Consider the following 72,089-nt stretch of genomic DNA (forward strand, 5'->3'; position numbering starts at 1 on the left):
TTAGCCACGTGAAGATTAAAAAACAAAACTTGAAGGACCCTGACGCCGCCCCCAAAACGCACAGGAAACGCCATGAAACGATAATAATAACGAAATATTTATTTCTATTTACAGGACGTTTCTGTCTTTTTAATAGAATGAAAAGTGCAAGGCATCAGCACAGTTTCGACAGCCTTCACCTTCAGCGCAGACTTCAAAATACAGAGGGCTTCAGTCATGACCTGCCGCTTTGGATTTTCTGCCTTTAACAGACCTTCGTATTTCTCCTTACTGTTGACTGAGATTTCGTCATTTCCGCTTTGTGTTGAAGAAATTGCGCGTCACTGACTGCGTTGTTTCTTCTTTGATCTCACCGAGGCTTGGTGGTGCAGTGGTTGGCGCTGCTGCCTCACACCCCAAGTCACCTTTTTTGGCCACAAGAATCAGTCCAGTATAGTTGGCAGATGTTTTCCCAAGCCCCAGGGACGGTTTATAGATAACTGCGCCATTATAATTATATCCAGCCGAATCACGTTCAGTTAGTCCGCCCCCATTGAGTTCGATGCATTTCATTGGGTTCTATTCAATAAGGGCGCACACAAAAAGGCTACCTCAATTGGGCGCTGGGAATAAAGGCAAACGCAACAAAATTATTACAGAAAATTTATTAGATAACATATACTATTATTATCCATCTATTATTATCTGAATTATCTACGAATGCCTTTATTCGCCGCGCTCAATTGAGGTCGCCCTTTTGAAGCTCGCCTTTTTGTGCGCGCCCTTATTGAAGGATACCATTTCGGTGAGGTCGGCGAGATTTGCGAACACTTCTATGGTTTCTCCAAACTCAAGTTCGCTCATTACTTTTCCTCCTTCACAAGACGCGATCACACACACCAAATCAGTTTAGAGTTGACAATCAGTCCTCTTTGAGAAGAAACCAAACCGAGGGTGCAAACTCCACACAAGTAATAAAGCGAATCTCCTGGAGCCACGAGATAGCAACCCTAATCGCTGCATCATGTAGTAGACCAGCACTTCTCAACCATTAAGTATTTGCGACCCTGAGTTTTCATAACAGTTTTAATCGCGCCCCCCTAACTTTTTTTTGAAACCCTACTAAAATTTATTCCTATATTTTTTTGCTGCTAACACACCTCTACAAGTTTAAAATTTTCCTACGAATAGTGAAATTACGCCACATATGGCAACATTCACGCCCCCTTTTTTGTTACTTCGCGCCCCCCTACAGTTTGAGAACCTTTGTAGTATACTCTGAGAACAAACAGATCAGGTCAGGTCAGGTTGGGGGGCATGCACTGGTGCATTGCGTTGCCACACCCACCACATGACAGAACAGCTCGGGATCCTGGTTGGCAACCCCCCCAGAGCTGACACCCAGTCCAGTCCCACCCCTCAGAAATAACCCACTATTTGTCACAGCCAGGTGTTAAGTGGGTATCCCCTTGGCCTGGTCCAGCCTCTCAGATCCTTAAGAATGAGCCGGATCACCCTCGGGTAATCGCGCCACATGGCTGCCATGCTATAACTGACGCTCCCTCACAGGAGCCCCTCATTCGCGACCCCATGAGCAACACAAAATCACACCAGCGGCACCCAAGGATTCTCTGAAGAGACACACATGCTCAGGATAAGTGGATTTGGAAAAAGCAGAACCAGCCAAGTATAGAGTGGTCCAGATCTAACTATGCAACTTTTTAATGCAATACAATACAATAATTGCATAATTAGATTTGGACCACCCTGTATACATGTTTGCAGTACAGAGCCTCCACCCTAGAGCTCCAAGTAGGTGGAGCTAACTTACATGTCAGTCCTATTACTGTCTGATAACCCTGCCACAAACACCAGTCCTTACCATGGTGTAAAAGGGCGGAGCTCTGGTGTCAACTCCACCCACTCGGACTGCCCATTGGAGCCAACTCCACCTACTTGGAGCTCCATGGTGGAGGCTCTGATGCAGCAGAGATATATAACTGCCCACTTCTGTGAGATACTGTAGTTCAGAGTTTCTCACCCTTTAAGTATTTGCGACCCGACTTTTCATAACAGTTTTAATCGCGCCCCCCTTAATGTTTTTTTGCAAGTAGCCCACCAATACCAATTCGTTCTTTTTTAATTAATGATACGTATATCATAAATGCATATTTTATTATACCTACTTAACTTTTATCAACATTTATCTAACTCTATATTTATTTTTCTAGTATCAGAATGTAGTTTAAGTTAATTTGTTTTTTGGTTTCAATAGATGTATTTTTCATATTTTTGATTCTTGTTTTCTTTGATTCCCCCGTTTTTGTTACTTCATGCCCCCCCTAGGGGGGCCCGCCCCACAGTTTGAGAGCCACTGCTGTAGCACAAGGCAAGAACAGCAATTTGACAGGACACCAGTCAGTCACAGGCTGTCCACACACACACACACACACAGACACACAGACAGAATATAAAACCCACAAGAACACAGGGAGAGCATGCAAACCCCAAGCAGGGAGAAACTAAAGGATCCTGTCTTCTTCTTGTGAAAGGCGCTATATAGCGCCCGACCCGGCACAGATTGACGCAGAGGCACGTACTTAAATAAAACACACGTTTATTTTTCTTCAGCCGTGGGGCACAGGCCCAACACAGTCCCAAAACACTCACAAATACCACAACAATCCTTCTATTATCACCACCACTCCTCCTCCTCAGGCTTAGTCCTCCTCCTCCCGACTCTGGCTCTCTTGAGTGGTGGTGGCTGGCCCTTTTTATATCCCATCTGGAAGCGTTCCAGGTGCTTGACCACCTGGTCCTAATTGCACTTCCGGGTGGGGCTGAAGATACGACCAGCCAGGCTGCTGAGTCCATGCAGCTCTCCCTAGCGGCCATCCGAGCCCCCAACCAGGCTGTGGAGGACTCCATCTCCCATGGAGCCATGTGCCGGGTTGGGGAATCATCGTCTGCCAGGGAGGCTGCCACCAAGCGTCCCGGGGGAGGTATTGAATTGTCCATGGCTGCTCCCCTGGAACAGATGCAACAGGGGCGTCCCTGCAGGGTATGGGACCCGGCTGTCCATTACATCTTCTTCTTCTTGTGAGACAGCAGCACTTCCACGGCTCACCATTGCGAATGTCACTTATTATGGGTGAAACTGACAATGTCACATTAAGAATGCCGTACTCGTGGCTTGATCGGGACACTCTGTGACAGGTAAAAAGAGAGAGGACGATAACGTGACGGTGAACACCTCACGTCCCGTCGCGCTGCTCCAGAGGGGCTCATGCAGGTAACGCTGCTCTCCTTCACTACCGGAGCTAAAGTGAAGACTTCGTGCTGCAACAGTTACGGAAAAGAAAAGAATTACCTTTACAGAAAAAGAAAGAATTTGAAAGAAAAGGGAAAGGCAATAAAGGAACTGAGCCCAGTTAAGAAAAGCGAAAAGAGCCATTATAGAAGACAAGAAAGAAGCGAGAGGAGGCGAAAAAAAAAAACGAAAAAGTGACTTTAGGGGGATATGAATGGCAGGGAGAGAAAAGGAGAACGTGCTGTGGCAAAAGGAAATGACACTCATAGAAACTCGAAAGGAAGAAAGTATTCACTTGGAAGGGGAAAAAAATCTAAAATTAGAAGAGAGGAATAACAAGATTAGCACGACTTCATGGGAAAAAAAGAGAAATGGGCGAGAGAGAGAGAGAGAGAGAACAAGACGAACGAGAAGGCAGGCGCCTGCTTTCAGCCGCGCTGATGAGATGGGAAGCAGACCTCGGTGTGCGAACCCTGTAACTATGGCAACGCGGCAACGAGGACCAGGAAGCGGCAGAAATAGCCTCTCATTTTGCTGAGAGCTGCAGTAACGCTGCGGAGCACTTTGCTCCCCGCAGGAGCCGCTCAGAGAGCACCGTCATTAAAGATACATAGCGCGCTATCCCTTTTCTCTTCCCTGTCTAATTAGCAGAACTCTCAGAGAAAACACACACACGCGCGCGCGCGCCCGCCCGCACGCACACACACACACACTCGCGCGGCAAGGAAAGCGAGAAGAACGAGAAGAAGAGAAAAGTCGCCTCGTCGCGCCTGTAGGCGCTGCTCTGTCACCGATTACCGATGTAATTTTGGCAAGAGTGCTTTCGGGGGGTTCACACCCATCAGTTCCATCAGTTACCCGAGCGTCGGTTTGCTGCGTGACCCGACTGCATAAAATCTGATTTGAAACGTAAGAATGACAATAAAAAAAACAAAACGGACCCTTAATGAAATCGTGCCGATCACCTAGGGAGCGCAATGACAGGCGCTATAAGAAAAATAAGCCTTAAGTTTATTTGCATGGTGGCGTAGTGCTTAAGGCTCTGGACCTTCCGACGCTGAGGCTTCAGATCCCATTACTGACACTTCACAATGTCTGTTTTCTAACTGGGGAAGAGACAAAACGAATGGGACCAATCGAATCTCAAATGTTGTCACTTGCCAAGTAATAATAACAAATAACAGAGAAAAGCGCTATATAAATGTAATGAATTATTATTATTTATTATTAATATGTGCTTCCATTTTCCAAGCCTGCTAATCATGAGCGGAGCCACAGGGAAGCTGGAGCCAATCCCAGTCAGCAGCAACAGGCACACAGCCACAACAATCCCTGCACAGTATAAACGCAAGTAAATATTTAATACCTAATATAATACCCCCTATATACCTTGTAATGGATGGCAGGCATGGGCTGGTGTCCCAGCTGGAATGGTTTACAATTTCTAACCTGACCCGGCTAACCAGTTAGGCTGGGTGGTCCCTGCTGCAGCCAGCCGATGGACAGGAATGGATATACTGGCAACCTGGAAGGACTTGATGAAGGATCCTTAACAGGCCAAGATGCCAGTGCAATGTAAGAACAGGGAGAGGCAACTTACTCTGCTTATTTAATCCCCCGGAAAGCTAGATGGCAGCATCCTTGCGTTACTGAGCCTCTAAGGATACCGACAGGGCAGGATGGGAACCTGTTGGGTTCTATGGGTGCCATAAGGGGGTGCTGAAAGGATTAATGGTCCCTACTTCAAGGGACTTCCACCTAACCCAGGAAGCGCTTCTGAGGGACAGTGTCATGAGGAAGAGGCGCTGGATAACACTTGCCAGGGACACACGGTGAAGGGAAAAGAGAAAAAAGAGAAAATACGTTGTGGTATTGTGTTTTATTATACAAAGAGACAGACCTGATAAAACAAAGGTAGTTTTATAAAATAAATGTTTGTGTTTGAACCTGGGACTGTGTTTGTGAGATTGTGTTCGGGGTGCTGCAACGCCCCCTACTGGTCACTATATATATATAAAATATAGATACTGTAGATGCAGTGTTATTATGGTACAATATTTGTTGTTATGGTTGGCTGTAAAGATAGAAACTGTCCCAAAATCTGCTGTGAAAGGAAAAGGAAGTTCTTCTAAAGAAATAAAACACTACTTTTACAAATTACTTAATAAAAATGAGAAAGAAAGAAAGAAAGAAAGAAAGAAAGAAAGAAAGAAAGAAAGAAAGAAAGAAAACGAAAAGGGGGTCTGCGCTTTAACCCACGTGTGCTCCTTCAGAGTCTTAAAGCGCATTCATTCAAGCCAGTAATCACAATGAAAGGCACTACATGATAGATAGATAGATAGATAGATAGATAGATAGATAGATAGATAGATAGATAGATAGATAGATAGATAGATAGATAGATAGATAGATAGATGAAAGGTGCTATATGATAGATAGATAGATAGATAGATAGATAGATAGATAGATAGATAGATAGATAGATAGATAGGCTCTATATAATAGATAGATAGATAGATAGATAGATAGATAGATAGATAGATAGATAGATAGATAGATAGATAGATAGATAGATAGATAGATAGATAGAAAGGCACTATATAATAGATAGATAGATAGATAGAAAGGCACTATATAATAGATAGATAGATAGATAGATAGATAGATAGATAGATAGATAGATAGATAGATAGATAGATAGATAGATAGATAGATAGATAGATAGATAGATAGATAGATAGATAGGGTACAAGGCCAGAGCGATTCTGGACAGGGCGCCAGTCCGTCACAGAGGATATTGACGCATTGACTGTTCAGTAATCTTATAACCTATAGCTTGAATCTGTTATTAAACATGCCAAGAAAGAAGAAAAGATGTTATTGTTAAAATAAATAAATAAAAAACAAACAAACAAATAAATTAATAAAATATTCTTGCAAATCAATTAGCAACTGCAACAAAATAGTGCTATAAGAAAGAAAGAAAGAAAGAAAGAAAGAAAGAAAGAAACTTGCTTTTCTACATAATTAAGGTAGTATTCGTTCAATTCATTAATTAAAATGAAAGGCGCTATAAGAAAGTAGTTGAATTTTTTTTTTTTTTTTTTGCCTTGTTCACTTAGTGATGCTGTGCATGCGCAGTACAATCCAGAAAGTTCAAGAAGTTTTTATTCCACACCCCCATTTGCGGAGGATTACAGATAGTCGATGTGTCTCGGACATTCTTTAAGGTATCCGGCACTGATGACCTCACATCTTCATGCATTGTACATTATTGTTGCTTTCATTAATTGTCTTTAATGTTAATCAAATGAGATTGTCACATGTATTATTCATGCAAATCAGTTGGTGATCACAAGGAGAAAGGCACTATAGTATAGCTCCTTTCTTGCTCCACATCATTTCCAAGTCTTCCACGTAGAGTTTACATTTCATAAGTAAAAATGCACTTTTTTTTTTTTTTTACAATTAGTGCCTATAGGCAGACAAAGTGATTTTCTCCATAGCGCTATTGTCAGCTCTCTGCAAGATTTGCGTGTTTCCTCTGTCAGCTACTCAATCAGTCTTTATTATAAGCGAAAACTGTCATGATGGACAAGCTTCCCAAAGCATTCAGCACATATTACATTTGTTAAAAGGTATCACTTGTCTAAATGTTGTGCAGGCAGGTGAGGTGACGTGCTTAGGAGCCCGTGTCAGTCACCTCAGGCGATTTGAGCGTGACATATGTCACAGCCTTTATTTTTTATGTAGCGTCTTCCTGTAACTAATGCATTCCCAAAGTACTGAATGAGTACCAAAACTGGAGTCCGCTTATTGAACTGCAAGTTTTACAGTTGGGGCAAAGCACAGCGGCTACTCCCTGTGGTCACACAATCAGTGCTTCTTGAGGGAAGAAGTGGGCAGCGTATAGCTTTGCATCCCGGTTCGGTGTGGGTGGTTCGGTGTCGCAGTGGTTACTTCTGCCGCCTCACTGGTCGATCGCCTATCAACATATAAAACAAAATAAATAGTTTTTTTGTGTAAAGTTTTGTGATACTGTCAGGACCTCTGAACAAATTAGGATTAATATTCTGCAAAAGACCATAAAATAAGTGGAAACACTGTACTTTGTTAGACTTTTCAGTTGTGAGATCTTTTTTAATGTGCCAGGCGCTAAATTAAGATCGAGGAATTCTGTTACGCAGTGATGTGCGATTAGCCTTAGTGCAAAAGGCAAATGAGGTTAAGACTCGTGAAGGATTCGTTTAAATAGAGGTCTGAGATACCGTCTACAGCAAAACACAAATTATTATAAGGCGCTATATAAATAAAATGTATTATTATTATTATTATTATTCCATCCATCCATTTCCCAACCCACTGAAGCCAAACACAGGGTCACGTGGGTCTGTTGGAGCTAATCCCAGCCAACACAGGGCACAAGGCAGGAACCAATCCTGGGCAGGGTGGCAACCCACCGCAGGATTATTATTATTATTATTATTATTATTATTATTATTTAAGCTACATTGTTAAACATGAGAGTACGGGGAGGCTCCTAATAATACAGACAGGAACTGAATTCTATCAAAGTCGTAAAAGGATACGTTGCAGATTCACGTGACCCTGAATTAGATGAAGAGGGTTATGTTATGTTGTTACCTTGTGTTACTTTGCTGCATTACATCACGTTATGTTTTGTCATGGTGCGTTACATCGCGCTATGTTATGTTATGTGATATTATGTTATGTTACGTTACTGTTATTATTGTTGTTGTTGTTATTATTATGTTATTTTATATTATGCTATTTTATGTCACATTACATTATGTTACATTACGTTAGTTGTATTATGTTATGTTACATTGGTGTTTTTGTTATTTTATGTCACATTACATTATGTTACATTACGTTAGTTGTATTATGTTATGTTACATTGGTGTTTTTGTTATTTTATGTTACATTACATTTTGTTGTTATTTTATGTTGTTACGTTATGTTGTGCTATGATACATTATGCTGTGATGTGTCATGTTATGTTACATTACATTATGTTATCCAACATTACATTATTTTACATTATGTATTATGCTATGTTATGCTACATTATGTAGTGTTATGTTAAATTATGTTATCTAACGTTACATTATGTAACGTTATATGTTATGCTGCTCCATTGTATCATGTTATGTTTTGTTACATCATGTTATATCGTGTTGCGGTATGTTGCATTTGTGTTTTTGCTATTAAATGTTACACCGGTAATGGCGCACTGATATAACGATAACGTGAATCCACTTGGCTTGATCATTCCTAGTCTTCCTCCTCTTCCTCTGTACGTTTACCATTCGTTTGCTCAGAGGTTGATGCGCTTGCTGTTTCCTGAGCAGATCTTCTTATCTCCACCCTAGCAGCCCGCTTCTTCTCTTCTTCTGTCGGTATCTTTTCGCGTTTAAACTGATAAAGTCAGAGTTTGTGTTTGCGATTACTTAGTACGTTTTCTTTAATTTTTCACTTAAGTGTTCAATCTGCCTCAAGAATGATTTAAGATATGAAGAGGTAGTGGAAGAGAGCGAAGGTGGTAGGGATGAGAATGGCGCCTGTACGCATGCGCCCTATGGCTGCCCCGCTGGCCGCTGCCCAGAGTTAATTCTACAATAAAGTAAAATAAAAATAAAAAGAGGAATAACCTTGGAGGTCAATCATCACCCCGAAAGCGGATAGTAGACGTCACGTAGTACATGTGTAGCAAATTTCAGGTCAATCGGTCAAACGGTTTGCGAGCAAGTGGTGATTTAAAATCCTGGACAAACAAACGGACAGCCACGGCAGCGTATTACAGAAGAAGATCACATTATGTTACGTTATGATACATTATATTATGTTGTGTTATATTCTGTCATGATACATTATGTTGTTTTATGTTACATTAAGTTTTGTTACATTATGTTATATTGCATTGTATCGTGTTGTTATGTTATATGTTACGTGACATTGTATTATGTTATATTACATTCTGCATTATGTTATGTTACGTTATGTTATGTTTATGCTCATAATTCTGTGTTCTTGCGATCTGTACATGCGTTTAATGGGGTGTCCTACAGCGAGTGCTTACAAAAAGTTCGCTTCAAGCCGTTCTGTTGGTATCGTGTCTGCAATTCACCTCTTCAGAACATCACAGAGTTCCAGCCCTTGTTATGATGTTTTTAACATTTACGGTACTCCCTTATTGCTATAACTCACAAAATGCTTTAAAGTATAGAAAAAAAAGTTAATTTGAAAATTACATTTGTTTTGTAAGTGTAATTTATAGTAAGAAGTAGAAGAAAAAAGTTCGATTTTTTGTAGTACACTGTAGCGCCTTCACGCTCTTGCAACTTATCGGTTGATGATGGCGCACATGCGCAAACGTACAGCAGGATTCCGTGCTTAGTGCCTTAGCGCTCGTTCAGAAAGGTGCTTTAAGACACCGAAGGAGCACACGTGGGTCAAAGCGCAGCCCCCCTTTTTCTTTCTTTCTTTCTTTCTTTCTTTCTTTCTTTCTTTCTTTCTTTCTCTCTGTCTCCACGTCTGTCTTTCTCATTGTTCCTTCCCTGTCGCACCCCCTGCTCGCTCCTTTCAGCTTCTCTCAGGGAGTTTGGTTCATCCTAAGTGCAGTAAGATAATGAGCTCCTAAAGTGAGGGCGATGCATCAAGATGGCAACGCGATGGCCGCAGATCGCTTGCTGCCTGTCAGTCGGCAATGGAAGCGAGAGCGCCAGCGATATTCGCTTTTATCGATTTTGTGCGAGTGTGCGAGAGAGCGCGTGAGGCCGGAGGTTGGCGGATCTGCTGGAGATGAATGCCTCTTCCCTTCAAGCCGCTTTAGCTGTGTTATTCCTCATCTTTTATGCTGTGCAAGCTTGAGGAACCGCAGAAAGGAGTCAGCCACAGAGCCCCATGAGAAAGGCCCAGAAGAATGTAAGAAATCTGACAAAGGAGAGGAGACCACTCAGTCAATCGAGCCCGTTTGTTTAGATAATAGTAGCTAAGATGTCCCCAACATCTCCTCCAGATCCTTCTTAGAGCTTGTCAAGGTTTTCCGCTCCATGCTCAATTTTTTTTTTCCATTTTCCCACAACTCTTTAAGCACAGAAGTGCTTCCTGGCTTCATGGCACATGAAAAAGTGGAGCAGCAGCATGTGGTTCAAGATGGCATCAGTGGCACATCAGAGTCAGCCCCAGCAGCTTCAGCGAATGTCACACTTGCTTCAAGTGCCCATTTAGGGGTCATTGCCCCACACAGAGGGCAGAAGGACATGCCCAGTGTTGTGATAAAAGCAAGTACCCCTTCACCTGACAATGAGTGTGAAGATATGGAGCTGCGTCAGGCCTGACCATCTTAACAGCATTATAGGTCCCCCCAGGCAAAGCAGTGCACGGGGACCCCTGCCTACACAGCCACTCAGCAAGTCACAACACACAGAGATTAGCATGGGGCCCCTATGCTCATGGAACTCCCCCGGACAACTGCCCAGCGTGCCCATGCGTTAAGACAACCCTGAGCTGCGTGACTTGGCAATTGTTGTGAATGTCTTCTAAGATCCATCTTCTGATTCACCAACTTTGAATCGTCATCGGTGGTAGCTCATGGAGTCATAAGGTGTTTCTGGACTTTTCAAACATATCATACACTCCCCTCTAGGAAGCCCCATCAAAGTTGATCAAGCCTTTGCCTGGTCTGCTGCCACCCCGCTCTTCTTCCTTCAGCCAAAACATGAATTAACGTTACACCTCACGGCTCATACTATACCGATGGTACTGTATGTTATACTATGGCCGTTAATTAATGTTACACCTCACGGCTCGTACTATATTGATGGTATAGTATGTTATACTACGGGCATTAATCAATGTTACACCTCACAGCCTGTAGTATACTGATGGTACAGCATGCTATATTATGGGCGTTAATTAATGTTACACCTCACGGATCACACTATACTGATGGTACTGTATGTTATACTATGGCCGTTAATTAACGTTACACCTCACGGCTCGTATTATATTGATGGTATAGTATGTTATAGTAGGGGTGTGAATTAACGTTACTCCTCACGGATCACACTATACCGATGGTACTGTATGTTATAGTAGGGGTTTGAATTAACGTTACACCTCATGGCTCGTACTATATTGATGGTATAGTATGTTATAGTAGGGGTGTGAATTAACGTTACACCTCACGGCCTGTACTATATTGATGGTACAGTATGTTATACTACGGGCATTAATCAATGTTACACCTCACAGCCTGTAGTATACTGATGGTACAGCATGCTATATTATGGGCGTTAATTAATGTTACACCTCACGGATCACACTATACTGATGGTACTGTATGTTATACTATGGCCATTAATTAATGTTAGACCTCACGGCTCGTACTATATTGATGGTATAGTATGTTATAGTAGGGGTGTGAATTAACGTTATTCCTCACGGATCACACTATACTGATGGTACAGTATGTTATACTATGGCCGTTAATTAATGTTACACCTCACGGCTCATACTATACCGATGGTACTGTATGTTATAGTAGGGGTGTGAATTAACGTTACACCTCACGGCCTGTACTATATTGATGGTACAGTATGTTATACTACGGGCATTAATTAACGTTACACCTCATGGATCATACTATACTGATGGTACAGTATGTTATACTACGGCCGTTAATTAACGTTACACCTCACGGATCACACTATATTGATGGTACAGTATGTTATACTACGCCCGTTAATTAATGTTACACCTCATGGCTCGTACTATACTGATGGTACAGTATGTTATACTACGGCCGTTAATTAACGTTACACCTCATGGCCCGCCTGCACCGCATTTCTTGGCTCAGCCACCAGAAGCCCAGTGGATGCTGTTTGGGGTCAGTGGTGTCTTCAGCTCTCCCCAAACTTTTCTGATTTGTATTTTGTTTTATTTGTCATCTATATTATTTGTAAATGTTCAAGTGTATATTAAGTCACGTATATCTTTAGCAAGCTCTTACTTGTAGTTTTTGTATGTTTACTTTTGAAAATTAGGAAAAAGTTAATAGTTATTTTTTTTTTTTAGCATGGTGAATGAAATTCTGCCTGATTCCGACGACGTCACTTCCAGTTCCACCCCGATGACATCACTTTCTGGTTCCGGCCCCCTGTTGACGTCACTTTTTGGTTTCGGCCCCCTGATGATGTCACTTCCTGCTTTAAAAACAAGACAACCGCCATATGTATTCAGTTCTGCTTTGGACTCAAGCCTGTGCACAGCTCATAGCAACACATTTGCCTTTTACAGCCAGGATTAAGTATACGGATGGCCGCCCCAAACCTTTCTGTGTGTCAAGGCAGTTCATTTCACAGCAGAGAAAGACAGATTCCAGTCGACTACAACAACAACAACAGATACAACAACATTTATTTCTATTGCACGTTTTCATACAAATGACGGAGCTCAAAGTGCTTTACAGGATGGAGAAAATAAAAAATAAAAATATAATAATAATACTAATTAACATAGAATAAAAGTAAGGTCTGATGGCCAATTGAGGACAGAAAAAAACTCCGGACGGCTGGAGAAAAAAAACCAAAAAACAAAATCCGCAGGGGTCCTGAGGCCAGCCAGCCCCCTCTAGGCATTCTACCTAACATCAATGATCTCAATCAGTCCTCATGGTTTTCAGGCTTCACATGGAAGAACTTGATGATGATGACGGTCATGTGGACCTCTGGCCTTCAATCCATCAATGGAGGGACATCACAGAGCTTTGATTGGGTGGTGGGGGCGCAGATCAGCACCACAGAAAACTGGATGAAGAACAGCAGAGAAAGTTCGGGTTAGTGTGGATTGACGAGCCACGAAACAAATGATAATATAATGCATGTACAGAATATCAGGGTTACAGTAAAATGAAGCTCTGAGAAAGCCACGTTACAGTAATGAGTTTTTAGTTTCAGTTTTTTAATTTCTTTCAGTCAGTTATTCCAGATTTTAGGTGCATCACAGCAGACGGCCACCTCACCACTTCTTTTAAGTTTCACTCTTGGAATTCTAAGTAGACCCTCATTTGAAGATCTGAGGTTACGATTTGCAGTGTAAGGTGAGAGGCATTCTGGGATATAGGATGGAGCAGATTATTGAAGGCTTTGTCAACCATCAGCAGTATTTTAAAAGTCAATTCTAAATGGCACAGGTAACCAGTGTAATGACGCCAAGACTGGTGTGATGTGCTCAGATTTTCTTTTCCTAGTTAAGATCCTGGCAGACGCATTCTGCACTCGTTACAATCGATGGATGTCTTTTTTTGGGTGGTCCTGAGAGGAGTGCGTCGCTGTAATCTAGCCGACTGAAACCAAAAGCGTCAACTCATTTTTCTTCATCTTGCAAAGTTATAAGGGGTCTAACTTTTCTTATATTTCTTAAGAAATAAATGACCTCAATCAGTCCTCATAGTTTTCAGGCTTCACGTGGAAGAATTAGATGATGATGATGATGATGATGGTCATGTGGACCTCTGGCCTTCAATCCATCAATGTAGGGACTGCATGGTGCCCTGATCAAGTGGTGGTGGTGCAGATTGGCACCACAGAAAACCTGGAAAAAGAACAGCAGAGAATAGTAAGGGTTAATATGGATTACGGAGATATGATGAAAATGAAAATTCAATGCATATACAGAATATCAGGGTTACACTAAAATAAAGCTATGACACCACCATGTTAAAACATTTTAAGTGCTCCACCGTATCAGCCTGGCGAATTTCTCTCAGTAAACTCGTATTCCAGATTTGAGGTGCATCACAGCAGACGGCCGCCTCAACACTTCTTTTAAGTTTAGCTCTTGGAATTCTAAGCAGACCCTCATTTGAAGATCTGAGGTTACGACTTGTAATAAGTCTGATCAGCGAGGACGAGGAGACAGCCTACAGGGAGGAGGTCAGACTCCTGTCAGAATGGTGTCAGGACAACAACCTCACCGTCAACGTTAGCAAAACTAAGGAGATGATTGTGGATTCCCACAAATGGTGGCTCTGAGGCTAAAGATCTGCACTGGCAAGCAGAAGATTGCCGGTTCGAATCCCGTAAAATGCCAAAAGGGACTCTGCTCTGTTGGGCCCTTGAGCAAGAAGGCCCTTAACCTGCAATTGAGTAGTGAGAAAAGAGCAATATAAATGCAAAGAATGATTAACAAAGAATTATTATTTCTGCAAACAGGCAACAGAGCACAGTCCCATCTACATCGGGGGTGAGGCTGAGGAGCAGGTCAGCAGCTTTAGGTTCCTCGGAGTCACCCTCACTGATGACCTTAAATGGTCAAGTCATACTGCGGCAGTAGTCAAGAAAGCCCAACAACGCCTCTACTTCCTCAGGAGATGGAGTAAGGCCTGGATGTCCTTCACAACCCTGTGCAGATTCTACAGGTGGACCGTGGAGTCCATCCTGACAGGACACATCACATCCTGGTACAGCAACTGCTCAGTTCAGGACTGCAGAGCTCTCCAGCGGGTGGTGAATATGGGCACACAGCGCCCTGCAATCCATGCGATCCGTGAAGATTCTTACGTTCTAGTATTATCCGTGTATAGACCTCCAAAATTCAACGCGTCTTTCTTTGAGGAATTCTCTGACTTGATGTCAATCTTAATTACGAACTATGACACACTCTTAATAGTCGGCGACTTTAATTTTCATATAGATAATCAATGTGACCAGAAAGTAAAAGAATTTATGAACTTCTTGGACTCTTTTGATTTGAGACAGCTCATTAATCAGCCTACACATAAAGCAGGTCATACGTTAGACTTAGTAATTACTAAAGGACTAAAAGTTGATATAAAGCAGGTCATTGATATTGGTCTATCAGACCATTTTCTTCTACTTTTTAATATAGAAATAATGATAGAAAACACTCATGAGAAGCATATTGTTAAAAAACGCTTCTTTGACTCATCAGCAACTTTAAAACTTACAAACATTCTAAGCAATCAGTCCGTTTATAGTGCCAACTATAATAGCAAGGATAATGTAAATAATAAGGTGGAAAGATTTAATACTAAAGTGAGGGCTGCTGTTGACTTAGTTGCACCTGAAAAGACAGTTGAAAAATTTTCTAGCACTGTTATACCATGGAAGACCCAAAGAGTGTCTGATTTAAAGAGAACATGCCGTAGAGCTGAGCATAAATGGAGAAAAACTAAACTAACTATCGACTATGAAATATTAAAAGTTAAAATAACAGAATACAATAACACAGTCCGTCTTGAGAGGCGCTGCTATTTCTCTAAGATTATAAATAACAATGCTAGTAATCCCAGAGTCTTATTTTCGACAATTGATCATCTGTTAAACCAGGTAACTCAAAGGAATGCCTCCTAAGTACTTCCAGTAAAACCTGTGAGGCTATCGCTGTATTTTTCAATCAAAAAATTAATGATATTAGAAATAACATAGTATATCTCCCCAACACTAAGGATCCTCCTAAACCCCAGTATTCTGTAATAAACAAATTAAATTCTTTCACTAGGATAGATTTACCTGATTTACATAAAATAATTTCTCAAATGAAACCCTCCACCTGTGTCCTTGACCCAATACCAACAAATTTTTTCAAAGAAGTATCGGGCGTGCTTAGTGATAATGTTCTTGACATAGTAAATTCGTCATTAGATACGGGGGTCTTCCCTGACTGTCTTAAGACTGCGGTAGTTAAACCCCTACTTAAGAAAAATAACCTCGACCCCTCTGCTCTTGAAAATTATAGACCCATCTCTAACCTGCCTTTCTTAAGTAAAATTCTAGAGAAGGCAGTCATTATACAGTTAAATGAGCACCTCAATAAACCTGCTATTCTTGATAAATTTCAGTCAGGTTTTAGAACAAATCACAGCACAGAAACTGCACTCGTTAAAGTAGTAAATGACTTGCGGGTAAATGCAGACAGAGGCCATTTATCTGTTCTCATCCTCTTAGATCTGAGTGCCGCATTTGACACCATTGATCATAATATTCTTAAGAATCGCCTTAGTCAATAGGTGGGCCTCTCTGGCAGTGTCTTAAATTGGTTTGAATCCTACCTGGCAGGGAGAAAATTCTTTGTTAGTTGTGGTAATTACAACTCAAAGACACCTGATATTCTATATGGTGTTCCACAAGGCTCTATCCTGGGTCCGCTGCTCTTCTCAATCTACATGCTTCCATTAGGTCAAATTATCTCAGGGCACAACGTGAGCTACCACAGCTATGCTGATGACACACAGCTGTATTTATCAATAGCACCTCATGACCCCGAATCTCTTGATTCGCTAACACAATGTCTAACCTGTATCTCAGAATGGATGAATAGTAACTTTCTCAAATTAAATAAAGAGAAAACCGAAATATTAGTGATTGGCAATAATGGATACAATGAGGCTATTAGAAATAAACTGGATGCATTAGGATTAAAAGTCAAAACGGAGGTAAAAAGCTTAGGGGTAACCGTTGATTGTAATCTGAATTTTAAATCGCATATTAATCAGATCACTAGGACAGCATTTTTTCACTTAAGAAACATAGCGAAAGTTAGACCTCTTATATCATCGAAAGATGTAGAGAAATTAATTCACGCGTTTGTTTTCAGTCGACTAGATTACTATAATGCACTCCTCTCAGGACCACCCAAAAAAGACATCAATCGTTTGCAACTAGTGCAGAATGCAGCTGCTAGAATCCTTACCAGGAAAAGAAAATCCGAACACATTTCTCCAGTTTTGATGTCACTACACTGGTTACCTGTGTCATTCAGGATTGACTTTAAAATTCTGCTTATGGTTTATAAAGCCTTAAATAATCTCGCCCCATCTTATATATCGGAATGTCTGACATCTTATATTCCAAATCGTAACCTCAGATCCTCAAATGAGTGTCTCCTTAGAATTCCAAGAGCAGAACTTAAAAGAAGTGGTGAGGCGGGAGACCTTCTGCTGTTATGCACCTAAAATCTGGAGTAGCCTGCCAGTAGGAATTCGCCAGGCTAATACAGTGGAGCACTTTAAAAAACTGCTGAAAACACATTACTGTAACATGGCCTTCTCATAACTTCACTGTAATTTAATCCTGATACTCTGTATATCCAATTCATTATAATAACTATTCATTCAAAATCTGTACTAACCCCTACTCTCTCTTCTGTTTCCTTTTCCGGTGTCCTGTTGGTGGTGGCGCAAGCCACCACCATCTACCCAAAAGTACCATGATGTTCCAACAATAGATAGATAGATAGATAGATAGATAGATAGATAGATAGATAGATAGATAGATAGATAGATAGATAGATAGATAGATAGATAGATAGATAGATAGATAGATAGATAGATAGATAGATAGATAGATAGATAGATAGATACTTTATTAATCCCAGGGGGAAATTCACATGATGGATGATGATGGATGGATTAAAAGCCAGAAGTCTGTATGACCATCACCATCAAGTGACTCTGTGAGAACCCTAACTACAAAGAGGACTATTTCATTTATGTTAGGTAGAATGCCCAGAGGGGACTGGGCGGTCTCGTGGCCTGGAACCCCTACAGATTTTATTTTTTTCTCCAGTCTTCTGGAGTTTTTTTTTGTTTTTTCTGTCCACCCTGGCCATTGGACCTTACTCCTTTCTATGTTAACTAATGTTGTCTTATTTTAATTTTGTATTTTGTCTTTTTTTTTCTTTTCTTCATTATGTAAAGCACTTTGAGCTACTTTTTGTATGAAAATGTGCTATACAAATAAATGTTGTTGTTGTTGTTGTTGTGACATCCACACTACATGCGATCTCAGGCCCGTATCAGGCGGGACCCCAGCCACCCTGCCCTGTCATTTTTCACCCTCCTCCCATCTAAAGTCCATTCAGATGTGCACCTCCAGGTTTAGGAATAGTTTCTACCCAACTGCAATCAGACTCATGAACAATCAGTAACCTTGTGTCACCTCCACTGCTACCTGCACATATACTTCTGCCACTGTCTATTCCTAGGATTCTGGTTTTATTTATTTGCTTGTTTATATTCAATCATTTATTGTGTGTGGGTTTTTTTTCTCTATGTTCACTGTCTGCAGGGACACATGCAAGCAAGCATTTCATTGTACATGGTACTTGTACTTGTACACGTGACAATAAAGAATTGAAATTAAATTGAAATTAAAGGTGAGAGGCATTCTGAAATATAAGATGGAGCAGATTATTGAAGGCTTTGTGAACCATTAACAGTGTTAGTCAGTCAGTCAGTCAGTCAGTGTCAAACCCACTATATCCTGACTACAGGGTCACGGGGGTCTGCTGGAGCCAATCCCAGCCAACACTGGGCGCAAGGCAGGAACAAACCCTGGGGCAGGGTGCCAGCCTACCGCAGGGCACACACACACACACACACACAAACACACCGAGCACAATTTAGAATCGCCAAAGCACCTAACCTGCATGTCTTTGTACTGTGGGAGGAAACCCACACAAACACGGGTAGAACATGCAGACTCCATTCAGGGAGGACCCAGGAAGTGAACCCAGACGGGTCTCCTAACTGCAAGGCAGCTGCGCTACCACTGCGCCACCGTGCCGCCCACTTTTGGTTTATAGGTCGCTTAATGGTGCTGCCCCATCCTGTCTGGCCGAGTTGCTGGTCCTGTATACACCAGTCCGCTCTTTACGTTCCTCTCATCAGCAATTGTTTGTTGTGCCAAAGTCTAAGATGAAGACTAGGGATGATTGTGCCTTTATAGTTCTAGCACCAAAGTTATGGAATGCTCTGGCAATTTGAAATTAGATTAGCTTCTTCAACTCAAATGTTTAAATCAAGACTTAAAACACACTTGTTTTCAATTGCTTTTAACTGTATATGAGTAACTCTGGTATCAATTTTATTAATAATTTATTAATTTTTTCATATCCATTGTTTTTCTGTAAATTGTTTATCATATAATCAGTTCTTTTAACTTATTTGTGTTAGTATTTATGTCATATTTGTCCTTTGTTTGTTTACTGATTTATTATGGATATTTTTTTGATTTTATTGTACAGCACATTTGTTTACACTTATGCTGTTTTAAAATTGTGCTTTATAAATAAATAGATAGAGAGAGAGATGGAGAGAGAGAGAGAGAGAGAGAAAGAGAGAGATGGAGAGAGAGATGGAGAGAGATAGATAGAGAGAAATCGATATATATATATATATAGAGAGAGAGAAAGAGATAAAGATAGAAAGATACAGAGATAGAGAGAGAGAGATAGAGAGATAGAGATAGAGAGAGAGATTGAGATAGAGAGAGAGAGATAGAGAGAAATCGATATATATATAGAGAGAGAAAGAGATAAAGATAGAAAGATAGAGAGAGAAAGAGATAGAGAGAGAGAGATAGAGAGAGAGATTGAGATAGAGAGAGAGAGATAGAGAGAAATCGATATATATAGAGAGAGAGAAAGAGATAAAGATAGAAAGATAGAGAGATAGAGAGAGAGAGATAGAGAGATAGAGATAGAGAGAGAGATTGAGAGAGAGAGAGAGAGATAGAGAGAAATCGATATATATATAGAGAGAGAAAGAGATAAAGATAGAAAGATAGAGAGAGAAAGAGATAGAGAGAGAGAGATAGAGAGAGAGATTGAGATAGAGAGAGAGAGATAGAGAGAAATCGATATATATATAGAGAGAGAAAGAGATAAAGATAGAAAGATAGAGAGATAGAGAGAGAGAGATAGAGAGATAGAGATAGAGAGAGAGATTGAGATAGAGAGAGAGAGATAGAGAGAAATCGATATATATATAGAGAGAGAAAGAGATAAAGATAGAAAGATAGAGAGATAGAGAGAGAGAGATAGAGAGATAGAGATAGAGAGAGAGATTGAGATAGAGAGAGAGAGATAGAGAGAAATCGATATATATATAGAGAGAGAAAGAGATAAAGATAGAAAGATAGAGAGAGAAAGAGATAGAGAGAGAGAGAGAGAGAGATAGAGAGAGAGAGATAGAGAGAAATCGATATATATATATATATATAGAGAGAGAGAGAGAGAAAGAGATAAAGATAGAAAGATAGAGAGATAGAGAGAGAAAGAGATAGAGAGAGAGATAGAGAGATAGAGAGAGAGAGATAGAGATGGAGGGAGATAGATAGATAGAGAGAGAGATAAATAGAGAGATAGAGATACATATATAGAGAAGAGAGATAGAAAGATAGAGAGAGATTGAGATAAAGAGATAGAGAGAGAGAGAGAGAGAGATTGAGATAAAGAGAGATAGATAGATAGATAGATAGATAGATAGATAGATAGATAGATAGATAGATAGATAGAATAAATTATTATAAATAAATTTTGATTTGATTTTGATTTTGAAAAGGAAAAAAGCCTCTGTTATCAATTCAAGATCTCAGTACTTGAAGCTTCGTGATTATTTCATATCTCTCATTGTCAGTTTGAATGTCTGTGTGTTAGGACGAATGGCCGGGACAACAGCTGGGTGGAAGGACCGAGGGAGAGAACATATTTGGGACATTATCTGCCCACCTGAGACGCTATAGGGCAGGCCCCCTGGGTGGCTACAGCACCACAGATCTCCTCTGCAGGGCATGCTGGGAGTTGTAGTTTTGGAGTGGCCCTGTTGGGCTCCATGGGTGCCACCAGCTGAGCCTTTTGTGACACCACTTTTGCCACAACCCTGAAGTGCAGTTGGAAGAAGGTCAAGAAACACCTGGAAGCACTTCCTGTTGCACCTCACCCAGAGTCGGGAGGAGGTGGAGGACAAAGATTACAAGGAGGAGTGGAGATGAAGAAGAGTGAGAGAAGAAAGAAAGAAAGAAAGAAAGAAAGAAAGAAAGAAAGAAAGAAAGAAAGAAAGAAAGAAAGAAAGAAAGAAAGAAAGAAAGAAAGAAAGAAAGAAAGAAAGAAAGAAAGAAATGCTGCATTATGTTGTGTTGTGTTTGGTGCGGTGAATTGTGGAGCAATGGAAAACACTTCCCCACTGAAGGATGAAACGTGTGCCGTGTTGAACTTGTGTCGGGGTTGGGCGAGCTGTACGCCCCCTGGTGGTCCGCAGTGTGAAAATAACTAACTAACTTGCTAAAAGTAACCCCAAAGCCATCAGTGAGACATCAGCTTGTAATCAATCAACCAATCGGTTTATGGTGGTCCACAGTTTCAGGGTGACGCACCTCAGGTGTTGCTCCAGGTAAACGTTCATATACAGCATGAGGAATATGAGGAGACCCTCTTAAGGTCACCTGGTGAGCCAGTAGTGGGATGGCACCCTGTCCCCTCAAATGTGCCGACCTTAAAGAGCGAACCCTTGTCACGTCCTTCTGCATTTTGTTGCTTCTTGATTTTTGCGTAAGGCGACGCCTCATTTGATGGTGACATTTCAGTGTGACGCTGGTGACGCTCCCTCCTAGTAAATGCCTTTCTTTGTATCTCGCATGGTGAGGGGCGGGAGTTCCCCTCGGCACTCTTGGCTGTGTTTCCTTCAGAAGCTGGGCCCTGGCTGACCTTTTGACTTGACCCTTGAGCCCTGCGGCGTGTGAGATGTTTTCAGCCCCCCCATCCGCTGAATGGCAGTGAGGCACAGAGGGCTTTTGTCCTGACGTTCTGGACCTTCCCGATCATCCGTGAAATTAGGGGCCTCATTACTATTAGTGCTACGGAGCCAGCACAGCTGAGCGCTCTTTGTTACCAGCGGCTTGGCTGCAAAAGGAGAAGATCGGCCCCCTCATAGGCTGTAGGGCCGCCGTAGTGCAGACACACAACTGTTCTCTGCTCTTACACATCCATGGACCTGATGCTCTTATATTGTTTTGCGCGCTCCCTGCTCTTCCATAACTTGGACTCTTCTTCTCATGTTACTCTTACCATCTTCACTTCTATCACACTTAACATTCAGGGACGCAGCAATCAACTGGAAACTCCCGTTTGTGTTACCTTTCCATTGTTCTTCCATAACTATCGTTCACTGCTCTTATTCTTGAGCTACTCTCGGTGTTACACTCCTCCTCCTCCTCCTCCATTACTCCTGAACTCCTATTTCTCTTATACCAAGGGGGCCTGTGAGACATGAACACCATCCAGTGACCTGAGATCAATACTGGACTCCTTTGGTGTCTCTTCAGAGGGTCCTTGGGTACCACTGGTGTGACTTTGTGTTGCTCACGGAGTCGCGAGTGAGGCACATGATCTGCGCTGTGAGGGAGCGTCAGTTACGGCACTACGGCCATGTGGCTCGATTACCATGATTAGGGTCATCAGACTCACAGGACCCTCATTGTTGAGGACCCGAGCAGCTGGACCAGGCCAAGGGGGCGCCCACGTAACACCTGGTGCAGCAGATAGAGGGTCATTTCAGAGAGTCTTTGCTTTGACTTTGTGTTGCCCATGGAGTCCCAAATCAGGCCCATTACTTGCATTGTGAGGGTGCGTCAGTTTCGGCACTACGGCCATGTGGCGCGATCACCCGAGAGTGGTCCTCATTGTTGAGTACCTGAGTGGCTGGACCAGGCCAAGGGGGCGCACTCGTAACACCTGGTGGAGCAGATAGGGGGTCCCGTAAGTGGGGTCGCCAACCAGGATTGAGAGCAGTTTCGTCATGTGGTGGGTGTGGCAACGCACTGTACCAGTGTATGCCCCCCAATCTGACCTGATGGAGATAGAGGCTCCAGGAGATTTGCTTTATTACTTTTGCTCGTGACACTCTCATTTGTTTTATACGCTCCCTGCTCTTCTGCTCGCAGTATTGTTACAACAGGCAGTGCCATCACACTTGAGTTACTCCTACACAAGCGTCTCCACTCTCTTCAGCAGCTCCCCCTGCAGGCTAACCTCTCAATCCTGATCATCATTAGACCTCAGACATTCTGTCTTCTTCTTCCTATTCATCTTCAGTCCTCTGCCTTCTCCATTCTTTCAGCTTCTTTCCACTTCTTCCTTTCTGGTGCCACAGAACACGATATCACCAGCAAAATGAACAAGAAACAAAGTGCCTGCTAATAACAGAAGACACACAAGCAGCTGGACAATCAAATAAGATGATGGGATTTCCTCAAATAAGCCCTCCATCTACGACTCCCAAATTCACCAGTCAAATTAGGAACGGATTTATTTATTTGTTGGCTGTGATCAGTCCCTGTGTGTGCAGACACCCCTCGTCTTTTCAAATTCCTCCCCCTGAATTCAACAAACTGCTGGTCTCAGTTCTCAATTTCAACAAGAAAAGGTCCAAAGTGGCTGCCAGAGCTACAGCCCCCCCCCCCACGTCCCCAGACCACCACAATAGAAAGAAAAGGGTTAACAGTTCTGCTGGTGAGTCTGCTGTCTACAGAGGATGAAGATTAAAAAAGAAAAAGAGAGAGAGAGAGAGATGGAGAGATAGAAAGAGAGAGAGAGAGATAGATGGAGAGAGAGATAGATGGAGAGAGAGTGAGAAAGAGAGAAAGATAGATAGATAGATAGATAGATAGATAGATAGATAGATAGATAGATAGATAGATAGATAGATAGATAGATAGATAGATAGATAGAGTGAGATGGAGACAGAGAGAGATGGAGGGAGAGAGATAGAGGGAGAGAGGGAGATAGAGAGAGAGATAGAGAGAGAGATGGAGGGAGAGAGATAGAGGGAGAGAGAGATATATAGAAAGAGACAGAGACAGAGAGATAGAGATACATATATAGAGAAGAGAGTTAGATAAAAAGATAGAGAGAGATGGAGACAGAGATAGAGAGAGATAGAGAGAGACAGAGATAGAGAGAGATGGAGGGAGAGATATAAAGGGAGAGAGAGAGAGATAGAGAGAAATATATAGAAAGAGAGATAGAGATAGAGAGATAGAGAGAGACATAAAGATAGAGAGAGAGATGGAGATGGAGAGAGAGAGAGATAGAGAGAGATGGAGGGAGAGAGATAGAGGGAGAGATGGAGGGAGAGAGAGAGATATATAGAAAGAGATAGAGAGATAGAGATACATATATAGAGAAGAGAGATAGATAGAAAGATAGAGAGATTGAGACAGAGATAGAGAGAGAGATAGAGAGAGAGATAGAGAGAGATGGAGGGAGATATATATATATATATATAGAGAGAGAGAGATATAAAAAGAGAGAGAGAGATAGAGAGAGAGAGAGATAAAGATAGAGAGGCAGAGAGATGGAGATGGAGAGAGATGGAGGGAGAGAGATAGGGAGAGAGATAAAGATAGAGAGATAGAGAGAGAGAGAGATGGAGATGGAGAGATAGAGAGAGAGAGAGAGAGAGAGTGAGAGAGAGAGAGAGAGAGAGATAAAGATAGAGAGGCAGAGAGATGGAGATGGAGAGAGATGGAGGGAGAGAGATAGGGAGAGAGATAAAGATAGAGAGATAGAGAGAGAGAGATGGAGATGGAGAGATAGAGAGAGAGAGAGAGAGATGGAGGGAGAGAGATAAATAGATAGAGAGAGAGATGGAGATGGAGAGAGAGATAGATAGATAGAGTGAAAGATATATATATATAGAGAGAGAGAGACCAGAGTGGACATGTGGGAGCGTCACTGATGGTGGGGGTAGAAGCCTTAGCAGCTGCTCTCTGGGAGGACGGAGCAGGACGAGTGGCCGAGAGTTGGCAGATGGGTCCAGGGACTGCAGCTTTTCATTCTTTTGCTTTTTCTTTGTTTTATTTTTTTTCATTTTCTGCAACCTAAACTCCATTGTTCAGATTGTCTGCACTGACTGTCACCCAACGGCAAACGGCTTGAATGCCCCTCTTAGCATCCCAAGATAAAACATACAAGACATTTGCAAAACAGAGAAAAAACTGGCATGCTGCTGTTTGCTTGTTTCACGAAACAGTGCGGCCTTTTTAAGGCAGTTTGGCAAGCATGACAGGTGGCACTCCATACCTCACGTCCTGTTTCTTTCAATGCCTGCCACTTGACACATTTCACCTCCCCCTTTATGACAGCACTATCCTGTGATTTCTTTCTTTCTTTCTTTCTTTCTTTCTTTCTTTCTTTCTTTCTTTCTTTCTTTCTTTCTTTCTTTCTTTCTTTCTTTCTTTCTTTCTTTCTTTCTTTCTTTCTTTCCATTAATATCTGAAAATATACAACAGACCTGGCCCTAAAACTCAAGTAGCAGCCTCTATGGCCTACAGAGCATAACAGAGGCCAAAGTCTTATAAACATTTGACATCCACTTTTATTCCACCACTGTCCCCAGATTGCAAGGTGACAATATAATTTTGCTTAAGAAAAATATTCTTTCTTTCTTTCTTTCTTTCTTTCTTTCTTTCTTTCTTTCTTTCTTTCTTTCTTTCTTTCTTTCTTTCTTTCCAGTGGGATCTGAACATATAAATTAGACCTGGCCCTAAAACTCAAGACGCAGGGTTTGTGACCTACAATGACCTACAGCGGCACAAGCTTTATAAACATTTGACTTCCACTTTCACGACAGCACTATCCTGTGATTTATTTATTTCTTTCTTTCTTTCTTTCTTTCTTTCTTTCTTTCTTTCTTTCTTTCTTTCTTTCTTTCTTTCTTTCTTTCTTTCCAGTGGGATCTGAACATATAAATTAGACCTGGCCCTAAAACTCAAGACGCAGGGTTTGTGACCTACAATGACCTACAGCAGCACAAGCTTTATAAACATTTGACTTCCACTTTCACGACAGCACTATCCTGTGATTTCTTTCTTTCTTTCTTTCTTTCTTTCTTTCTTTCTTTCTTTCTTTCTTTCTTTCTTTCTTTCTTTCTTTCCGTTGATACCTGTATATGAAAATAAGCAATAGATCTAGTCCTAAAACTCGAGAAACATACTTTGTGACCTGCCCAGTGAAACAGAGGCCCAAATGAAAGGACCCCTCTATCTGATGATTCCTGTGATCCTCCATCAGAGATGACTTTACCATAGGCAGGCAGAACAACTTGGCAGGTGGTCCATGGCACCAAGTGCCACATTTGAGTACCGAGAAGAGAAACAGAATAGGTGAGGGTTAATAACAAATTATAGCAATCATATTATGTTTTAGTGCTAATGACTAACCACAGAGATGCAGTCTGTACAGTTAATCAGCAGCTCTAGTCAGGGTGTGCTAAACTGAAGTAGTGAGTCTTCAGCCGGGATTTGAAAGCTGAGACCGAAGGGGCATCTCTTATAGTCGCAGGCAGACCACTCCACAGTTTAGGGGCCCTGTAACTAAAAGCTCGACCTCCCACTGTTATTTTATTAATCCTTGGAATCACAAGCAGACCGGCATCTTGAGATCTTAATGTGCGCTCAGGTTTGTAAGTCATGATAAGTTCAGACAAGTAAGCCAGACCTCAGCCATTTAATGCTTTATATGTTAAAAGGAGGATTTTGAAATCTGCCCTAAACTTAACCAGGAGCGAGTGTAAGGATTTAAGAACTGGAGTGATGTGTTTGTATTTTCTTGTTCTTGTAATGATTCTTGCAGCAGCTTTAACCATCAGCTGTATGAAGAACAGTTTGAACATCCAGTGAACACAGCATTGCGGTAGTCAATCCTACTAGAAATACATGTAGGAATCCATTTCTCAGAATCCCACTTATTTAGATAAAGCCTTCATTTCCCAACATTTTTAAGATTTGGACTATTTTGTAACGTGCACTTTAAATGACATGCTAGAGTCAAAGAGAACTCCTAGACTGCCGGCTGATTCAGTAAAATGAATGGAGATTCAAACAGAGTTAAATGATGACAAAATATTGTTGTGATCAGCGTCACTCCCTACAATAATTAACATCTCTGTTTTATCAGACAAGTAGCTCTCATCCAAGATAAGTAAACAAGTAAACTCTGGATAAAAGCTACAAAGTTCATAAATTAGAAAACTTCGACCTCTTTTCAGGCAGGCAGGCCACATCCTGTGTCTGCTCGCCCACGGCCGGGGCTTTGAGTCTGGACAGCAGGTGGCTTCAATGGTACACACGCCATTTTGTTTGATATCCCGTCTTTTGTGAATTTATTGTCTTTCTTATGAAATTAGGCTTTCGTCCTTGAGACCGTCAACATTCAACAGATGACACATGGAGTTCAGAAAGCCATCGTCATATTTTTTTGAATCATTGTGAAGCGTAATGGCAGATGCTGGGAGTTCTTTCACTATAAAAACAGCCTGCCTTCAAATGGAGACAGCCATTTACTGAGCCCCCTTCCAGTGCCATTTAAAAAATTTTCACCCCCTTGGAAATTTTCTCATTTTCTTGTCATACAACACTGAATCCCAGTGGATTTAATTTGTCGTTTTGGATACTGAACAACAGAAAAAGACTCTTTAATGTCAATGTGAGGACAGATGTTTAGGATGTGAGGGTGTCCAGACGGGGACGCTAGGGGTAACATTGTGGCATTACTGATGACTAGCCATGCTACCGATGGGTTGAAATCGAAATAATCAACGTAGTCCTCAGAGTTAACATCTGCAGTGCTCCATCTACTGGAATGTATTTTGTAATAGAAAAGCATTCCAACAGATGGCGCACAGCAAACTTTTCTAGTAATAAAATACATTACTAAAAATGTTTGTGAGGTGTCGTCTGAAGTTAGTTGGTTATGTTGACCTCTTTTGTAAGTCACTTTGGATAAAATAAAAGTAAATGTAAATGTAAACCTTAGACCTCTGTATTAATGTTTGCCATGCACAATCAATTGGAGTGTATTTTGTAATGCATGTAGAAGTTAACAGCATTGCATTTGTCATTCCAACGGATGGCGCATCACAAACTTTTGTAGTAATAAGATACATTACTTTAAATGTCTGTGATGCACCAACTGTTGGAATGAAAAATGCAGTTCATTTTATTATTACAAATGTTTGTGATGCACCATCTGTTGGAATGGCACAGACACTTCTTCCCAAACAGTTCCCAGACTGAAGTGAGTTGGTTATGTTGACCTCTTTTGTGAGTCGCTTTGGATAAAACTGTCTGATAAGCAAATAAAAGTCAATGTAAATGTAAACCTTAGACCTCTGCATTAATGTTTGCCATGCACAATCAATTGGAGTGTATTTTGTAATGCATGTAGAAGTTAACGGCATTGCATTTGTCATTCCAACAAATGGCGCATCACAAACTTTTGTAGTAATAAGATACATTACTTTAAATATCTGTGATGCACCATCTGTCGGAATGAAAAATGCAATTCATTTTATTACTACAAATGTTTGTGATGCACCATCTGTTGGAATGGCACAGACACTTGTTCTCAAACTGTTCCCAGACTGAAGTGACTTGATCATGTTAACTTCTTTTGTATGTCACTTTGGATAAAACTGTCGGATAAGCAAATACAAGAAAATGTAAATGTAAACACAAACCTCAGCGTTAATGTTTGCAGTGCACTGTCAACTGGAATGTGTTTTGGTTTGCATGTAAAAATAAAATGAATTGCATTTATCATGCAGCAGATGGCACATTGCAAACATTTGTAGTAATAAAATACATTACTACTTTGGCGATGTGCCATCGGTTGCAATGCAAAATGTAGTTAGTTTTATTACTACAAATGTTTGTGACGTGCCATCTGTTGGAATGAAAAATGCAATTCATTTCATTGCTTCAAATGCTTGTGATGTACCATCTGTTGGAATGACACAGACACTTGTTCCCAAACTTTCCCCAGACTGAAGTGACTTGATTATATTAACCTCTTTTCTGAGTCGCTTTGGATAACATCATCTGCTAATCAAATAATGGAATATGTAAATGTAAACATAGACACAAACAACAAGCAAAGAATAAATATTGAAATTTAGAGTGTTAATGCTTGCAGTGCACCATCAAATGGAATGTATTTTGTATTGTATGTAGAAATAAAATCCGTTTAATTTGCCATTGCAACAGATGCCGCATCACAAATATTTGCCATAATAAAATGCATTATTATAAATGTTTCTGATGCGCCATCTGTTGGAATGACAAATGTAATTCATATTATTACTACAAATGCTTGTGACGTACCATCTGATGGAATGACACAGACACTTATTCCCAAACTGTCCCCAGACTGAAGTGACTTGATTATGTTAACTTCCTGGTGAGTTGCTTTGGATAAAATCATCTGCTAATCAAATAAAGGAATATGTAAATGTAAACATAGAGCTGAGTGTTAATGTTTTCAGTGCACCAAGTGGAATGTAGTTTGTATTGTACTGTATGTAGAAATAAAATGCATTGCATTTGCCATTACAACAGATGCCGCATCACAAATATTTGCCATAATAAAATGCATTATTATAAATGTTTCTGATGCGCCATCTGTTGGAATGACAAATGTAATTCATTTTATTGCTACAAATGCTTGTGATGTACCATGTGTTGGAATGACACAGACACTTGTTCCCAAACTGTCCCCAGACTGAAGTGACTTGATTATATTAACCTCTTTTGTGAGTCACTTTGGATAAAATCATCTGCTAATCAAATAATGGAATATGTAAATGTAAACATAGACACATAGAACAAGCAAAGAATAAATATTGAAATTTAGAGTGTTAATGCTTGCAGTGCACCATCAAATGAAATGTATTTTGTATTGTATGTAGAAATAAAATGCATTGCATTTGCCATTACAACAGATGCCACATCACAAATATTTGCCATAATAAAATGCATTATTATAAATGTTTCTGATGCGCCATCTGTTGGAATGACAAATGCAATTCATTTAATTGCTACAAATGCTTGTGATGTACCATGTGTTGGAATGACACAGACACTTGTTCCCAAACTGTCCCCAGACTGAAGTGACTTGATTATATTAACCTCTTTTATGAGTCGCTTTGGATAAAATCATCTGCTAATCAAATAATGGAATAAACACATAGAACAAGCAAAGAATAAATTTTGAAATTTAGAGTGTTAATGTTTGCAGTGCACCATCAAATGGAATGTATTTTGTATTGTATGTAGAAATAAAATGCATTGCATTTGCAATAACAGCAGAAGGTGCATCACAAACATTTGTAGTAATAAAATACATTGTTTTTGATGCACCATCTGTTGGAATGAAAAATGCAATGCATATGTCTCTCTTATATTTGGTATTGGATTTATAAAGGCTGTGTCAATGTTTGTAATGTGGCCAGTGGATTAGAGTGGTGTCAGCTGTTCTGTAGGCACTTTATTTGAATCTAAAGACCAAACTCTTAGTTTACTGAGCAGTCTCCCTCCTGTTCAAACCTATGACCATGAGCTGTGGTTAATGACCAAAAGAACAAGATGGTGAGTACAAGGAGCAATAGTGATAGTGATATTACTTCACAGGGTGGCTGATTTGAAACTCCATGATAAGTGGAGAGGCTCAGGGATTCAGGAAAGTCTCCGAGTAGAGTCACTGCTCCTCCGGATCAAGAAGAGACAGTTGAGGTGGCTTAGGATTGTGGGAAGGATTCAAACAAGCAGCTCCCTCAGGAGTTCAGACCCTGCAGCAGACCCAGGACATGCTGGAGTGATTATATCTCTCGAATGGCTATGGGAACGCCTGGGAATTCCTCAGGAAGAGCTGAAATCTTCAGATGGACACTGGGAAGTCCATGTTGACCTGCTGGGCCTGCTGCCACCATGTCACACCAGCAATGACACAGAGATGAGATGAGATGAGAAAACAGATCTCTGCAATGTGGTCTACATTACTTACAAATATAAAACCTAAAAATCATTGATCTCATAAGTATTCACTCCTTTAATAAGACACCCCTAAATCCTCACTGGTGCAGCTCTATGGTTATAGAAGTCACAGAATGAATTCAGCGGAGGTCTCAAGCTTCAATGGATTGTATCTGGGAGGTCCCAGACTTGTGGTGAGTCAGTATGGTGGGCTAACTCACACAATGAAAACAAAAGAACACAACAAAGCAGAAGTCAGGGGATGGAGACAAGAACACCTCCAAGTCATTGACTATCCAGTCAAACCAGTCATGAAGAAATGGCAAGAGTATGGTGGAGCTGGAAATCTGCTAGATCAGGCCATCCACAAACACTGAAGGATACGATTGAGGGAGACCACCAAGAGACCTTGGAGAACTCCAAAGGAGTGACAAGCTACAGTGCCTGACATTGGAGCGACTGTGCAGACAGACAGCTGTGCCCAAGGTGGGCTTTACCAGCCACAGCTTTAAGGGAGAGTGGAAAAGAAAAAAAAAAACTCCTTAGGCAGGCAGCACAACTTGGCAGGTGGGCAGAGACACTGAGAAGAGAAACAGAACAGATGAGGATTAGTAACAAATTATAACAATCATGTTACTTATGTTTGAGTGCTAAGGACTAACAACAGAGATGCAGTCTGCACAGTTAATCAGCAGCTCTAGTCAGGGTGTGCTAAACTGAAGTAGTGAGTCTTCAGCCAGAATTTAAAAGCTGAGACCGAAGGGTCATCTCTTATAGTAGCAGGCAGACCACTCCACAGTTTAGGGGGTCCTGGATCTAAAAGCTCGACCTCCCACTGTTATTTTATTAATTCTTGGGATCACAAGCAGATCGGCATCTTGAGATCTTAACGTGCGTTCTGGTTTGTAAGTCATGATAAGTTCAGACAAGTAAGCCACACCTCTGCCATTTAAGGAGGATTTGGAAATCTACCCTAATGTGACCCAGGTCCCCTACACTTTGAAGAAAAACTGTGTCACTCTCATTTGTTCCATTAACTGTACAGACTGCATCTCGGTTGTTAGTCCTTAGCACTAAAACATAAGGAACATAATCATTATCATTTGTTCTTACACCCCCCCCCCCCCCCCCCCCCCCCCCCCCCCCCATCACCAAGATGTCGGTCTGCTTAGGATTCCAAGGGTTAATAAAATAACAGTGAGAGGGAGTGTGCTTTTAGTTACAAGACCCCCTAAACTGTGGAGTGGTCTGCCTGCTATTTTACAAGATGCCCCTTCGGTCTCAGCTTTCAAATCCCTGCTAAAGGCTCACTACTTCAGTTTAGCACACCCTGACTAGAGCTGCTGATTAACTGTACAGACTATAAATATACAGAGCTGACTATACTTCCTTAGAAGGCTGGCGTCCTTCAACATCTGCAATAAGATGCTGCAGATGTTCTATCAAACAGTTGTGGCGAGCACCCTCTTCTACGCAGTGGTGTGCTGGGGAGGCAGCATTAAGAGGAAAGACGCCTCACGCCTGGACAAACTGGTGAGGAAGGCAGGCTCTATTGTTGGCATGGAGCTGGACAGTTTAACATCTGTGGCAGAACGAAGGGCGCTCAGCAGGCTCCTATCAATTATGGAGAATCCACTGCATCCACTGAACAGGATCATCTCCAGACAGAGGAGCAGCTTCAGCGACAGACTGCTGTCACCATCCTGCTCCATTGACAGATTGAGGAGATCGTTCCTCCCCCAAACTATGCCACTCTTCAATTCCACCCGGGGGTGTAAACGTTAACATTTAACATTATACAAAGTTATTGTCTGTTTTTCACCTGCATTATTATCATTCTTTAATTTAATATTACTTATTGTATCAGTATGCTGCTGCTGGAGAATGTGAATTTCCCATTGGGATTAATAAAGTATCCATCTATCTATCTATCTATCTATCTATCTATCTATCTATCTATCTATCTATCTATCTATCTATCTATCTATCTATCTATCTATCTATCTATCTATCTATCTATCTATCTATCTATCTATCTATCTATCTCTGTTGTTAGTCATTAGCACTAAAACATAAGGAACATGATCATTATCATTTGTTCTTCAAAACCAAGATGTCGGTCTGCTTAGGATTCCAAGGGTTAATAAAATATCAGTGAGAGGGAGTGTGCTTTTAGTTACAGGACCCCCTAAACTGTGGAGTGGTCTGCCTGCTATTTTACAAGATGCCCCTTCGGTCTCAGCTTTTAAATCCCTGCTGAAGACTCATAACTTCAGTTTAGCACACCCTGACTAGAGCTGCTGATTAACTGTGCAAACTGCATCTCTGTTGTTAGTCATTAGCACTAAAACATAAGGAACATGATAGTTAGAATTTGTTACTAACCCTCACCTATTCTGTTTCTCTTCTCGGTAGTCAAATGTGGTACTTGGTGCCACGGCCCACCTGCCAAGTTGTTCTGCCTGCCTAAAATAAAGTCATCTCTGATGGAGGATCGCAGGAATCGTCGGGTATGAGGGATCCTTTCTTCGGATTGGCTGGCCCAGCACTGACTCAGCTGTAGATCGGCCAATAGGGGGAGGCAGCTTGATGGCCCAGGTCTCCAGGACTCTGAACAAATCCAAGTCGTATTATGTAATATTATCTACTGTCGAATTCTGCTCTGTACTTGTAATATTTCTTTTGCACTATTGTGTTGTAGTGAGGATGACTTGTGTTCTCTTCGGTGTATTGTGTTGTATTGACCCCCTGCTTTTTTTTCCTGAGTTTTCTTCCATTTTTTTTTCCCTACATGGGTTTTTTCTTGTCTTCTTAGAGAATCGAGGCTGGGGGGCTTTCAAAACTTAGGGTCTATTAAAGCCCATTGCTGCAATCCTTGTGTGATTTTGGGCTATACAAGAAATAAATTGTATTGTATTGTAATGGTTTTGTATTCTGTGTGGGCTCTGCGTGTTCTTTCCATGTCCTTGTTGGTTTCTTTCCAAATCCCAGAGAAGCTGAGCTGTCACCAACTAGTTACTTTAGCCTTGGCATGTGTCAGTGTGATTGTGTGTGTGTGTGTGTGTGTGTGTGTGTGTGTGCCCTGAAATCCACTAAAGTCACATCCAAGGCCGATGCCCTTGGCAGGGACTTACTGGTATTCCACCCATGGCTCTCTTATTGGTTCCCACTGATGCCTCTGACAGAGCACCTTCCGGGTGCAGCCTGAGTGGCCACCGTTGGGCGTGCTGACCCTCCTTGAATGTGGCACCACATCTCTTTGCCTATTTTTCAGTCTCATTGGTAATGCAACAGGCCAGCTTCTTGATCACCATGTTCTCACTGTCTTCACCTCACCATCCCCGCCATGCCTTTCTCTTGCCCATCTCTTGTTCACTCCAGCCTTTATCGGCTCCCCCCTTCCCGTCTCTTTCTCCTTCCCCTGTCTTTTGCTTCTCTATTCCTCTGTGACCCCCAGCCCACCCCAGCTCCATCCTTCATGTCTCTCATCTAAGCCCCATCCCTCTTCCTCCCTGTATCTCGTCCGTCTCTCTGCACATCACTCCTCATTCAGCACTGATCAGCTGCCGCCGCCTGCTCTTCTCGTTTGACACACAACCCCCAGACAGCCATCAGCGCCGGAGACAGAACACTCGCTAGTGGAGCCGAGAGGAGCTCGAGCGGAAATTGATTCACTGATGATGTCATCGCTCAAATTAGCTTCAACCGCAGCACCACATGACGACACCCCGTTTGAGAAGAGGGGGAATTGTGTGTGGCGGGGAGGTAATGATGATGGCGTGAAGGGGATTTAGGACACAGGGACCCTGGAGGAAAGGAATGCATCCTTGCCATGCTTTCCTTTTTCTCTTTCTTTCCTTAAAAGGGTCTTTAATCCAAAGCTGACTTAGCTTCCCTGACAGATGAAGAAACCATTTTCATAATTAACATGCTGGGTGACCCTTTGAACTCCCAGGGTGCTCTCAGCTGATGTCAAGGCATCGGGGACTGTAAACTGTGACAGGCTAACAATGCTGGGAGGGGCTCAGTGGACCACCCCTTCAGTGGTGCTGAGAGATCTGATCTGATCTGATATGATATGATATGATATGATATGATATGACCTCTCCATCAAACCTGTTTATCCAGTGCTGGTTTACTGGAGTGGGGTCAACACTTGGAACCATCCCTGGATGAAGCATATGATAGATGCACACGTGGTATGTCAGCACTTCTGGGTGAGGTGGAAACCCCATGACGTTGGGACTCCCCAGTTCTGCAGCTCCCAATGGTGGCCCAGGACTACAATACACGGTATGCCCTGCGGGAACCCATGTGGAAATTTGAGCCTGTGCTCACTGCCATCTAGCATCCTGGGTGAGATAATGCCCTGTGTAAGCTGTCACTCCCTGTCCTTCCATCCTGAGGGCATCCCAGCTGGGTAAGGATGCTGGCCGTCCTTCACAAAAGATGTGAAAGGCACTATATGATAGATAGATAGATAGATAGATAGATAGATAGATAGATAGATAGATAGATAGATAGATAGATAGATAGATAGATAGATAGATAGATAGATGTGAAAGGCACTTTATAATAGATAGATAGATAGATAGATAGATAGATAGATAGATAGATAGATAGATAGATAGATAGATAGATAGATAGATAGATAGATAGATAGATGTGAAAGGCACTATATAATAGATAGATAGATAGATAGATAGATAGATAGATAGATAGATAGATAGATAGATAGATAGATAGATAGATAGATGTGAAAGGCACTATATAATAGATAGATAGATAGATAGATAGATAGATAGATAGATAGATAGATAGATAGATAGATAGATAGATAGATAGATAGATAGATAGATAGATAGATAGATAGATAGATAGATAGATAGATAGATAGAAATGCTATGACCCATCCATCAAATTTGAAACCCAGTTTCCTATCCAGGAGATGTTCACCAGTTCACCAGTGACACAAGTCACACATCTGTCCATCCATTTTCTGGCCTTCTTACCAGGCTAATGTTTGTGGCTGCAGAACCAAATGTGAAATGATATGATATGATATGACAAGACATGTACCAATCAATCAATTTTAAGACAACACTTATCTAACTCCTGTGGTGGGCTGGCGCCCTGTCCGGGGTTTGTTTCCTGCCTTGCACCCTGTGCTGGCTGGGATTGGCTGCAGCAGACCCCCGTGACCCCCTGTAGTTTGGATACAGCAGGTTGGATAATAACTGACTGACTGACTTATCTAACTCAGATTTGCAGATACTATCAATGCTGAGGGCAAGGAAGAAGCTAACCCTGGATGATGCACCGGTGTCATGTCCGTCATTGTCCAACCTGCTATATCCTAACACAGGGTCATGGGGGTCTGCTGGAGTCAATCCCAGCCAACACAGGGCACAAGGCAGCAACAAATCCCTGGGCAGGGCGCCAGCCCACCGCAGTGCACCAGTGTATGACACAGAAATATGATATAATATGACATGATCCATTCATCGATTTTTGAACCTGCTTCAGTGGGGCTGGCAATACTCAGGCAGGAATCCCCCCTGAGTGAAACATATGATATGATATGATACAAGCCATACACGCCCGCCCATTCATTTCCTAACCAGCTTACCTGGTTAACATTTAAGGGTGTCAGTAGTGGGGTATGCAAGGCAGAAAGAAATACTGAACTGGGCACATGTCCTTCACATGACATACATTGAAATTATATATGATACAAGCTGTCCCCTGTGTAGCCCACGTAGTAGAGAAACAGGACAAACTTTACAAATCAATTAAAAAAACAATATATACAGGATATATAATTCTGGGGGCGGCACGGTGGCGCAGTGGGTAGCGCTGCTGCCTCGCAGTTGGGAGACCTGGGGACCCGGGTTCACTTCCCGGGTCCTCCCTGCGTGGAGTTTGCATGTTCTCCCCGTGTCTGCGTGGGTTTCCTCCGGGCGCTCCGGTTTCCTCCCACAGTCCAAAGACATGCAGGTTAGGTGGATTGGTGATTCTAAATTGGCCCTAGTGTGTGCTTGGTGTGTGGGTGTGTTTGTGTGTGTCCTGCGGTGGGTTGGCACCCTGCCCAGGATTGTTTCCTGCCTTGTGCCCTGTGTTGGCTGGGATTGGCTCCAGCAGACCCCCGTGACCCTGTGTTCGGATTCAGCGGGTTGGAAAATGGATGGATGGATGGATATAATTCTGGCCAAGTGATAGGTAGGTACGCTCCCACGTCAAACGTTGGCACTGTATCTGATCGTGTTCAGCTCTGACGGGAGAGCGTCCTATGCGTGGAGAGAAGAAAGAGTGCGTGGTCGTGATATCTCTGCCAATGAGCAGCTACCCTCTAAAACACACGTAGCTCTGATCTCTCTCTCAAAAACGTCAAACGTTGCTCCTTAACAATCCCTAGATGATAATGTCTGTTAAACAAACAGGTATCGCTAGCTAAGTGGAGGCAAGGTGCGCTCCAACACATGGCGACAGGTCAAGGGACTCGAACAGAGGCTGGTGTGTGAGTGAGGAGGGCTCCGCCCAGCTCCTTACTCCTGAGGCCCCGCCCCACTCCACAGATTTGCGCAAATAAATCGGTGCCGCAAACAAACTCTGATACTTAGCGCAATGAGAGAAGTCGCAAAGTCAAGCGGAATGTTTAAGGAAATTATAGAAAAAAACCCGATCTAAATCCGTGAAGTAGTTCTCTAGTGAAAAGCGGAGAGACAGACAGACAGACAGATAGACAGATGATGATTTAGATATAGATATAGATCCAGAGACATGCAGGTTAGGTGCATTGGCGATTCTAAATTGTCCCTAGTGTGTGCTTGGTGTGTGTGTGTGCTCTGCGGTGGGCTGGCGCCCTGCCCCGGGTCCTCCCTGCGTGGAGTTTGCATGTTCTCCCCGTGTCTGCGAGGGTTTCCTCCCACAGTCCAAAGACATGCAGGTTAGGTGCATTGGCGATCCTAGTGTGTGCTTGGTGTGTGTGTGTGTGTGTGTGTCCTGCGGTGGGCTGGTGCCCTGCCCAGGGTTTGTTTCCTGCCTTGCGCCCTGTGTTGGCTGGGATTGGCTCCAGCAGACCCCTGTAGTTAGGATATAGTGGGTTGGATAATGGATGGATGGATGATATGATGTCATACACCCCCCTTGGACATTTGCACATTTTATTGTTTTACAACATTGACATGCAGTGGCTTGAATTTGGCTTTTTGACACTGATCAACAGAGAAAGACTCTTTAATGTCAAACTGAGAAGAGACCTCTGAAAAGGGGTCTAAATTATTTACAGACATAAAACACAAAATAGCTGACCTCCTATGCATTCACCCCCTCTAATACGACCCCCTTAAACCACATCATTGTTTTCAGCTCTCCCAGAATTTGTTCAATGGACGTCTCCTGTCTGGGATTTCAGTTGGTTGTATCTAGAAGGTCCAGCTTGTGCTGAGTCAATGTGGTGGTCTGACCCACACAAAGAAGACAGAAGAGCACAACAAGGTGAAGTCACAGCTCAAAGACAAGAAAATGTCCAGTTAAATCAATCATAAAGAAATTAAAGAGTCCGGCAGTGCTGGAAATCTGCAAGAGCAGGAAAAACTCACAGGACGTCTCAGGAGAAGGCGGGTGGGAGACCCTGAAGTCAAGTGGTCTGTCGGGACCAAAATGGAGCCCTTTGGCCATCAGACTAAACACCCTGTTCCACTGAACATTATCACCAACACATCATCCCCACCGAGAAGAATGGTGGTGGCAGTGCCAGGCTGTGTTGGGGGTGTCACTCTTCAGTAGGCCCTGGCAGGTTTGTAAGCATAAAACAAACACAGCAAAGTATGGAGAAATCCTGGAAGAAGACCTGGTGGTGGTGGTCCACCAGAAACTTGCAGCTTGGGTGGGAGACAACCAGATGATGGAGCTGAAGCGACACATGAATGGCCTCAAGAAGGACAGTGTGCGTGTTAAGGAGTGGCCGAGTAGGAGTCCAGATCCCAATCTGATGGAGAATTTGTGGATTTACTCAGGATCAACCATCACACCTGACAAGAAGAAGAGGAAACATGGCAGAGCTGATAGAAAGAGACCTGTGAGCACAGACTGAAGGCTGCCCGACTCGAAGGGGGTGAATACTTAAGAGTTATCGAGAGTTGTCGGTTATTTCGTGTTTTATATTTGTCACCGAGACCCCTTTTCACTTGGACACTGAAGGGTCTTTATTTTTCTGTTGATCCGTGACTCAAAAGCCAAATGAAATCCACTTTTGTTTAACAACAAAGTGTAAAAACTTCCAAGGGGGTCTAAAAAGGAACAGTTGGGATGATCCCATCCTAAAGCTGAAGGCGCGCACTTTTATATACATAACTATGCAAAGAGTGCTGATTGTCGCATAATGGGAGTCGGAGTCCTTTTGTACGTCTCGTCGGCTCGCGTCTCTTAGCCTGGCACCTCCCTAATGAACATCATGGTTTATTCAATGCCCTCGCCTTCTGCGTTTCTATCAAGCACGCAGCTTTCTTTCTTATTCTTTGTACTTTTACATCATTATGTCTTCTCAAAAATTGTGTCGGTAACTTTAATCGTCAGAGACGTGTTTCACGTATCGAGTCCTTGTCGTGTCTACCTTGGTTGCTTTTCACACCGGTTGACCGGTGCTTCATTCCCTTGGATGCCAGGCTATGGGACTCTGGGGGGTGACGGGGCGGGGGGGTGCTGCCGGTCGCACTTTGCCAGACATGCAGATGGAGTCGTTCTCTCTCGTTGTCGCGCCATGGCGGGTGGCGTGATTGCACTTCGCTCGTCGCACCCTGCAGCTCTGCCAGCATGACAATATTTGCAAGTTGCAAAACTGTCAACTACAGCCAGGCGGCAAACAGTCACTTGTGTCAGATGAGCCCCTGCATTTTACTCTTTAGCATCCAAGGTCTTTTTTTCTTTTTTGTTTTAGTCCCTGATAAAGCACTGGGGGGTGGGGGGGGGGGGGTCTTAGCCTTACAACTAGTCACTCACTCCTGGTTGGCCATCATGTATGGATGAACTTCTAGGGCACTGACTACTCATTCTGTTAAATGGAGGACGTGAAGGGACAGAGTTAAGTTTAGGTTTTTTGGAAGAAGACCCCATTCCCAGTGGAATGCACAGGGGTACTTTAGGGAAGTTGGAAGGCACTGACCTTCTGACGTCAGAGCCACCATCCTGTTCCCAGCCGTGAGATGTTATTGTGGGCGCCATATCTGGGAACAGATAGTAAAGGAGATTGTTGGGTATTATTCCCCTCTAGTTAGGGTTAGGGGTAAGGTTAGGGTTAGCTACAAGCAAAGATGGCTGAAGGGGCTCCACTATGGGTACACCAAGGTGCCAGGACACCACTATGGTTGAACATACTCTTGGGCAGACGTTAAAACAAGCAGCCATTCAACCTTCACCTCAGAACAGGCAATCCAAACAAAGCAACTCATGTTTGGGCCTGTATAGTACTTGGATAGGAAAAGCTTGGGTTCAAGGCTGGATTAAGACCCCGAAAGACCCCTGGGGGGACTTTGCTCCTTAGCAGAGAGTTGAGCAAACCAGGTAATTTAATGCAGGACGGTATCACTCACTCTTAATATTGGCGCAAGACTCAATCGGGTCCTCCTCAGTCATTTCATTGGTAAGTGTAGGTAAAGTGTAGGGGGGGGGGGTTCCCCCCTTGATCATTTTGACTTTCAGATTCCCTATCATGTCATCAAACAGAGTGAGGTCCTCCCTTGGTCCTTTCAACTTACAGATTCTCAATTGTTTCATCAGGCTGGAGGGGGACCCCTTGATCACTTTGGCTAACAGATTCCCCATCGTTTTGCCCAATGGGGCAGGTCCTCCTTCATCATTTTGACTCACAGGCTCTTGATGATATCATCCAATGGGAGGTCTCCTTCATCATTTCAACTCACAAATTCTCAGTTGTTTCATGTGGCAGGAGGGGGACCCCTTGATCAATTTTGGCTAACAGATTCCCCACCATTTTACCCACTGGGGGAGATAGGTCCTCCTTAGTCATTTTGACTCACAGGCTCTTGATCATTTCAGCAAGCATTGGTCATTTCATCCAATAAGTGTGGGTCCCCACCTTGGTCATTTCAGTTCACAGGTTCTCAGTTGTTTCATCCAATGGGAGGTCCCCTTCATCACTTATTTTGACTTGCAGGTTCTTGATCATTTCATTCAACAACATGGAGGGGGGGTTCCCCAGGGTAATTCTGAATCACAGGTTCCCAATTGTTTCATCAAGCTTGAGGAGGGTGGTCTCACATAACCATTTTAATCCATGGATGCTCCATCTTTTCATCAAACATGGAGAATGGTAAAAAAAAAAGCCCCCTTTGCCATCAGAATGCCCTGATGGTAGATCCATCTCTGCTTGAGCAGGGTGGTCCTTACCCTGTGGTCTGCGTGATGATCCCAATGCCCCAGTGCAGTGACAATCCTTCACATGAGATATAAAACTTAAACTCTGACTCAGTGTGGTCATGGGAGACAACTGGGCATCTTTTGAAAAGAGTTGGGTTTTTCTCAATGTCCTGACTAAATTACCCAATGTGACTTGGTCGTTCTTGGCCCCCTAACCATCTCATGTCCCTTATTGGCTAACCATCTCTATCTAAGAGCTAATGTGTAGTGAGTATACTGCTGCAGGAATGGCTGCCATCCATAGATGCTGCATGCTGGTGGTCGCTAAAGTGGTCCTCTGCTCTCTAAATAGAATGCTGTAGGTTGGGAAGATGCGCTGATAGTGCGTTGCTGCACCCATCACACAACAAACAACCCATGCAGCAGGTGACACCTCAGCACCACACTGGAACAATGTGAGGTTTTTGAAGGTGGCTTCCAAGTTTACCCTATAAGTTGGAGGGCCTGCTTGCAGATTAATGTCATACTCAGGTTAAGGACCTCATTCAAGGGCCTGAAGAAGTAAAGTCACTTCTGGAATTTATGGGATTCGAACCAGCAACCTTCCGATTGCTGGTGCAGATCCCTAACCTCAGAGCCACCACTCTGCCCCATATGCCATGCTTTCTCTATATATACTGCTCAAAAAATTAAAGGACCCCATTGTACTCCGAGTTTAGCACCAAGTCAATGAAACTTGTGAGCTATTGATCTGCTCAGTTAAGTAGCAGAGGGGCTTGTTCATCAGCTTCAGCTGCTTTGGGGCACTAGAGGGGCAACAATGAGATGACCCCCCAAAACAGGAATGAATGGTTTAACAGGTGGAGGGAGGCCACTGACATTTTTCCCTCCTCATCTGTTTTGTCACTCGTTTTGCATTTGGCTACGGTCAGTGTCACTACTGGTAGCATGGAGCCATACCCGGACCCTACAGAGGTGGCTCAGGTAGTCCAACCTCTCCAGGATGGCAGGCACATCAATACCACGTGCCATTGCCAGAAGGTTTGCTGTGTCTCCCAGCACAGTCTCAAGGGCATGGAGGAGATTCCAGAAGACAGACAGGCAGTTACTCTAGGAGAGCTGGACAGGGCCCCTCATAGAAGGTCCTTAACCCACTGGTATCAAAGGAGGACCAGGATGAGCACTGGCAGAGCCTACAAAATGACCTTCAGCAGGCAGGCAGGCAGGCCACTGGTGTGAATGTCTCTGAGCAAACAATCAGAAACAGACTTCATGTGGGTGGCCTGAGGGCCCGACAATGTCATCTACTGGGCACCGTAGAGCTCGAGTGGCATTTGCCATAGAATACCAGAGTTAGCAGGTCCACCACTGGCGCCCTGTGCTTTTCACAGATGAGAGCAGGCTCACCCTGAGCACATGTGACAGACGTGAAAGGGTCTGGAGAAGCCATGGAGAATGGCCTGTGACATTGTTCAGTATGACCGGTTTGGTGGGGGGGTCAGTGATGGTATATCTGGGGAGGCAAATCCATGGAGGGACACACAGACCTCTACAGGCTAGACAACGGCACCTGGACTGCCATTAGGTATCAGGATGAAATCCTTGGAGCCCATTGTCAGACCATATGCTGGTTCCTCCTGGTGCACCACAATGCCCGGCCTCATTGTGACGAGAGGATGAAGGAATTGATACCATTGACTATACCCCAAACACACACACCAACAGCCCCCCGTCCCATCCAAGGCTCACTCGCCAGACCTCAATCTAATAGAACACCTCTAGGTGGGACATTATGTTTGGGTCCATCCAACGCCTCGGCGTGTCCAGAACTAGGAGGAGACACTCAGGACACCATCCGTCGTCTCATTAGGACATTGTCACGGCTACAATGACATTTCGGCCCAATGGACTCGCCTGCCTGCCGCATCATCTCTTCCTTTTGATTTTCGGGGTGTCCCTCTGTCGGTTGATCATTTTTGTTTCCATTCTTCCGTTCCTCACACATCTCCATATCGGTCCATACCAGTAGAGATGTCCAGCAGGATTCTTTTTCCCATTGAGATCTGATGGGTTTTCATAGTGGTCCTTTCATTTTTTTGAGCAGTTTATCTAGATGCCTCCTCGTCAAGGTCATAATGGACGCACTGTGCCGGACCCCGCAGGAAAGGTGCTATTACATGTGCCCACTCACAGCAGTCCCAGTGATAACGCACGGCGGTACGCCCGAAAATCGTTAAGTACGTTTCGATATCGTCACCCGAGTGTAGTGGTAGGAGTACCTGGGACGGTCCCATTCCTAAATCTGCACTGGTAACGCACTGCACTTTTAGCACTGCTCGTTTAACCCTTAAACTGCCACACACATGGGGGGGTTAATGCACCCCCTGGACGGCAAATACTTTTTTTGCTACACTTTTTAAGGAAACATCACAATTCACCAAGAAAAAGTGAAATTTTAATAGAACGCATATTTTTTTTTCATGCAAAGGGCATCACAATTACCACAACACGGATCATTGTACACACTGACAATGAACTGTAAAAACTATTTTAAAAAAATATTTCAACAATCAATTATTATATGTACAAGGGCAACTGATGCCATCGATCAGTAAATCACCAACTGTGCCAACTGCGCTTGAACTGGCTGCACGCAGAGGCCCACGCTGACACTCGCAGGCAGCAGCTGAATCCCAGGGACAGTGATGCTGACTCGCTAGGGGGCGCCAGTGGCTGCTCAATGAATGTACGGCACTGACTGATCTGCTGGCAAATTGCACTGGGAAACGACTATAGCCGGTTCCGGTGGTTTAAGGGTTAATCAAAGCCCTTTTTGTTCTTCTTCACCATCCCCTTGCTTTGTGTGAGTGTCTTCATCTGCCGGCTCATCCGGTCATGACTATTGACGGTGTCGGGTTCAAGAAACTCCCAGAACGTCAGTGGGTGCTGGGGCCGACCCACACTGTCACAGTTACAACCACCGGATTATCAAGATCCACACGTTAATGGAGGTCTCGTCACCTTCTGTTGGGCTCCTCATACAAATCCTACTTGAACGGCTGAAGAATCCCCCCAATTTGGTTTGCAAATCTACCAAAGATAAAGAAAGCGGACACAGGAGTCTGTTAAAGGTTTGCACGTCTCCACCAGTACTGACACCCCCTGGACTCATTGAAACGGCTGGAGATGATCCATCCTGTATGGAGTACCAGTTGCACCGTTCAGCTGTCCGTCACCTTTGAAGCTGCTCACTGATTGGTGGACATCGGAGTCGGTGGGCTTGTAGAGAATCTTCTCAACCTGTGGGGTGTCCCTGGCCTCAGCCTTCGTGCTCTTTGTGAGTCAGAGTTCAGGAGGAGGACACCAATGACATCTCCAGCAGGTACAGCGTCCCCACTTTTGAAATTCCCTTTTGTGGGGAAGTCACTGGTAGGCTCCCTGTCCTCCTCCTCCTTCTCCTCCTCTCCTCGTCTCTCCCTTCTCTTCTTTTAACAGGAAACAAAATTCACAAGAAATGTGTTAAGACTCTCCGCCTCGAATGATTCCGCAGACATGGCCTGCCACTTCCACACAATTAATTTTCACCGCGTTCCTTTATAACGATTTCTCCCCAGAAGGCACTCAGATGGCTGTCATGAAGCTCTTAAGTGGCGGAGTAGGTGGAGGGGGGGGTGGGGGGGACAGCGGCTGTGCAGGTACCGTGATTTATAGTTACGGTTACACGTCGAGAGAGAGAGACGATCGGTCCTACTTTTAACTTGGAAAACGCATTTGGGGGGGACCATCTGTTGAACGAGCCTCCATTAGGGGGTCTTGTGATTAATGATGGGAGGGATGTTAAGAAAAGATCTGAAATAGTCTGAGGGAGCGTCAGCTATGGAATTGTGGGAAAAGTCTCTGAAGGGCAAACCAGGAAGGGCACTCAGCTGCTAGACAGGCACACTGCTGACTGCAGTGACGGGCGAGACGATTGTCCCTTAGACATTTTTAACAGTGACATATGTGGGGCATCATGTCTGTCACTTTGAAAAATAGAAAAGGGGGTTACAGACACAACTTTTTGGCGGACCCTTATCAGATGTGCCACCATGTCCATCAGATATGCATCCACCCATTCAGTCATTATCGGGTTGTTCAATCCACCAATCTATTAGCAAACTGGCTCTATCCATCCATCCATCCATCCATCCATATATTCATCCATCTATCTATCTATCTATCTATCTATCTATCTATCTATCTATCAATCCATCTATCGATGTATCCATCCATCCATACATCCATCTATTCATCCATCCATCCATCCATATATCCATCCATCTATCTATCCATCCATCCATCCATTCATCGATCTATCTATCTATCTATCTATCTATCTATCTATCTATCTATCTATCTATCTATCTATCTATCTATCTATCCAACCATCCATCCATCCATCTATATATCCACCCATCAATCCATCCATCCATCCATCTATCTATCCATCCTTACATCCATCTATCTATCCATCCATCCATCCATCCATCCATCCATCCATCCATATATTCATCCATCCATCCATCCATCCATCCATAAATTCATCTATCCATCTATCCATCTATCTATGTATCCATCCATACATACATCCATCTATCCATCCATCCATATATCCATCCATCTATCCATCCATTCATTCATCTATCTATCTATCTATCTATCTATCTATCTATCTATCTATCTATCTATCTATCTATCTATCTATCTATCTATCCAACCATCCATCCATCCATATAACCATCCATCCATCCATCAATCCATCTATCGATGTATCCATCCATCCATACATCTATCTATCTATCTATCTATCTATCTATCTATCTATCTATCTATCTATCTATCTATCTATCTATCTATATATCCACCCATCAATCCATCCATCCATTCATCTATCTATCCATCCTTACATCCATCTATCCATCCATCCATCCATCCATATATCCATCCATCTATGTATCCATTCATCCATTCATTGATCGATCCATCCATCCATCCATCTATCTATCTATCCATCCATCCATCCATCCATCCATCAATCCATCCATCCATATAACCATCCATCCATCCATCCATCCACCAATTCATATATCCATCCATCCATGTATCTATCCATCCATCCATCTATCTATACATCCATCCATTTTCAAGTGCGACACAATCATGTGAAAAGTAAGTACACCCCATGGAAACTGTGGATTTGTCCCAACATATCTGAACAGGCAAACTGTAGATCTTCACGTCAACAGCGCCTACAGATAAAGGTTGATCTCCTTCAACAAGTGACCTCTCGAATTGACATGGTGGATTCATTTTCATCATCAAAACGAACAAAAATGCAGATTTGTCACACGGAAAAAGTAAGTCGACCCCCAACGTTTATCAGGACTTCAAATGCAGGGGTCCCAGATGAGGTGCCAATGACCTGAACCCCCTCAGGGAGTCTGCAGATGGGCCTGACTGTCTTATTTAAACCACAGATACTGAGGGTCTGGTGTTCTGTTTGCCGTTGACGTGTGTGGTGTCATCGTGCCACCATCAACGGAGCTCTTTAAGGCCATCAGTACAAAGGTGGTGGACATTTAGGTGTCTGACCAGGGTTTTAAAAAGACACTCAGATCCTGCTCTGTACTTGTAATACTTCTATTGCACTCTTATATTGTATCGAGGATGACTTGTGTCCTGTTCTGTGTATTGTGTTGTATTGACACCTTTTATTTTTTTGCAAACCTTTTTGACCACTTTGTCATTGTGGGTTACTGCGTGAAGATTGATGGGCAAACATGGCCGCTTTATTCATTTTTGCAGAGGAGACATGCTGAGTATACTGAGAGAAGGGTGCTAAGGATAGAGCTGTCAGGTAAGAGGAGAAGAGGAAGACCTAAGAGGAGGTTTATGGATGTGGTGAGAGAGGACATGCAGGTGATAGGTGTGACAGAACAAGATGATGAGGACAGAAAGATATGGAAGAAGATGATCCGCTGTGGCGACCCCTAATGGGAGGTTGAATTCATCCTCCACCAAATGTGACAGTAGGTAGCCGGTGTTTTTCTTGGAATGTGGTGTTCTTCTTCTGCCTTGCAAAGCGCTTTTTGTTATGACCAAATAACTCAATTTTTGTCTCATCAGTCCAAAGCACTTTGTTCCAAAATGAATCTGGCTTGTCTAAATGAGCATTGGCATACAACAAATGACTCTGTTTGTGGCGTGAGTGCAGAAAGGGCTTCTTTCTCATCACCCTGCCATACAGATGTTCTTTGTGCAAATTGCTCTGAATTGTAGAACGATGTACAGATACACCATCTGCAGCGAGATGTTCTTGCAGGTCTTTGGAGGTGATCTGTGGGTTGTCTGTCACCATTATCACAATCCTGCTCATATGTCGCTCCTGTATTTTTCTTGGCCTGCCAGACCTGCTGGGTTTAACAGCAACTGTGCCTGTGGCCTTCCATTTCCTGATTCCTTTCCTTACAGTTGATACTGACAGTTTAAACCTCTGAGATGGCTTTTGTAGCCTTCCCCTACCACCTTAAATACCTTTATATCTCATGATGGGACACACCGGTCTATGAAGTTCAAGGCTTAACGAGCTCATCAACCAATCAGCATTGAGCAGTGACAGGCATTCAAATCAGCACAATGACAAGAGGACCCACATTTGTGCACAGCAAGTTCTTCACATTTTATTTAATTTCATACAACTAAATACTGCGTCACGAAAAATCTTTGTTCAGAAAACACCGCAGTACTCCTAGGAAATGAAAGACATACCACTGTTATCTTTATTGTTGAAAGGAGAGTCAATTATTATACAGGCTGAGAGGGGGTCCCAAACTTTTTCATATGACTGTAATTAATCAATAATCAAGGACTTTGTTAAATGGTGCGACTCAAACCACCTACAACTGAACACCAGCAAAACCAAGGAGGTGGTGGTGAATTTTAGGAGGCCCAGGCCCCTCATGGACCCCGTGATCATCAGAGGTGACTGTGTGCAGAGGGTACAGACTTATAAATAACTGGGAGTGCAGCTGGATGATAACCTGGACTGGACTGCCAATACTGATGGTCTGTGCAAGAGAGGACAGAGCCAACTATACTTCCTTAGAAGGCTGGTGTCCTTCAACATCTGCAATAAGATGCTGCAGATGTTCTATCAGATGGTTATGGCGAGTGCCCTCTTCTACGCAGTGGTGTGCTGGGGAGGCAGCATAAAGAAGAAGGACGCCTCACGCCTGGACAAACTGGTGAGGAAGGCAGGCTCTATTGTAGACATGGAGCTGGACAGTTTGACATCTGTGGCAGAGCGACGGGCGCTGAGCAGACTCCTGTCAGTTATGGAGAATCCACTGCATCCACTAAACAGAATCATCTCCAGACAGAGGAGCAGCTTCAGTGACAGACTGAGGAGATCGTTCCTCCGCCACACTATGTGACTCTTCAATTCCACCAGAGGGGTAAACGTTAACATTATACAAAGATATTGTCTGTCTGTATACCTGCATTGTTATCACTCTTTCATTTAATATTTTATCAGTATGCTGCTGCTGGAGTATGGGAATTTCCCCTTGGGATTAATAAAGTATCTATCTATCTATCTATCTATCTATCTATCTATCTATCTATCTATCTATCTATCTATCTATCTATCTATCTATCTATCTATCTATCTATCTATCTATCTATCTATCTATCTATCTATCTATCATGTAGTGCCTTTCATCTATCTATCTATCTATCTATCTATCTATCTATCTATCTATCTATCTATCTATCTATCTATCTATCTATCTATCTATCTATCATGTAGTGCCTTTCATTTATCTGTCTATCTATCTATCTATCTATCTATCTATCTATCTATCTATCTATCTATCTATCTATCTATCTATCTATCTATCTATCATGTAGTGCCTTTCATTTATCTGTCTATCTATCTATCTATCTATCTATCTATCTATCTATCTATCTATCTATCTATCTATCTATCTATCTATCTATCTATCTATCATGTAATGCCTTTCATTTATCTATCTATCTATCTATCTATCTATCTATCTATCTATCTATCTATCTATCTATCTATCTATCTATCTATCTATCTATCTATCTATCATGTAGTGCCTTTCATTTATCTATCTATCTATCTATCTATCTATCTATCTATCTATCTATCTATCTATCTATCTATCTATCTATCTATCTATCTATCTATCTATCATGTAGTGCCTTTCATTTATCTATCTATCTATCTATCTATCTATCTATCTATCTATCTATCTATCTATCTATCTATCTATCTATCTATCTATCTATCTATCTATCTATCTATCTATCATGTAGTGCCTTTCATTTATCTATCTATCTATCTATCTATCTATCTATCTATCTATCTATCTATCTATCTATCTATCTATCTATCTATCTATCTATCTATCTATCTATCTATCTATCTATCTATCTATCTATCTATCTATCTATCTATCTATCTATCTATCTAATGTAAAAATGTCACCATCATCAAAAGGCACACAGTTAGCTGGTGGTTTAAATAGATAAGATTCTTCCAACTTTAGCAGTATTTTAAGTATTTCTTCTTTAATTTACTTTTAAGAAACATTAAAAGTAATACACAGGTGACTCCAAAATTATCCGCAGTCCGGCCATAGAGCTTATTTTAATCAACTTTCAGAAAAGACAAATCCACCATTACTCAGCATCATCTCCCTGCTTTTCAATACACTCTGTCCATCTGTCCACAAGGTTTCCTATTCCTTCATTAAAGAATGTTTTAGGCCGAGCTGTGAGCCACGAATGCCCCGCTGTCTTCACTTCTTTCATCAGACGTGAAGCTTCGTCCTCGTAGAGCCACTTCAGCCACCACTAATGTGTAAGCACCCATCTGGAAGCCATTTTTGTGCCAATACGCTCACCACACACTAGCTGTTAGGTGATGAAGTGGTGACGGAGAATAGAGACAGGGGATGACCAGGGGACCAGAATGACTAGGCCATGGTGCGCAGTTTAACCAGGACATCAGGACACCCCCTACCCTTACTCTTTACGAGGGATGGCCTGGGATCTTTAATGACCCCAGGGAGTTAGGACCTCAGTTTTTACATCTCATCTAAAGGACGACACCATTTTTACAGCACGGTGTCCCCATCACTGCACTGCACATTCAGACCATGGGGTTAGCGCCCCCTGCTGGCCTCATCAGCACCTCTTCCATCAGCAAACCATTCTATTCCTAGATGGTCTCCCATCCAAGTACTGGCCAGGCCTGAACAGGCTTACCTTCAGGTGGGTGACCTCTTCTGAAGTGCAGCTGCTATGGCTGATCCTGTGTCTCCCAATAAAAGTATAAATCACAACAACAGCTAAAGAGTCGGGGCACCGTAGTGAACCCATGGCAGATTTGAAAAGCGATAGAAAAATCATAAACTGAGACACAAGACTCCAATCGACTGTCTCCAAGATGGCAGCTGAGCTGGTTTTTCACTCTGGAGGACAGGAAGAGGCGGATTCAGGTGTCTGGGAAGCGGACGTGACGTCATTGGTGCTGGCAACTGTCAATCACCTGCTTTTGCAGAGGGAGGAAGAGAAAAAGTATCAGGCAACAGCGCCAGCCCCTGTTTGGGAGGGTCATTACATTTATATATGTGTTAACGTGGTCTCCCGAGCGCATGTGTGTGACAACGCACATCATAAACAATATTTCATAAAACATCGCTGTGCTGTCATTTCTTATTTTAAAAAGTGCCTCGTTCAGTGGCAATTAACAAAGTAGTAAATGTCAGTAGGAACTTAAGAAGCACGTGGTGCTGGGCGGCCGGCTCTCGTCAAAATATTTTCCTACTCATAAACTGTGTCACGCCAGACTTGAAGAAAACACATTTATGTTTGTGGTTTGTGAAAGATGAAATAGGAATGGCAAGATTCTTTTAATTGGTATAATCGCACACTAATTAGCGCTAATTGTGCTTGCTTTTCTTCTTGATAAAAGAATAAACTGCGGCTCTTTGACACATCCATCTTATCTGGGTAGAGAGAGGGAGACGCACACACACACACACACACACACACACAGGCCTCGTCTGTGAGTACTCACTTCAGCATGTTCGATATTCATTGATTGATTGATGGATTGATTGATTGATTGATTAATGGATGGATGGATGGATTGATTGATTGATTGATTTGATGGATTGATTGATTGATTAATGGATGGATGGATGGATGGATGGATTGATTGATTGATTGATTAATAGATGGATGGATGGATTGATGGATTGATTGATTGATTGATTGATTGATTGATTGATTGATGGATGGATGGATGGATGGATGGATGGATGGATGGATGGATGGATGGATTGTTTGATTGATTGATTAATAGATGGATGGATGGATGGATTGATTGATTGATTGATTGATTGATTGATTGATTGATTGATTGATTGATTGATTGATTGATTAATAGATGGATGGATGGATGGATGGACGGATGGATGGATGGATGGATGGATGGATGGATGGATGGATGGATGGATGGATTGATTGATTGATTGATGGATTGATTGATTGATTTCCCTCATCTATCTAGAGTGGGTATAGAAAAGAATCCCCCCCTCTGAAATATTCTCATTTTGTTTGCTTTACAGCCTTAAATGTTGTGGCAGATTGCTGGGGTCATTACCTGGCCGGGATGCCTAAAAGGACCGGAAGGTGGCAGGAATAGCTTCTGGGCCATGAAGGAGCAACCGCCCTGGAGCAGGAGAGGACCACGGGAGAAGAACAAAGAGCTTCTGGCCTGTTGGGACCCGTAGCCACTGCCAGGGGGCGCCTTACGCCTCGTAGGACTTAGAAAAAGTTACTTTCGCCACACTCGGCAAGATGGCGGAGGAACCTGCCAGGGACGCCCGGAGTGCTTCCGGTTCAAAGGACAGCACTTCCGCCACACTAGGAAGTGCTACTGGAAGGACGTCATTAGACACCTGGAGCACATCCGGGCATGGGATAAAAGGCACCGCCTTCCAGCAATCTGGGAGCCAGAGTCGGGAGTGGGAGCAGGACGAAACTCCCAGGAGGAGAATGGAGGCGGCCAAGGAATGAGAAACAGATTTATTGGGGTGATTATTACTGAGTGCATTGTGTGTAGTGTTGGGACTGTTTATTAATGTTTAATAAACGTGTGCAATTTATAAAGATGTGGTTTCCGACTGGTGGAGTCCGGGAAAATCTCACAATGTAAACACACAAAGTAATATTTTTTCCAGCTTCACTTACTCAATGCAATTTATAACATCCAAGTGAAAGATATCACAGCTACACTTCAGAAGAATTTTAAAAAATCAAAAATAAGAAATCCTGAGATCCACTCAATCAGGAGTCAGTGCCCACCATTTCCATTGCGGTTACTGGCTTCCTTCCACCTGTGCTCAATTGTAATGAGTGGGATTAGTGAAGTTCTTCCTGGAGTGTTCATTCCCTCGCTTGGTAGTGCAACTGACAGCAAACAACTGACTGTGGGTGGCAGGCCACTTTCAGAAGATCTCAGGGATAGAGATGTGGACAGACATAAGGCAGGAGATGGAGACAAAAACATCTCAAAGGCTCTATCAATCCCAAGGAGCACAGTAAAGTCCATAATAAAGAAGTGTTTGGTACGACTAGGACCCTCCCTGGATCCTCCAAACATGATGGAAGAGCAAGGAGGAAACTGGTAAGAGAGGCTACCGAGAGGGCAATGGCCACTTTGAAGGAATTACAGGATTTGATAACAAAGAGTGGTCATTGTGTGGATGTGACAACAATTTGACAAATGCTCCACAATTGTGGCTTGTTCAAAAGGGTCGCACTTCTCAAGAAAGGCCTCATTAAGGCTCGTTTGAGCTTTGCCAGAATGCACCTTGAAGATTCTGATGCCAACTGGAAAAAGGTCTTCTGGTCAGATGAGACCAAAATCGAACTATTTGGCCTCAATCCCAAACGGTACACCAATGCAGCTCACCATCCACAACACACCATACCAACAGTAGAGCATGGAGGGGGCAGCATCCTGTTGTGGGGGGCCTGGAGCTCTTGTTAGGGTAGAAGGCACAATGGATGGGGCAAAATATCATAAAATTCTTGAGGAAAACCTGCTACCCTCTGCCAGAAAGTTGAAGATGGGCAGAATGTTCATCTTTCAACACGACAACGAACCAAAGCACACAGCAAAATTGAGCACACAGTAAAAAGTGAATGTCCTGGTGTGGCCCAGTCACAGCCCAGACCTAAATCACAGTGAAAATCTGTGGAAAGATCTGAAGATAGCAGCCCACCAACACTCACCATCCAATTTGACCGAACTTGAACAGTTAAACTGTAAAGAAGAGTGGGGGGTGGGCAAATATTTCTCAATTTAGGTGGGCAAAGCTGATGGAGAAGATCCAACAGACTCAAGGCTGGCATTAAAGCAAAAGGTGGGTCAACAAAATATTGACATGGGGGGGGGGGGGGGTGATCCTTTATTAATCTCAGGATTTCTTGTTTTTTATTTTTTAAAGTTCTTCTAAACTGTAGCTGTGATATCTTTTACTCGGATGTTATAAATTGCATTGAGTAAGTAAAGCTGGAAAAAATATTGGTTTGTGTGTTTACATTTAAGACTGTAAAGCAAATAAAATGGGAATATTTCAAAGTGGGGGATTCTTGTCTTGCCCTGCGATTGGGCTGGCGCCCTGCCCGGGGTTTGTTTCCTGCCTTGTGCTCTGTGTTGGCTGGGATTGGCTCCAGCAGACCCCCGTGACCCTGTGGTTAGGATATAGCGGGTTGGATAATAGATGGATGGATGGATTCTTTTCTATACCCACTGTACAGGTCAAATTCCATTAACTCATTTATTTTGGTCCCTGCCTGGCAGTATGGAGACCTAGGTTCGCTTCCCGGGTCCTCCCTGCGTGGAGTTTGCATGTTCTCCCCGTGTCTGCATGGGTTTGCTCCGGGTGCCCTGGTTTCCTCCCACAGTCCAAAGACATGCAGGTTAGGTTCACTGGTGATCCTAAATTGTCCCTAGTGGGTGCTTGGTGTGCGAGTGTGTGTGTGTGTGTGTGCCCTGCGGTGGGCTGGCGCCCTGCCCGGGGTTTGTTTCTTACCTTGCACCCTATGTTGGCTGGGATTGGCTCCAGCAGACCCCCCCATGACCCTATAGTTAGGATATAGCAGGTTGGATTATAAAATAAAAGGGGCAGCACGGTGGCGTAGTGGGTAGCGCTGCTGCCTCGCAGTTAGGAGACCTGGGTTCGCTTCCCGGGTCCTCCCTGCGTGGAGTTTGCATGTTCTCCCCGTGTCTGCGTGGGTTTCCTCCCACAGTCCGAAGACATGCAGGTTAGGTGCCTTGGCGATTCTGAATTGTCCCGTGTGTGTGCTTGGTGTGTGTGCCCTGCGGTGGGCCCGGGGTTTGTTTCCTGCCTTGTACCCTGTGTTCACTGGGATTGGCTCCAGCAGACCCCCGTGACCCTGTAGTTAGGATATAGCGGGTAGGACAATGGATGGATAGATTTTGGTCCCAGGACAATTTCCTGTAGAACTAATGTTTTTTAAAAAAATCTCCTTACAGCAAAGTCCATTTTATTATCAAAATTCATTACCAAAAAAAATTTTTCTTTAAAAAAACACACATTTCTTCTGTACTTGACCCAAAAATCGCGAAATCAGGAGATCTGCTGAACGGCCAATAAGATGTCACGTTTACGTCACCTGGTTTACTGCAGCATGAAGGTGCTGTGGGCGTGTCCGGGGAGTGGGCGGGGCAACTGTCAATCAAGTTTGACTTCAGCTGTACTTGCACAGCTCTGTAAGTTTGCCGCCACTCGACTCTGTCACTTATTTCCTGGTCTCTCGAGGTTTACTTTAATAATAACACGGGGAGATTCACTCGAAAGAGGCCCCGGATATTCTGTTGTAACTCCCGCTTGGATGAAGCAATCTGAACCAGAAAAATCCGCTCTACTGTATACCTTGACGTCTGTGGAATCGATTGCATTCTAGGCGATGCTGGAAGTAGTTTCCATTTTCCGCCTGACACATTTCAACGCGGCACTCCATGTTCCTGAATGTCTCTCTTGGGACAGCAGCAATTTCACGTTGGATGTTTTCCTTCAAATCTTCCACAGTGTGAGTCTTGTTCCGATAAACGCTTCCTTTGAACAGACCCCAAAGGAAGAAGTCTTGCGGTTTCAGATCCGGCAACCGTGGTGGCCAAAGACCCTTTGAAATTGCCCTGTTTGCCGAAGAAGGACTCCCATTTCTGCCATGCTCCTTGCCGATGTGTGACACGTTGCTTCCAGCTTGCTGGAAGTCACCTCCCGTTAACTCACGATCATCCAGTTGATTCTGACATCGCTTAAATGAATTGGTGGCCCAATAGGTTCACACCATGAAGATGTGCTGCTCAATTCTGTACACCACCATCCCGACTGAGTGAAGGGGTACGGGCGGGTGGTAGGCATCCAGAAGTTACAAAACGGAGGTTAAACGTCATGATGGCGCCTACCTCATCGCATCCGGGCTTGTTTGAAGCTCCACGTTGTTTCGTTCAAAATGCTTTGTCCTAGCAAGAGTCATTACAGAATATTCAGGGCCTCTTTTGAGTAAACCTCCCTGTACTAATAATCATAATTCTTTATGTCCATGTGGTGCTTTTCTCACTTACAGTTAGGTCCATAAATATTTGGACAGAGACCACTTTTTTCTCATTTTGGTTCTGTACATTACCACAATGGATTTGAAATGAAACAACTCCGACGCAATTGAAGTGCAGACTTTCAGCTTTAATTCAGTGGGGTGAACAAAATGATTGCATAAAAATGTGATGCTGGTGACACTTTTGTCGATTACAGAAGTGCGTGATTAGTTTCACATCTCATTCCTCATTTTGTGTCCATGCTGATCCTCAGTGTTGTGCAAGTTCACACCTCAGGAAGAGGCGGGTCCAATCTGAAGTGACGTCACTGGTGTTACAGCCATCAATCATTCTGGTCTGCAGGGGGAGAAAGAGAGATAGGCATTAGGGCACAGCGCCATCCCCTGGTGCGGCAGTAGAATTACAGTGACTAGAGCGCTGCAGCTGTCCCCATACTCATGGCCATGACAGCACCACCCTACTAAGACTGGCAGTGTATTCTCACGCACCCGCACATAGGGGACAGTTGAAGGGCTTTCTTCTAACAATACTGGGCACAAGACACTGGAACCAACCCTGGAGGAGAGGCCAGTGGGGCACACTTAATCACGGCCAAACTCATAATGGGCCTGTTTCAAATCACCACTGATTATCATTGTGAGATGGCATCTCAAACATGTCGAACAGGTGAGACGCTCTTCTATATCAACGAGATGAAAAGGACAGGAAGAAGACACGTGGTCACAATTACTTGGCGGGTCCAGTTGGACATACACCGGAAGTGACGTCACTGGTGTTACAGCCGTCAATCATTCTGGTCTGCAGGGGGAGAAAGAGAGATAGGCATTAGGGCACAGCGCCATCCCCTGGTGCGGCAGTAGAATTACAGTGACTAGAGCACTGCAGCTGTCCCCATACTCATGGCCATGACAGCACCACCCTACTAAGACTGGCAGTGTATTCTCACGCACCCGCACATAGTGTACAGTTTAAGGTCTTTCTTCTAACAATACTGGGCACAAGGCACTGGAACCAACCCTGGAGGAGAGGCCAGTGGGGCACACTTAATCATGGCCAAACTCATAATGGGCCAGTTTCAAATCACCACTGATTATCATTGTGAGATGGCGTCTCAAACATGTCGAACAGGTGAGACGCTCTTCTATATCAATGAGATGAACAGGACAGGAAGAAGACATGCGGTCACAATTACTTGTCACTGGTGTTACAGCCATCAATCATTTTGGTCTGCAGTGGGAGAAAGAGAGATAGGCATTAGGGCACAGCGCCATCCCCTGGTGCGGCAGTAGAATTACAGCAAGTAGCGCGCTGCAGCTGTCCCCTATGTGCATGGCCATGACAGTACCACCACCTAAGACTGGCGATGTATTCTCATGTGAGCGCATAGGGGACAGTTTAAGGGCTCTGGTGATGGTAATACCCCATCACTCCACAGGTTGGCACTGTGTAGTAACATGCCTTCTTTTTCTCTACCCCTGCAGACCAGATGATTGACGGCTTTTCCACCGCTGACGTCACTGCCAGTGTCCATCCACCTGGACCGTTCTCCTTCTGCCAGACACGATCAAGAACCGGCATCTTTGACAGTTGCATCCAGACTGTCCCTCTGAAAAAGATGCAACGCTTTAACCCGCATTTTATTTCTCTTTCATGAGACAATTGTGCGGGATTTGGCTACGGGTGCCTCAAGACGTCTCACTGTCTTTGCTTTGTTATTACAGTAAAATACAAAAACGCATTGTCATTGACTGTTTAAGATTGTAAAATAAAGGAGAGGGAGTCAGCCTTAAAGAGTTGGGGTACTCAATTTAAGGTTAAAAATAATTATCAAGTGACGATGCAAGACTACGCCTACTGCTGTGGTCAAAGCAAAGAGTCTCCCAAAGAAAAGAACGCGTCTGAGTCGGAGCTCTGACTTCCTCCTAAAAGTGAACGCCCATTTCTGGAGATAGGGGCGGGGCTTCTTGGGTCACAGAGGTCACTAGTCTCCCGGCTACCATCACTCGGTACTGTGGATGCAAAAAAGGAGATTGGGTGAGCGACAGCGCCCCCTCTTGACTTGGTGGGGAATTGCTTAAGTGGCAGGACCCCCTAATCGCTCACACGTGTGTAATGAAATTGTTACTAGCACAATCATCCAAGCATTAGGGTGGGGGATTGGTGGGGGGGGGGTAATCCCTTAATGCACAGCTGAGAATGTCACGCATGATTGTCAGAGCAAACCACTCCATGAGTCACTCGCTACCCACCGTGGCCCACTTCCCGACCCACCACAACCCATTAGATTTGACGTGGCAATGGAGCTGGACCGCTGCGCAGTCGTTGGCAGGTACAGTTGACAAAGCTGACTGCAGAACGGCGAACTCAGTGGCGACGTCTATTTTCTTATTGCTAGCATCAATGGCAGTGAGGAGTACTTGTCTGGTTTTGTCACATGGGCAGTGAAATTCTTACTCGCCTCTGCTGCCAGGTTCTTTTTTTGAACTCATGATGGCTTTACAGATAGTTTGGAGTTCTTGTCCTCTAGGAGGTATGAAGACTGAACCCATCAGGAGCTACACCATGGTGTTCATTAAGCAAGCTGTTATGTAAAACTTTCACTACCTGACAGCTTTTGTAAACTTTTAAGTGGTGGTATCCTCCAGGGAGCTTTAAAAAAAAATAACATTAATTAACAGTTGGTTAAGAAGGTGTTCGCTAAAGTGCTAAATACAATACAAATGTAATTGATAGCTTTGGAACGTGTTTTGTCTATCGTCACACCCGTGCGATTAAGAAGCAGCTAAAAGGCCTGAATAATAGCAATTCACTCCAGACCAGGGGGTGGCGAGGTGCACGGACTTGCTTTTTCAATCCCTTGCAGACCATCCGTGGGAAATCCGGCACTCTTCCAGTGCTGCTGATGATGTCACTCCCAGTTCTGGCCCCTCTGATGACATCACTTCCGGGATGATATTTTTTTGGGGCCCTCTGATGATATCACTTCCGGTTCTGGACCCTCTGATGATGTCACTTCCATTTTCTGTCCCCTCTGATGACGTCACTTCCGGCTCTGGGGCCCCCTAATGACATCAATTCTGGTTTCTGCCTCCTCTGATGACATCACTCCCAGTTCTGGCCCCTCTGATGACATCACTTCCGGATCTGGGGCCCTCTAATGACGTCACTTACGTTATCCTGGCCCCTCTGATGACGTCACTTCCGGGATGATATTTTTTTTTGGGGCCCTCTGATGATATCACTTCCAGATCTGGGGCCTTTCTAATGACGTCACTTCTGTTTTCTGCCCCTTCTGATGACATCACTTCCGGCTCTGGGGCCCCCTAATGACATCAATTCTGGTTTCTGCCCCTTCTGATGACGTCACTCCCAGTTCTGGCCCCTTTGATGACATCACTTCCGGATCTGGGGCACTCTGATGATGTCACTTCCGGGATGATTTTTTTTGGGGCCCTCTGATGATATCACTTCCAGATCTGGGGCCTTTCTAATGACATCACTTCTGTTTTTTTGGCCCCTCTGATGATGTCACTTCCGGCTCTGGGGCCCTCTAATGACATCACTTCCGGGGTGATTTTTTTTTTGGGGCCCTCTGATGATGCCACTTCCATTTCTAGGCCCAATGATGTCACTTCCGTTTCCAGCGCCTTTGCTGACATTACTTCCTGTTTGGGGGGGGGGGTGGCTAGGGGTTTGGCCGGTGTGGTATTGTCCTCTGGTGACATCACTTCTGGTTTCCAGTCCCTCTGATGACATCACTTTCTGGGTGGGGGTGGGTGGGATATTTTCTGTTCATGCTATGCCAGCAAACGATTGGACCCATGTCTGGAGATTCCATGCTCGTATTTCGGGGACCTTGAGCTGTAGAGAAAGCATAAAACCTCTGATAATCGCCCTGAATATGGAAGCTCATCTAAGGACGGATGGACGACGTCACCGCCTGTACCTAAAATGCCTGGCGTTGACAAACCCTACTTCTTGGGACCCCACTACAGCATCGGGCTTTGTCAAGAGCTTCCTTCAAGTTATTCTATGACATGTAAGCTGGCATTAAACAGAAGCGAAGTGCATTTCATGCTTCATACAGGCTTCCACTGGGATCTCTCATTAGGAAACATCATGTTAATTTTCACTCGTATGCCGATGACACCCAGTTATACCTTTCATTTAAATCAAATGAAGTTTCTCCGATGTTGTCTTTAATTAGTTGTGTTAGTGAATTAAAGGAGTGGATGGATGAGAACTACTTGTCTTTAAACACAGATAAAACAGAGATGTTAATAGTTGGAGGGAATGACGCTGATCATAGCAATATTCTGTCATCATTTAACTCAGTCAGAATCCCCATTCATTTTACTGAATCAGCCCGCAGTTTAGGAGTTCTCTATGAATCTAGCATGTCATTTAAATGTCATATTACAAAGTTGTCCAAATCTGAGAAATCAATTCATACATTTATCTCTAGTAGGATTGACTACTGCAATGTGGTGTTCACTGGATGTTCAAACTGTTCTCTATACAGCCTCCAGTTAATCCAAAATGCTGCTGCAAGAATTATTACAAGAACTAGAAAATACGAACACATCACTCCAGTTCTTAAATCCTTCCACTGGCTCCCGGTTAAGTTTAGGGCAGATTTCAAAATCCTCCTTTTAACTTATAAAGCATTACATGGCCGAGGTCCAACTTACTTATCATGACTTACAAACCTGAGCGCACATTTAGATCTCAAGATGCCAGTCTGCTTGTGATTCCAAGGATTAATAAAATAACAGTGGGAGGTCGAGCTTTTAGTAACAGAGCCCCCTAAACTGTGGACTGGTCTGCCTGCTACTATAAGAGATGCCCCTTCGGTCTCAGCTTTTAAATCCCGGCTGAAGACTCACAACTTCAGTTTAGCACACCCTGCCTAGAGCTGCTGAATAACTGTGCAGACTGCATCTCTGTTGTTAGTCCTTAGCACTAAAACATAAGTCACATGAAAGTTAGACTAACCCTCACCTGTTCTGTTTCTCTTCTCGGTACTCAAATGTGGCACTTGGTGCCACGGCCCACCTGCCAGGTTGCTTTGCCTGCCTAAAGTAAAGTCATCCCTGATGGAGGATCGCAGGAATCATGGGGTAGAGTAGTCCTTTCATCTGATTAGCGCTGTTTCAGCCGTGGAATGGCCAAATGGGGGAGGCAGCTTGATGGATGAGGTCTCCACAACTCTAAACAAATCCAAATCATATTATGGGATATCATCTACTGTTAAATTCTGCTCCATACTTCTAAAATTTTTATTTTTATACTGTATTCAGGATTTGTTCTGTTTTGTGTATTGTATTGTGTTGACCCCCTTCATTTGACACCCACTGCACACCCAACCTACCTGTAAAGGGGTCTCTCTTTGCACTGCCTTTCCTGAGGTTTCTTCCATTTTTGCCTACTAGGTTTTTTTTTGTGAGTTTTTCTTTGTCTTCTTAGAGAGTCAAGGCTGGGGGGCTGTCAAGAGGCAGGGCCTGTTAAAGCCCATTGCGCCACTTATTGTGTGATTTTGGGCTATACAAAAATAAAGTGTATTGTATTGTATTTCTCCTGTCCCGCGGTGGGCTGGCACCCTTCCCGTGATTGGTTCCTGCCTTGTGCCCTGTGTTGGCTGGGATTGGCTCCAGCAGACTCATGTGACCCTGTGTTTGGATTCAGCGGGTTGGAAAATGGATGGATGGATGTATTTCTCCTAAGTGATTATCACATTACCGCCGTATCACTGAGGAGGGACGTACCCTTTTATTTTATGCCTACTTAGATTCTGGTTAAGTACCACGCTGCCATCACTAATGAGCCCATTGCTAGGGAGACAAGCGCCCCCTGCTGGATACAGTGCATATGTCTTTATTTTGTGTATACTGTACGTCTCAGCAGGGCTGTCTTAACGCATGGGCATGCTGGGCAGTTTCCGGGGTCCCCACGCTAATCTACGTGTATGTTGTGACTTGCTGAGTGGTTGTGTAGGTAGGGACCCCCAGTGCACTGCTTTGCCCGGTGTGGTGGGCTATAATGCTGTGTCACAAACAGCCCGGGAGACTTCTTCACTGTATGGACTGGGGGAACAACCCAAGTCAGAACAGTAGGCCTACCTCCCCCGGGAAGCTAAATGGCAGCCTCCCCTGGGTGGCAGTGGTGCCTCAGATTCCCGCAAGGGCTCCATGGGAGATGGAGTTCTCTACAACCCTGTTGGGGGCGCTGCAGTTGTTCCTGAGCCCGTGTGGGCGGTTCATCCACCACACCTGGAAGTGCAGCTGAAAATAGGAGCCCAAACACCTGGAGCACTTGCGGGTGGGCTATACAAGAAGCCAGAAGCCAGTCGGGAGAAGGAGGGAGACGAGAGGAGTGGTGGAGAAAGAGAAAGAGGAAAAGAAAGTCAAGGATAGCAGTGTGTAGATTGTGCTTGTTTTCAGGACTGTGTTGTGTGCCCGGGGGAACGGGGAAGGCGTTGCCCACAGGACAGGAGAAGAAAAGAAAAATAAAAGCACTTTGTTTTTATGAGTGTGCCTCCCGTGTCTGTCTGTGTCGGAGAGAGCGCTGGTATAGCGCCATCTAGTGTCACAGCTGTTAACCCTTAAGCCGCCACAGCTAATGACGGCAAATACTTTTAAAGGAAACATCAAAATTCACCAAGACAATGTGGAATTTTAATGGAACACATATTTATTTTCATGCAAAGAGCATCACAATTACTGCAACACGGAACATTTTAAATGAACTGTAAAAAGTAAAGTAAAAGATACAAGGTGCGACTGATGCCATTGATGAAATTTAGGAAATCACTGAGCCAACTGGCTGCACACAGAGGCCAACGCTGAGGCTGGCAGGCGAGTCTGGTGCAGCGGCTGCAGTGCTGCAGGGGGCACCAGTGGTCATGAGCTGGCTGCTCGATGAATGTATGGCATGGACTGATCGGCTCTGATGGCAAAGTGCACTGGGAACCGAGTATAAGAGTTAAGATGGCCCTGCTCTTCAGCCTCCTCCTGAGGGTCTGGGCTTGTGAGGGTCCTGATAAAAACCAACATCCAGGCCTTTAATGACCTCTTGGGCACGGCCATCAGCAGTGTGTCTGTCTGCGAAGAGAGCGTCGACCTCATCGAGAGGTTTACTGACCTCAGCAGTGACCTTCATGTGACTCTGGTGACTCTTCCTATGAAGTCAGTAGATGGACTGAGAGAATGTCACTGGAAAGGAGTGTGTGGCGCTCCTGATATCTCTGCAAAAGGATGAAGGTCCAAGTCTTTAGAGTCCTGGTGCTTCCTGTTTTGAGACATGAATGTTATGCAGTGACCTGAGATGAAGACTGGACTCCTTTGGTGTCTCTTCAGAGGGTCCTTGAGTCCCACTGGTTTGACTTTGCTTTGCTCACAGGGTCCCGAATGAGACACATCACCTGCATTGTTACGGCACTACAGCCATGTGGCACGATTACCCGAGGGTGATCCGGCTCATTGTTGAGGACCCGAGTGGCTGGACCAGGCATAGGGGATGCCCATGTGACACAGACAGAGGGTCATTTGTCCTCACAGGTGGCGCAGTGGTAATGCTGCTGCTTTGCAGTAAGAAGATTGTGGGTTCACTTCCCGGTTCCTCCCTGTGTGGATAGCGCTTTGAGTACTGAGAAAAGCGCTATATAAATGTAATGAATTATTATTATTATTTCTGGAGATGCGTGGGACTGGACAGCGTGTCTGCCTGGAGGGGTTGCCAACTGGGATCTTGAGCCGTTTCGTTATGTGGTGCATGCCCCCCCCCACCCCCAACCTGACCTGACCTGACCTTTATTTGCTTTGATGTTCCAGGGTGCCGAGTGCTGCTTAAATGAGTTGAAATGACTTTAGAAGAAGGCCACCAGCAAAATGTGAAAACACTGACACGATCTGAAGACTTTCTGAAGGCGCGGGGTATACAGTGCATCCGGAAAGTATTCACAGCGCATCACTTTCTCCACATTTTGTGATGTTACAGCCTTATTCCAAAATGGATTAAATTCATTTTTTTCCTCAGAATTCTACACACAACACCCCATAATGACAATGTGAAAAAAGTTTACTTGAGGTTTTTCAAATTTATTAAAAATAAAAAAACTGAGAAATCCCATGTCCATAAGTATTCACAGCCTTTGCTCAATACTTTGTCGATGCACCTTTGGCAGCAATTCCAGCCTCAAGTCTTGTTGAATATGATGCCACAAGCTTGGCACACCTATCCTTGGCCAGTTTCGCCCATTCCTCTTTGCAGCACCTCTCAAGCTCCATCAGGTTGGATGGGAAGTGTCGGTGCACAGCCATTTTAAGATCTCTCCAGAGATGTTCAATCAGATTCAAGTCTGGGCTCTGGCTGGGCCACTCAAGGACATTCACAGAGTTGTCCTGAAGCCACTCCTTTGATATCTTGGCTGTGTGCTTAGGGTCGTTGTCCTGCTGAAAGATGAACCGTCGCCCCAGTCTGAGGTCAAGAGCGCTCTGGAGCAGGTTTTCATCCAGGATGTCTCTGTACATTGCTGCAGCCATCTTTCTCTTTATCCCGACTAGTCTCCCAGTTCCTGCCGCTGAAAAACATCCCCACAGCATGATGCTGCCACCACCATGCTTCACTGTAGGGATGGTATTGGCCTGGTGATGAGCGGTGCCTGGTTTCCTCCAAACGTGACGCCTGGTATTCACACCAAAGAGTTCAATCTTTGTCTCATCAGACCAGAGAATTTTCTTTCTCATGGTCTGAGAGTCCTTCAGCTGCCTTTTGGCAAACTCCAGGTGGGCTGCCATGTGCCTTTTACTAAGGAGTGGCTTCCGTCTGGCCACTCTACCATACAGGCTTGATTGGTGGATTGCTGCAGAGATGGTTGTCCTTCTGGAAGGTTCTCCTCTCTCCACAGAGGACCTCTGGTGCTCTGACAGAGTGACCATCGGGTTCTTGGTCACCTCCCTGACTAAGGCCCTTCTCCCCCAATCGCTCAGTTTAGATGGCCGGCCAGCTCTAAGAAGAGTCCTGGTGGTTTCGAACTTCTTCCACTTACAGATGATGGAAGCCACTGTGCTCATTGGGACCTTCAAAGCAGCAGAAATTTTTCTGTAACCTTCCCCAGATTTGTGCCTCGAGACAATCCTGTCTCGGAGGTCTACAGACAATTCCTTTGACTTCATGCTTGGTTTGTGCTCTGACATGAACTGTCAACTGTGGGACCTTCTATAGACAGGTGTGTGCCTTTCCAAATCATGTCCAGTCAACTGAATTTTACCACAGGTGGACTCCAATGAAGCTGCAGAAACATCTCAAGGATGATCAGGGGGAAACAGGAGGCACCTGAGCTCAATTTTGAGCTTCATGACAAAGCTGTGAATACTTATGTACATGTGCTTTCTCAATTTTTTTATTTTTAATAAATTTGCAAAAAATCTCAAGTAAACTTTTTTCACGTTGTCATTATGGGGTGTTGTGTGTAGAATTCTGAGGAAAAAAATGAATTTAATCCATTTTGGAATAAGGCTATAACATAACCAAATGTGGAGAAAGTGATGCGCTGTGAATACTTTCCAGATGCACTGTAAGTTTGATGTCGAAACCTCACACATTTTGCTTTAGTTTCCTTCCACAATGAAAGAACTGATTGGGGCTTCATCAGATATCGAGGGGAGTTTGGCTGAATGTCTATGTCAATATTCCTGCAGCTTTAAGAATGTTTTCTGCGCTTCTCCTACAGGGTTAAAATGGTGTGAGATGGCACCGTAGACGCACAAAAAAAAAATCCTCTTGTTCCGCTGTCGTATAATTCCAGAGAACTAAATGAGTTAAAGACAGGTTAATTATAATGCTAATTGCATTTCTTTTTATACATGTGTTTTTCCGTGTGCTTTTTATAATTTGATTCATCTCTCCGTCGTGGAGAATGCTTGTCAAAACACATAAATGTTCCTCTTTTCCTGCAATGGAACAGTTTGGTGGCTTTTCATCTTCAAATTAAGAGTTGAAGTTGATGTCTCCTTGGGACATGAGACGTGTTATCTGTACACAGCAAGGGGCCCAGCTGTCTGCCACAGTACACAGAAGGACACCAAGGATGTAACTGAAGGGACACGTGCCCAGACACCCAGAGGGGACAGCCCATAAAGGACATAGCAGCACCAGAAAAGGTCCAGAGAAGAGCGACGAGGCTGATTTAGGGGCTACAGGGCATGAGTGATGAGGGAAGATTCAAAGAGCTGAGCCTTTACAGGAGATGAAGAGGAGGCCTGACTGAAGTGTTTAGAATGATGAAGGGGATTAGTCCCTGCGGTGGGTTGGCACCCTGCCTGGGATTGGTTCTTGCCTTGTGCCCTGTGCTGGCTGGGATTGGCTCCAACAGACCCCCGTGACCCTGTGTTCGGATTCAGTGGGTTGGAAAATGGATGGATGGATGGATGGATTAGTCCAGTGGGATCAAGACGGTGATTTTAAAATGAGATCATTAAGAACATGGAGACAAAGTTGGAAACTTGTGAAGGGGAAATTTTGCACAAACATTAGGAAGTTTTTCTTTACACAAAGAACGATGGACACTTGGAATAAGAGACCAAGTAGTGTGGTGGGCAGTAAGACTTTCGGGACTTTCAAAACTGAACTTATAATAAGTGGATAGGACTGGCGAGCCTCGTTGGGCTGAATGGCCTGTTCTCGTCTAAACTGTTCTAATGTTCCAACACGGGGTGTGCCAGCCACCCTACCCGACACAGACAGACGCAGAGGCACAACTCCAAAGCGCACAGGGTTTTTATCTTTCTTTTTCTGCCTTATGGGTAATGCCATCCCCGTTCCCACAAGTCAAACACCGTCCCAAACACAGTGCAAGGCAGCACACACATTCTTCTTCTTCTTCTTCTTCTTCTTCTTCTTCTTCTTCTTCTTCTTCTTCTTCTTCTTCTTCTTCTTCTTCTTCTTCTTCTTCTTCTTCCCTTTCCTTTCTTTTGACTCCTCCACTCCTCTTGGCAAGCTTCGTCTCCTTCCTCCCAGACTCTGTCTCACCAAGTTGTAATGGTGGTCTGGAATATGTTTGTGTGTCACTGTGAATTTGCACCTTTTCCCCATTCCTGAGAATGGTGGAATGGCTTCATTTGTAAGGTCATCCAATGGGACACGGGGGAGGGCTTGAAGGGTCCAACAGTCTGTATGGGGAGGAGCCAACGGTACGGAAGTTGGTGGCGAGGCAAGAGAGTAACAGACGCCATAAAACGAAGAGGCAAGAGGGAAAGAGACTGACCTCACATTGAAAATGTCAGGTGAACCCGGGTTCATGTCAGGAAAAATTATTATCCCTTTTTGGTGAAAGGTATTCGGGAGAGGATCTGGCGGGTCAGCACAAAGGGCTGTTGATCTGTATGTTTCCCGGAACAGGAGGTATTTGGTTTGGCACATCATTCCCCACCACAGACTGTACAGTCATATGAAAAAGTTTGGGACCCCCTCTCAGCCTGCATAATAATGGACTCTCCTTTCAGCAATAAAGATAACAGTGGTATGTCTTTCATTTCCTAGGAACATCTGAGTACTGCGGTGTTTTCCGAACAAAGATTTTTAGTGACGTAGTATGTAGTTGTATGAAATGAAATCAAATGTGAAATACTGGCTGTGCACAAATGTGGGTCCCCTTGTCATTGTGCTGATTTGAATGCCTGTCACTGCTCAATGCTGATTGGTTGATGAGCTCGTTAAGCCTTGAACTTCATAGACCGGTGTGTCCCATCATGAGATATAAAGGGATTTAAGGTGGTCAATTACAAGTTGTGCTTCCTTCCCTTTGACTCTCCTCTGAAGAGTGACAGCATGGGATCCTCAAAGCAACTCTCCAAAGATCTGAAAACAAAGATTGTTGAGTCTCCTGGTTTAGGGGAAGGCTACAAAAAGCCATCTCAGAGGTTTAAACTGTCAGTTTCAACTGTAAGGAATGGAATCAGGAAATGGAAGGCCACAGGCACAGTTGCTGTTAAACCAGCAAGTCTGGCAGGACAAGAAAAATCCAGGAGCGGCATATGAGCAGGATTGTGAGAATGGTGACAGACAACCCACAGATCACCTCCAAAGACCTGCAAGAACATCTTGCTGCAGATGGTGTATCTGTACATCGTTCTACAATTCAGAGCAATTTGCACAAAGAACATCTGTATGGCAGGGTGATGAGAGAGAAGCCCTTTCTGCACTGACGCCACAAACAGAGTCGCTTGTTGTATGCCAATGCTCATTTAGACAAGCCAGATTCATTTTGGAACAAAGTGCTTTGGACTGATGAGACACAAATTGAGTTATTTGGTCAAAACAAAAAGCGCTTTGCATGGCGGAAGAAGAACACCGCATTCCAAGAAAAACACCTGCTACCTACTGTCAAATTTGGTGGAGGTCATGCTGTGGGGCTGTGTGGCTAGTTCAGGGACTGGGGCCTTTGTTAAAGTCGAGGGTCGGATGAATTCAACCCAATAGCAACAAATTCTTCAGGATAATGTTCAAGCATCAGTCACAAAGTTGAAGTTACGCAGGGGTTGGATATTCCAACAAGACAATGACCCAAAACACAGTTGGAAATCTACAAAGGCATTCATGCAGAGGGAGAAGTACAATGTTCTGGAATGGCCGTCACAGTCCCCTGACTTGAATATCATCGAAAATCTATGGGATGATTTTACGCAGGCTGTCCATCAAATTGAACTGAACTGGAGAGATTTTGTATGAAGAATGGACAACATTACCTCCATAGAGAATCAGACACTCATCAAAGACAATAGGAGGACAGCGTCGAGAGGCCAAAGGAGGCTCAACTAAGTATTGATGTCATATCTCTGTTGGGGTGCCCACATTTATGCACCTGTCTAATTTTGTTATGATGCATATTTTCTGTTTATCCAATAAACTTAATGTCACTGCTGAAATCCTACTGTGTCCATAAGGCATGTCAGATATTAAAAGGAAGTTGCTACTTTGAAAGCTCAGCCAATGAGAAACAAAAATCTAAAGAATTAAGAGGAGTTCCCAAACTTTTTTATATGACTGTAAATGGACATCCCTAACAGAGAATTTTTAAAGGACTACGAATACATTAATTTTTCTTTTTCTCTTTTTTATATTTATGTATTAGTGTTGTATGGGGGGCGGCACAGTGGCGCAGTGGGTAGCGCTGCTGTCTCGCAGTTGGGAGACCTGGGGACCTGGGTTCGCTTCCCAGGTCCTCCCTGTGTGGAGTTTGCATGTTCTCTCCGTGTCTGCGTGGGTTTCCTCCCACAGTCCCAAAGACATGCAGGTTAGGTGGATTGGTGCTTCTAAATTGACCCTAGTGTGTGCTTGTGTGTCCTGCGGTGGGTTGGCACCCTGCCCGGGATTGGTTCCTGCCTTGTGCCCTGTGTTGGCTGGGATTGGCTCCAGCAGACCCCCGTGACCCTGTGTTCAGATTCAGTGGGTTGGAAAATGGATGGATGGATGTTGTATGGGGTTGAGTGTCTTGTGCCATGATTTGTATGGTGTAGGAAGCACTGCAGAGTGTAAATATGTATATAGGGGTTTTGTCAAGTGTGCGTACTTTCTTCCAATAATCATTTTTAACTTAACTCTGTATTCACTGGTGTGTTTCTGTACTTGGGGTGGTGGTGTAGTAGGAAAGCAGTGTTGGTCGCTCGCGCCCCACATTATTTCTTTTTCTTTTTTTCTTTTTCTTTGCTACCGCTCTAGGATGGCCACACATATATAATCGTGCTGGCTTGAGGAGTAATACAAGTAGTGTCTGCTGGCCCCTTATATAAAGCACCCGGAAGTGCATGTATAAACAGTGCGTATGCACAAAAAATATTGCGTACTCCCATTTCCACGCTCAAATCACAATGTATAAAACATAAACTTGCCGTAAAGCCACACACATTTTCACGCCAGCTAAATGCTTGGCATACACAAGTTTTCCACTCAGTTTTGCAAACTGGCGGCACCCAGAGTCAAAGCAGTGCTTTTGTTCCTGTGTGGTTTCCCTTTTTTTTTTAGATCCACATCCCTGACGCGGCTTTATCAAATACACTGAAATTAACCACATATTGTTTTTTAGTTTAAGGTATCTGATTGTAATTAACCTGTAACAATATAATGGTCCATGGAATGGTCAAACTATTCTAAATACCATAGCTGCTTTAGCGTTGTTACTCTCACTGCACCTTCTTCTTCTTCTTCTTTCAGCTGCTCCCGTTAGGGGTTGCCACAGCGGATCATCTTTTACCATATTACTCTCACTGCACCACTCGGAGTATTTATATCACTGTATCTGAGTGTGAATCACAGCTCTACAGCAGCTGATTAGAATGAGAATTATCGGTATACAGCATCAAGCACATGCTGCCTCAGCCACGCTGTCTATTTGAACTTCTCCCATACGGCAAACGCTTCAGAGCCTTTCCTGTAGGGACCTTGCAGTTCACAAACAGTTTCATCCCAAGAACACTAAACGCACTCAATCAGTCCATCAAGTGCTCCTTGTAGAACTGTCTGTACTTATAAGTATGATTACCTCACTGTAAACTTGCGATACAGTTATAATATTGCACAACCTGAGCCACTTTATAATGCGTGTATTTACATATGATGACGATATCATTTTTAAGATGAAATGCAGCAAAATATGTTTATTACATTATACAGATAAAACTTTAACTTCATTTAAATAATCTATATTGTTAATAATTAAACATGTGAAGACACGGTGCCGCAGCGCTAGCGAGGATCTGGCACTCCGTTCATGGATTGTCCCTGCCTCGCGCTGTATTCTTGCTGGGACTGGCGCGACCCTGGAGGGATAGATGGATAGAATAATTAAACCTGTACTACGAAGATATTTCAAAGTGCATTCTCAGCTTACAGATGGCTTAACGTCTATTACTGAGCTGAACGTGTGGCAATTGGGTATTTGGAGAAAGAAAAGGAAGGACAGGAACTGGGGGTTAGGACGTTTGAGAGAGACAGTACTGCTACAATAAATTATTTCATCGAAGGTCGTGCACGGCGCAGGAAGCATCTTGTGGGAGGCAGGAAAAATCTCTGGACGTGGCGCTGGCTCGTCATTATCACTGCGCCACCGTGTTCCCATGTTTAATAACATGCTTGAACTCCTATCATCATGAAAATGATATCAGGTATACATCTCGGCATTTTAATTATTTAGAGAGCTGTAATATCACAAATGTAATGGATTTTGTGTCCTGTCGGAGGAAGAGAAAGCCCGTTTAAGAAGCACGTAGTGATTCACACACATAGAGCACATAGAAGATCACATACAATACAAAGCATTTAACGTGCTACTTTAGATAGACAGATAGATACTTTATTAATCCCAAGGGGAAATTCACATAAATTCACATTTAGTTACGATGGGATTTGAGAAACTAGTAATTTAAAGATGAAGTTTATGATGTTCTACTTTAATGACAAAATAAACTACGTGATTAAAGTGAACATTTCGAGCTTTTGTTCCCACTGTGTCCCTATTTTTTTTTTCTCTGTACCCTAATAAGCTTTCATATGACACTCGGACGGTGGGCTACGACTCGCCTTTTCACAGCGACTTTGATATCTGACAACTTCTTTTTATTTCGAGCACTGTGCGACTTTGTGAACTTGAGCTTTCGAGTTTCTCTGACACTATGTCACTCGAATCAACTTCCTTTTGTTGTTTATACAGTGTTTAAACCAACAAACAGTATGTTTTTCCTTTGCCTCCACTTGGTATTCGCTGAAATCCTTCTATTTCCCCCTGTGCTTTTGCCATTGTCTTTTCACAGAAGGCTGAGCTTAAGGCTATTATATTGATTTGCATATTCAAACAGGCATAATTTTGGGAGGAGTTTGAGGAGGGGCAGCAGACGCGTGCATACGTGTTACTTTTCACCCTGACTGGGATTTATGCAGCAGAAGAACGTGGAAGTTGCCGTTTACACAGATTTATGCATCTGGAATTCTTTGTGCGTACGCACATTTTCGCTTTTGTCCGTACGCCATGTTTTAGTGTGAATCCTACGCACGGTGTTATGCATGAGGCCACAGG

The sequence above is a fragment of the Erpetoichthys calabaricus genome, chromosome 9 (assembly GCF_900747795.2).
Source record: "Erpetoichthys calabaricus chromosome 9, fErpCal1.3, whole genome shotgun sequence".
Classification (NCBI taxonomy): domain Eukaryota; kingdom Metazoa; phylum Chordata; class Cladistia; order Polypteriformes; family Polypteridae; genus Erpetoichthys; species Erpetoichthys calabaricus.